Raw genomic sequence first — 72,089 nt, forward strand, 5'->3', positions numbered from 1 at the left:
CAATCCTACTCTTGCTACCCTCTTAGAACAATTTCATAAGTTTCTTAGCATGCAGCCACATGCCATGTCTGCCACTTCTTCGTTAGGTCAGCCCCCTACTAACACTTCAGGTATGACCTCCTCTACATGGATTTTAGATTATGGAGCCTCACACCACATGTCTCCACATTTGAAATCTTTTGTTTCTTTGTGTCCTGCATCATCTGTGTCTGTCATGACTACTAATGGTACTCCTATGCCATTAGCAGATGTTGGTTCTATTGTCAGTCCTCATTTATCATGTAGCGTCCCAGAATTTTACTTAGTTAGCTAGATAGTAGTAGTTGTAGTATTTTAGATTCCGTAGATTTTGGTTCAAACCGGGACTTAGTTGGAAACTCATAGCAATAGTTATGAATTTTATAAGTTTAACCTATAGTTTAAGAATATTAATTATAACATAAGGTTTGATTAATATTGTTGGTTCTAGGTGTATTATTTATTATAACCTAAGGTTTAGATAGAGTCAATAAGAATATGACACTTGTCATAAGCATGATTATTAGGGAATTAGAGTTTGTTATTTTATGGTTAGTTAAGAAATTTGTGGATTAGGTTGTTATTTAGATAATTAAATAGATTTTATCGTAATTTTAGGGTACTGTAACTTCCGATCTATTTTTGACCCAGTTATATTATGAATTTCGAAAAATAGTATTTCTAGAAAGTTGTAGATAATTAAATTAACTTTCTAACGGTATAAAGATGATCTAAATCGGAGTCTTACAACTCAAGTTATGATGATTTTACTATATGTGAGTTTAGAGTTACGAGATTTAGGAAGTTAGAAGTTAGGATTCTATTTTTTTTTAATTTTTAAAACAAGCTTTGACTCCTTAGACCTACATTTGAATGATTTGACCGAGTCCTAAGCCTTTGACTGAAGAATATTCAAATATTTGCAATTTAATTCATTATTTTTATTCAAAGCCAATAAGAATATGACACTTGTCATAAGCATGATTATTAGGGAATTAGAGTTTGTTATTTTATGGTTAGTTAAGAAATTTGTGGATTAGGTTGTTATTTAGATAATTAAATAGATTTTCCCGTAATTTTAGGGTAATGTAACTTCCGACCTATTTTTGACCCAGTTACATTATGAATTTCAAAAAATAGTATTTCTAGAAAGTTGTAGATAATTAAATTAAATTTCTAACGGTATAAAGATGGTCTAAATTGGAGTCTTACAGCTCCAGTTATGATGATTTTACTATAGATGAGTTTAGAGTTACGAGATTTAGGAAGTTAGAAGTTAGGATTCTATTTTTTTTTTAATTTTTAAAACAAGCTTTGACTACTTAGACCTACCTTTGAACGATTTCACCGAATCCTAAGCCTTTGACTGAAGAATATTCAAATATTTGCAATTTAATTCATTATTTTTATTCAAAGCCAAAAAGAAGATCTTTATTCCTAGAACTCTATAAATAGGACTTAGAGCCCAACCCTTCCATTCACTCTTTAGTTGTGATCAGACTCCAAGGTGCTAGTGAGACCTTAAGAGTAATAAATACTTGGGTTGGGAAAAAGCTTTGCCATTCTTAAGCTTTATCAAACACTTTGGAAGTGAGGATTAGAGTGTTTCGGTATTGGAGTTAGACCAATCCATAAGGTCAACTGAGGTACCCTTTGTTATCCGAAAAATTGGCATTGATGACGTGGCAACTGATCCCTGGACACGTGGCTGACACCTCGAAGAGCTCTGCTAGTGTATCGACTAGAAGACGAATTAGAAGCAGTAAGCAGCCCAGTCTTACCTGCGACCAGTCTGGTCGATGGTTCTGCAGACAATGTAATACTATTGTAAAGATCTTTGAAGATCCTGAATTTAACTCACACAATCTCCTGAATATCCGGTTATTTAGGAGAGAATATCGGCAACTAAATCATGTAATCCCCCTTGAGCCTATAAATAGAGAAAGATAGCTCAAGGAAGAGACTTTTGGCTTTCGAATTACTTGATACTAGTGTAATTCTATCTGAAATATTGTATTGTTCTTCAGAGGTTAGTGAAACTCATTGAACCCTTGTTCTTTGATCACTCATTTGATTCTTATATCAATAACAGTCTAAGTGGACGTAGATCATTACCAGATCCTTGGACCGAACCACTATAAAATATCGTGTTCTTATTACTTTTTGTCATTCGATTCTTCTCAACACATTCATTCACATCAAGCATATTTTGACTCCGTGTCAGTTGACCAAATTCTGGGTCAACATTCTGGTGCTTTCATTGAGAGCTTGATTTATCATTGTTGAGAAAACCAATGGCGAAAACTGCAAGGAAAGCTAGACAGGCGGCCGCTGCTGCGCCATCAAACCCACCTCCTCCTCCCCCTGCAAGCGTGGCGGAGGATGAGCCACATCTGGACTTCGAGGAGGAAGAGATGGATGATGCAACGCTGAAGAGTACCCTGGGGGCGTTGCAGGAAGAGCTGGCTAATCTGAAAGCCAGTCAAGTGATTGCTGCTGAAGTTGTGGCGCGACAGCAGCAGGAGATTGAACGGCAGCGCGCAGAAATTAAGCGAAAGGCAGGAGGAGATGGACCGCCGCCAGAGCGAAGCCATGGCAGCCCTCGAGACAGCCTTGCAACTGGCTAGGAATCAGGCCGCACTTGTCTCGCAGCCTGACCAACCTGCAAATGGGCCACCCCAGAGGGGTCCCAATCCTAGCCCACCAATCCAAGCCTCAAGTCCGCAAAGGCCCGAGCAGCCTCAGGTGCCTCATGACGATGTCCCACTGAACCCTGAGGCACAGCCACCATCCCAAGCTGGTCGTGGTAATCCCCCGCAGCAGAGGCAGAATAGGACCGAGCACCAGCCTCGCAGTCCTAGACGCCGTAGGGGTAATGAGCCAAACCTACCGAACAGAGGTCAGTACCCTCCTGATAACAGGAGGGACTCAGAGTTAGGCTCTGCGGTCCGGGGTCCCCCACGGCATGATAATGCACGGGGACACAACGACCAGTGCAGGCCGCCCTCTAACGCTCGGGACGTTTCAGCCAGGGATGGAAATCGAGGGAACAGTCGATCCCACCATAGCCAATCGAGGTTCAGAGATGGCCATGGATATAATGAGGCCGACTCAGGCAAGAGAAATGCTGGTAGGAGGAACGAAGAAAGAGGTAGAGGCGGGAGCCAGGTACCTCAAGATGACCAACCCAATAGACGGGATGCTGGGGGGCAGCCCAGGCAAAATAATGTCTTCAACCGGCTCGGGGGTAGCGAGCAGCGGAGAAGAGACGAGGATTTACGAGACGTACTCAACGATCGCCGCGAGCGACATGGCGAGAACGTCCCCCCAGCAACAGAGGCCACAACGATTCCTGCCGCTATACAGGCCCAGATAGATGCCCTCAACCAGGCAGTGCAACAGCTGGTCGAGGGAAGGACATCTTATATCGACCACGATAGGAGGAAAGGCACTCCTTTCATACAGAGGATAGCTAATGCAGAAACTCCAAGCAAGTTCAAAATGCCTACACTTCCAAACTTTGACGGGTACGGAGACCCAGTATCTCATGTCAATAAGTTTGAAATAAAAATGGACATTCAGAAAGTGTCCGAAGACGCTCGGTGCAGGATCTTCCCTGCAACACTTTCTGAGGTCGCGCAGGAGTGGTTTTTTAAGTTCCCTCCCGCAAGCATAGTTTCCTGGGAAATGTTCGTAAGGGAGTTCTACGGACAGTTCTATGCAGGTCGTGTGCATCCGACCGAAGCAAACCAGCTAGTTGAAATTCGCTAGCAGGATGGAGAATCAGTGAAGAACTACATCCAACGCTTTATGCGAGCAGCAGCTGGAGCAAAAATGGTGGGAGACGAAGGCAAAATGATGGCCATAACCGCAGGAGTTAGGCGTCGCTCCCCCCTCTGGAAAAGCCTTCGGAAGGAAGGAGTAAGAACTACCCAGGAATTCCTAGACCGGGCTGATCGATACATCAAGCTCGAAGATGCCATTGCCGACGATGGAAAGCCTTCTGGCAAGGATAAGAAAACAGCCGAGCCCGCCAAAGCCGCCAATGGGTTCAAACCTAACGGGAACGGCAAAGGCAATGGGAACGGCAACGGCAATGGCAAGAATGGTGGAAAACGGTTGTATAACGAGCCTTCCACCTCCGACAATAAGCGGGCGAAGGGTAACCGTTATGAACCTCGATTCACTAACTACACTGCCCTCGTCGAGTCTCGGGGAGAGGTTTATCAGGCCACAAGATCTAGTGTGCCTTATAAAAAACCTAGCCCCATTCGAAAGGATATTTCGAAGAGGGACACTACCAAGTTCTGTTGTTACCATAACGACTACGGACACGACACCAACGAATGCAACCAGCTGAAAGACGAAATCGAGTTCCTTATTAGACAAGGACACTTGAGAAGATACGTACGGGCCTTGGGGAATTCCCAACGAGAAGCTCCGGGTAGCAACGAGCAAGCTCCCACGCGCCAATGCTCGCCACCCTTACAGCCTGCCCCCGTGACTGACACCTTATTGACCATTTGTGGAGGCCCGCACCTCGCGGGAAATAGTGGAAAGGCCAGGGAACGATATGCTCGGACTCTGCGCCACGACCAGGACATCGAGATGATGACTGTGGAGGACCGTGCACCAAAAAAGGCTCGGTCAGATGAGGGTGAAATAACCTTCTCTGATGGCAATGCCCAACACGTCCGGTTCCCACATTCCGATCCGCTGGTCGTGGATATCCAGATGGCCAACATGATGGTGAAGAGAGTGCTGGTCGATACAGGAAGTTCAGTGAATATCCTGTATAAGTCTACACTGGAACGCATGAAACTGTCCGTTAAGGACTTGGAGCCCTGCAACCAAGCGATATACGACTTCTCTGGAGAAGGACTTGCCCCCGCCGGATTGATCAAACTACCAGTGACGACAAGTACAACGCCTGCAACAAGGACATTACTCGCCACTTTTGTAGTGGTCGATTGTCCTTCGGCGTACAATGCCGTCATTGGAAGACCTGTACTGGTTGATCTACGGGCCGTCATCTCTATGTGGCACTTAGCCATGAAGTTCCCAACGGACGCAAGAGTAGGACGTGTGCTGGGAAACCAGAGAGAAGCCAGGGAGTGTTACAACGCCTCAATCACAAAGGCAAAGAACGGAACGCTGAAGAGCACTACCTCGGATAGGTTGCAGATGGGAGTTGATACACAAGCCCAATCTGGTGATGAAGTCACCAAATAGGGTGTTGCCCAAAGTGAGGATAGAGACTTAGATCCTCGCTTTGGGGATTTTGAAGAAAACGTTGGACCCGTCGAGGACCTGGAAGAGGTCCAACTCGATGAAAAAGACCCGACCAGAGTCGTAAAGGTCGGGAAGAACCTAGAGCCCACCACGAAGCACGCACTGGTGGAATTTTTGCGGAAGAACCAGGAAGTTTTTGCATGGTCGCACAAAGACATGGCTGGGATAGATCCTGCAGTTATCAGCCATGTCCTGAATATAGACAAGACTTTTCCACCCGTGCAACAAAAGAGAAGGTTTCTCGATAAGGATAGATCGAGAGCCTTAAAAGAAGAGGTTGAAAGACTAAAGGAGAATGGGTTCATCAGGGTGGCATTTTATCTATCGTGGGTCTCCAATCTAGTGCTGGTTCCCAAGCGTAACGGCAAGTGGCGGACCTGCGTGGATTTTACAGACCTCAATAAAGCCTGCCCAAAGGACTGCTTCCCACTCCCAAGAATCGACCAGCTGGTCGATGCAATTGCAGGGCACGAGATCCTCTCGTTCATGGATGCATATTCGGGCTACAACTAGATTAGCATGCACCCCCCTAACGAGGATCACACCAGCTTTCAGACCGATACAGGCTTATACTGTTACAAAGTAATGCCCTTCGGACTGAAAAATGCAAGTGCGACTTACCAGCGGCTAGTCAACCACATGTTTAAGGAGCTAATCGGAGTAAACATGGAGGTATACGTGGACAACATGCTGGTAAAGTCTAAAAAGGCAAAAGGACATGTAAGAGATTTACAAGAGTGCTTTGATGTATTTAACAAATACCAAATGAAGTTAAATCCCCTTAAATGTTCCTTCGGAGTTGGATCAAGGAAGTTTTTGGGGTTCATTGTAAATTCAGGAGGAATCGAGGCCAACCCCGACACGATAAAAGCCCTGATCGACATGAAATCTCCAGAAAGGATCAAAGATGTACAAAGTTTAACCGGAAGAATCGCAGCCCTAAGTAGATTTATTTCGAAGTCAACAGACAAGTGCGTCCCTTTCTTCAATCTACTTAGGGGAAATAAGAAGTTTGAATGGACAGGAGACTGCGAACAGGCATTCCAGGCCTTGAAAACTCATATGGTACAGCCTCCCATCTTATCAAAGCCAATCGAAGGAGAAACTTTGTTTATTTACCTGGCAATTACTGAAGTTGCTGCTAGCGCGGTGCTGGTGCGAAAAGACGAAGGCGTGTAGAAAGCAGTCTACTATGTTAGCAAGAGACTGATCGGGGCAGAATTGAGATATCCACCAATTGAAAGGTTAGCATATTGCTTAATCCTGGCCTCTAGAAAGTTACGCCCCTACTTTTAAGCCCATCCTATCACAGTTTTAATTGACCAGCCCCTTCGACAAGTCCTCCAAAAACCAGAAGCGGCTGGACGATTATTAAAATGGGCAGTCGAACTAGGGCAGTTCGATATAACCTATTCACCGCGAGCAGCAGTCAAGGGACAAGTCTTGGCCGATCTTATTGCAGAGTTCACCGAACTCCCAGACAGCGAGCAGTGCAAACAGCCTAAAGCGCCTGAGCCTCAAGACAAAGCTCCTTCATGGAAGTTATTCATGGATGGGTCGTCCAACGAATCCCACGCTGGAGCGGGAGTGATATTGATAACGCCGGAAGGGCATCGATTTCACTGTGCCATCAGGTTCGACTTCACCGCGTCAAATAATGAAGCCGAATACGAAGCGCTCCTCGCTGGGTTGAGAATGGCAAAAGATCTGAGCATAAAGATGCTTGATATTTACAGTGACTCACAGCTGGTCGTAAACCAAGTTCTAGGAGAATATCAAGCGCGAGGTTTAAAAATGGTAGCCTACTTGAATAAAACAAAAGACTTGCTAGCCCAGTTCACGGAGTACACCCTTCAACAAATTCCACGGGATCAGAATTCAAACGCAGACGCCTTTGCAAAACTCGCGAGCGCAAAGGATGCTAACACTTTGAACATTGTGCCAGTAGAAATACTGAGTGAGCCAAGCATACAAGCATTCGAGACCAATATGGAGATTCGAATGGAGGATACATGGATGACACCTTACTTGGAGTATTTGACGAACGGTGTGCTACCAGCAGATAGAAACAAAGCTAGAACTCTACAAAGGTGAGCCGCTAGATACATATTGGTCGATGGTGTTATGTACCGAAGAGGATATTCAATGCCATTACTCAGATGCGTTAGACCAGAAAAAGCTAAGGAACTCATGAAAGAGGTGCATGAAGGCTTCTGCGGGGATCACGCTGGGGGGCAAAGTTGGCAAAGAAGATTCTGAGGCAAGGCTACTTCTGGCCAACTATGAACGAAGAATCGATGGGATTTGTAAGAAGATGCGATAAATGTCAAAGATTTTCCAAGATTCCACGAGCAGCTCCAAACGAATTGAAACAGATGCAAAGCCCGTGGCCTTTTGCAGTATGGGGGATAGATTTGATTGGATCCCTTCCTACAGGGAAAGGCGGAGTAAAGTATGCAGTCATGGTAGTTGATTACTTCACCAAATGGGCTGAAGCTGAACCACTCGCTACCATCACGACCAAGAAAGTTCTTGATTTTGTCATCAAGAACATTATTTGTCGGTATGGTTTGCCCCGAAAGATAGTTTCAGACAACGGAACCCAATTTGACAGCGACTTATTCACCGATATCTGCGAAAGGCATGGAATTATTAAAAGCTTTTCTTCAGTTGCGCATCCCCAAGAAAACGGACAAGTCGAAGCCGTGAATAAAACTCTTAAAGATACCCTGAAGAAGAGGCTTGAAGATGCTAAAGGAGCATGGCCAGAGCAACTGCCCGAAGTCCTCTGGTCGTATAAAACATCTCACCGAACAGTGACAGGTCATACCCCATTTTCCCTAGCTTACGGATATGAAGCTATGTTACCTGTCGAGTTAGATCCCCCCTCACATCGACGCCTAACATACGACCAGGACCAAAACAGCCAACTAATGATGGAGTCCCTAGACTCGATTGACGAGATACGAGAGAAGGCCCAACTCCGAGTTGCTGCATACCAGCAAAAAGTCGCTCGGTACTTTAACTCCACAGTTAAAGAAAGAAAATTCAACGTCGGTGACTTGGTGCTACGACGAGTTTTCTTAAATACCCGCGACCCCACTGCTGGAGTACTCGGACCTAATTGGGAAGGACCTTACCAGATTGAAGAAGTCCTTCATCCGGGCACCTACAAACTTGCACGCTTAAACGGAGATCTCGTTCCACGTTATTGGAATGGAGAACACCTGCGCAAGTATTATCAGTGAACAGTCCTTTTTAAAGGACTGGCTTGTATTAAATTTTACTTTTTACAAGTTTTGCAAAGAGGGTTAGCCACGTTGTATGGCTAATCGCTCGTATATGAAAGATTCTATTTCAGAATCACTCGTAAAGACATGTTTAGTCCATTTTTAATACGAGATTATAAGGGACTGTGCGCAGCCAGTCATTCTTGCCATCCTTTGTGAATTTATATTTACAAGTATTTGTTCATTACGTGTGTTGTTTTGCTATATTACAAGTATTACTTTTTCACTCGAGCAGAAATGTTCGAACAGGTCATGGTCAAGGCAAGTGACCAAGGACCTAAAGCTCCTCGATCACTTGGGGGGCATATAAGGCACATCGATAGCAAAGCGTACCATGAGGTATGTAAACACACGAACAAAATGAGTGAAAGCATGCTGAGGTACTTAGAGTATTTTTCAAATTTTATATTTTGTTAAATCAAGCCAAAGTACTATGCTAAGTTCGGTCATACGGACAAATGTTATAATAAATAAAAATGTTATAGCATCATGAAGCAATCTTTTACACCGCAAGCACCACTGCTTGGATGTAACTGTTCAAATAAAAGGAAAAGTTTGCTGCCCACGCAGCAAATTCAAAAAAGGTATTGTCTTTACATCACGACCTGTGGGTCGTGTAATCAAAAGAAAGAAAAAATAATAAAGGCTCAAGAGGAATTAGGAGCAGGAGGATCTTTATTAGCATTCTGATTGGTCGCGTCCTCAACGACTCCTTCTTCCTCTGCACCAGCAATGCTTGGAGAAGCAGGGATCCTTGCTCTGGCCTCCTCTTCAGCTAGTTGAGCAGTGCAGCGAGCCAGCTCAGCAGTCCTAACATCTTCTGAAAGATAGCTGAAGTCGGCGCCCTGATTGTGTTTCCAGAAGTTGTAAAAACACCAGAGCGTCGTCTTCTTATACCTTTCCAGATTCTTGGAGTTGTCAAGCTTCAGCTGCTCCATTTGGCTCTCAAGAGTAACAATGGCCTCGTCCTTGGACTTAAGCTCCTCACCCAGTCTCTTGACTTCACGATACTGGACTCAGCTGGCCTCCTGATACTCCTCCCTTTGCTTTATTATAGCAGCCTTCGAAGCTTCAGCCTCTGATAGCTTTGTCACCGCGGCATCCCTCTGCTGAACCATCGCCTCCAACTCCTTTGCATGCTTGGCCTCTGCAGCCGAAAGTTCCTCGGCTGCTTTTACCTGGTACCTCTTGATAGCCTTTGCCCGAGCCTGTTCGATGGTGGCTTGGGTGCGGGTACGAGCAGCAGTTGCAGACAGCAAAGCCTGAGGACAGAAGATAAAGTTAGAACCTGTTGCAAAGAATAAAAGACTATGGCCTAAGAGATAAGGAAGTACTTACGCTGGCTATTTTGTTCCGGGTCCTGTTCAGAATTTGGTCGACCGCTGATCTACCCAAAACGGGTATGTTTAAAAATTTATATATCGCAAGCGCACGAATCGTATTTATAGAATAATTTTCATGTAAGTACAAGGTCGAACCCAAAGGAGTTGTCTAAAATAAAAAAATAAAAAAAAAACTATTTTAAATCAAAAGTAATAAATTCTAACCTAGTTCCAAAGATTGATGAGTTTTAATATTATGAACATAAAATAAATGATTGAAAAATAAAGCTATTTAAGAGAATGAAAATAAACCAATAATGATTTGACAATAAGTGTTAAAAGAAAAGATTATTAAGATACTAGAATCCACAAAATGTAAGTTTAATAATATTTATTAGTATATTGATTCCCAAGTTTTAGTGATAGTTAAAATAATTTAAACTATCATTTTCCAAAAAGATTTATAATTTTAAACACAAATTTCTTATAAAAAGATAGGATTTTTCTTCACTTTTCAAAATTATAATTTCAAAGCATTTAGTGTAAATCAATCTAATGAAATAACAAATAAATCAATGAACATTATTTATAAGGCAAAACATAATATTTTTGTTCTAAGCATGGATGTGTACAATTTAATGACACATCTTACACAAAGAACATTATGTTTATGCACTAATGAAGAACAAAGTGTAAATATGTTCTAACAATCTAAAATACAAGATATTTAAGATGAAAGAAATATATGAAGAAGAAAAATCCATAGACTTTGTTGCATTACAAGGGAAATCAACATACAACATAAATATTACCTAGTTACAAGTTGCTTCATCATGATCTTAATAATCTTATGAAAAAGATTAGAAGCACATAACTAGAGTATAAATTACAAAATAAAAGACATACATACTTGCAAAATGCTCTTGAAAAACCCAAATGGAAGAGAGAATGGTAGAGAGAAAAAGATGGTAACCAAAAACATTAAGCACCCCAAAATGGTCTTCAAAACCCTTATTTATAACCAAAATGACATTATTAAAATAATCAATTTAAATTTAAGTAAATTGATTAAATTGATAATAAGATGGTAAATAGGGGTAATTTGTAGGAGTGATGATGATTTTGGGGTAAAAGTGTGTAGACAAAAGGGTAAAAAGTGACATTTTGAGCATAGGGGACAAACGGTACACTTAGGCAATTTAGGCTCAAAAAGTGGCAAAAATGCAGCACTAGGCTGCTGATGGCAAGCGGCCTTGTGGGCTGAGGACAAGCTGGGCCAGGCTGGTGGCAGGTGGCCCAAAAGCTGGTCCGTACGGCTTCGGGCAAGAGAATGGCTTCTAGGCTACTCTTGCTGCTTTGGAGGCTGATTGAAGGCAGGCGGCTGGGCTGTTTGTGCCAGGCGTGGAGCTGCTGTAGGAGGCAAGTGATGGGAGTGGGCCTTGGGCTAGTGATCTGAAGAGGCCCAAGTTGGCTTGTTGGCTTGCTGAAGGAATGAAGATGCTGGGTGATGAAGGCTTCGGTGGTGAGGCGTACGGCTGGGAGGAGATGGAAGTGTGGTGCCAAGTGGGGACAGGTGGCGCGCGCTGATTGGAGGCAGCAGTGGGCTTGGGCCCGTGGTGGCTGGGCTGGTGGGCTTCTATGCCATTTTTTCATTTCTTTCTTTGAAAATGTCATTTTTTTTTTCTTTATTTTCAATGCTTTTCAAGAGCATAAATACACCAAAATTCCTAACAAAAGAAACATAAATTAAATCAAATTCAAATATTTTCAATTATAACATAAATCATATTAGTTCATTGAAAATATTAATTAAGACTTAATTTAATTGAACATTTAGTTTCACTAAAACAACATTTTTTTATACCTCAAACTAAACAACATTAATTTAAATAATTAACTACAATATTTTACAACAAAATAACTATAAAAACACACAAAATTATATAAAATCAAAATAAGACTAATAAATTTAAAAATTACTTAAAAACTTAATAAGTTAATTAAAAACTCAAGAACTAAGCAACAATTAACATATAAAAGATGGTAAAATAACTCTATTTTGTAGAGTTATCAACCGCCATACTCTCTGCCTCAACCATTGCATTTTTGACGCGGTCGTTCTTCACGATGTGCGCGAGGCGGTCTTTGGCTGCTCGTAAAGCATGGCTCGAGAGTTTGGCCCCAAGAGTTTCTTCCCGCTTGTTTTGTTCCCCAGTGGGCGCAGCCGGAGGGTTTGACGGGGTAGGAGGAGTCTGCTTCTCAGCAGGAGCCGGAGGATGAGCAGAAGTTTGCCCAGTCGGCATGTCTTTGGGAGGGTCTTCTATTCGACTCTTTTTGGCAGGTCCCTAGCTCGTTTCGCCATTGTGTCTCCTTGACGACTTTCGCCGAAGCTGAGGAACTTCCTCTTCCTCCTCAGCATGGTATAGGTCGAAGACGTTGGGAGTGGCCATATCTGCATACAAGTAAAAACATGAAAAGGGTAAGATAAAGGCAGATGAAGACTCTTTATCCAACAGAAAAGAAGGTCACAAAGTTAATACCCGAGCTACAACTACTGGTCGATATACTACTGGCTCTATTAGTCACACACTCACTATCTGGCACGAAGAAGTCTGGCCCTAGATTTGGAGTATATGTAAAGTTTCCTTCCCCGTCAAACAAGTGACAGGGAATTGGCAAGCTATTTAAAAGCAAAATAACTTTACCGTTCTCATCAGAGGATTCCCCCAAGTCCACAACCAGCTCTTTGGCCTTTTGTTTCCCCTTGCCTTGGGGAGCAGAAGGCCTTTCTGCGGAAGGATTGCCTGTGGGTTCCCTGATTGTAACCCCCGTCGGCCTCCTTCATAGAGGAGATGCAGGAGGTTGCTACTCGGGAACCCCCTCGGCAGTGGCATCGGCTACCACGGGTCCTCTTGTTTCATGGCGAGGAGCCAGGAGGCCAGACAACCTCAGGTTTTCATCAGTAACCAGGGATTTGACGCTTTTTTCTGCGTCTGTCATCCTGGCCAATGCATTGGACCTCAACACCATGTCTGGTGTTGGGGTCGGACGTAACCATGGGCCTGAAAGACAAAGTATAGTTTGAGAAGAATGAAGGGAGACTCTTTGATTAAAATTATCGACCAGTAAAAGACAGCACTTACCTCCTCGAGCAAAAGCCAGGTTGTTGCTGGTTATGTCCGGAGTAAGGAAGTACTCCTTGTTGTACTGCCCCACGTTGGATATGTGCGTAGTGTCACTCAGGAACGTCTGGTTTGTCTCCTGGTGACAAAGATGGAAGAAACCCGTCCCATATTGTTGCGGGTTGGATTTAAGGTCAAAAAGATAATTGACCTTGTGGGGGATAGATTTTGGCCATTTTTTAAGTTTGTACAGGATATAGAGTGTGACCAGCATTCTATATCTGTTTGGAGTAATTTGGAAGGGGGCGACATTGAAATAATTAGCCACCCCCTGATAAAAAGGATGTAGAAGGAGGAAAGCCCCCGCCTCTATGTGATACCGAGACCAGGCGCTATATATTCCTCCGGGGAGGTTAGCCCTTTGGTCTGCGGCAGGAATTTTAATGATAACCCCTGTGAGAGGATACTTCCTGAAATAGTTAGCAACCATCCGAGGAGTCACTAGGCTGGTCGGGGAGAAATACCACTCGACATCAGGTAGAATCTGATGGCGAGGGCGGGCTCTAATTTGGATGTTAGGGTCAGGAACAGGATTGTCTCGACCGATGGTCGAGGGAACCCTAGCCTGCGAATCAGGCTGGGCAGAAAGGTTTGGACTATCGTTGGATTCAGGTCTTTTCTTGCCTACGAATTTGGAACGAGCCATTTGAGGAGGAGAAGGACGAGGTCTGGAAGAGGATCGTGAGAAAGGAATCTCGTGGATTCGGTCGGCCGGTTGTTCTTCGCCTTCGAGCAGCTGGGCGAGAAGATTGTCGTCGATGGGTCGTTCACCTCCCCACAAATCTGGCATCAAAGTCTGCAAACAGAAGAATGGGGAGGTGAGGATAGAAATTTTTTAAAGGCTTTTTATAATGGCGCTAGTCAAGTATAAAAGTCAAGCTTTTATACAACAACATTCTAACAAAAAGCTAAAATCTTTCCACACGAACAGTTTGAGAAACGGATCAAAGGGTGACAGTAAAAAGTTTTTTCAAAAAAAGCTTTCTCAACTCCCCTTAGGGCGGGAAAAACCTATTTTCAACTAGCCTAAAGATCGAATTTTTACTTCAATTTTACGTCCTAAAAGTATGATCCCGACTATTAAACTAACTCGTAACCTTTTTCGCCTACAAGACATTCTACTCACAAGCATCTCAAACCAGAAGCAGATGAACTCAAAAGTCAGTATACAGAAGCATGCAATATGAAAATTTGAAACATAAAGATTCGAAGACTTACCGGAAAGAAGATCGTTGAGAATGGTAAAGAGTCTTCGGAAATCAAGGAACTCTCGGGTTGAATCTTGAAATTTCAGAAGAACAGTCTCCGGAGAAGATTAAAGCTCTGGTTTTTAGGGTTTCTTGAGAAGACAATGTCGTGCGTAAAAATAAAAAGGGAACTTTGGAGACGTTATATAAGTTTGTCTGTGGCATAAAAAAGGTGTAATCATCAGTTTCCCTTTTTCGAAGTATGGGGAAGCGGAATAGCCGTCGAATTATTACTGGGGAACCGAAAAGTCATGATTAGACAGGAGTAGGTTGCTTTTTCCAAGAACACACGAAGGGTTCTGACACGCACGGTGAGGTTACCGAAGGGTCGTTCGCTCAAAAGTTTATTTATTGCTCGTAATAAATAAACTTGGGGGGCAAATGTTAACCGAAAAATTGGCATTGATGATGTGGCAACTGATCCCTGGACACGTGGCTGACACCTGGAAGAGCTCTGCTAGTGTATTGACCAGAAGACGAATTAGAAGCAGTAAGCAGCCCAGTCTTACCTGCGACCAGTCTGGTCGATGGTTCCGCAGACAATGTAATATTACTGTAAAGATCTTTGAAGATCCTGAATTTAACTCACATAATCTCCTGAATATCCGGTTATTTAGGAGAGAATATCGGAAACTAAATCATGTAACCCCCTTGAGCCTATAAATAGAGAAAGATAGCTCAAGGAAGGGACTTTTGGCTTTAGAATTACTTGATACTAGTGTAATTCTATCTGAAATATTGTATTGTTCTTCAGAGGTTAGTGAAACTTATTGAACCCTTGTTCTTTGATCACTCATTTGATTCTTATATCAATAACAGTCTAAGTGGACGTAGGTCATTACCAGATCCTGGGGCCGAACCACTATAAAATATCGTGTTCTTATTACTTTTTGTCATTCGATTCTTCTCAACACATTCATTCACATCAAGCATATTTTGACTCCGTGTCAGTTGACCAAATTCTGGGTCAACACCCTTATTCTTAAGTTCAATTCTGTTTGATTCCTTAGTTTCTTTAGTTTTCATTCAGGTTCTAACTTTTGTTATGGTTTTGTGGTTAGGTTTTTAAGTTATTTGAACTTAAGTTGTCTTTTCGGTAAGTTTCCTCTTGGTGGTTTAGTTTTATTCCTTTCAACTCTTTTCTTTAGAAATACTCACAATTTTTATTGCTGGTTTTAGGAGTGTTCCAAGTCCCGCATTTGTTCTCAATTATCCCGGTGTTGGTAAGGAAAATTAGATAGTTTAGTATTATGATCTAGTTTATGTAATGTATGATATAGTTTGTGTTTGTATGACCTAACATTTTAGATACAATAAAGGGGTAAGTGTGTCTGGACCTAAGGTGTCCAATGATGTATGACAGACTATGTCCAGTAGGCTCGGTTGCCAAAACTTTATGACGGACCTATGTCCGGTGTATGACGTACTTTTGTCCGGGGCTTAATTGCCACCCCTGTATAAGTATTTATCTTTTTATTATATCTGACTTGTTATTTTTAGTTATGATTATGATATATGACCTATAGTTATGATTTATGACCTATGGTTTATGATCTATGACCTATGACCTATGACTTATGACTTAGAGTATGACCTGTGATCTATGACTTAGATTTATGATTTAGAATTATGACTTAAGATATGATATGATCTAGATGTTTGTGTTTGTATGACTTTGGTGAATATATGTTATGTTTGATTATATGACTAACCTTTGTTTGTATTTTCCTTACTGGGCTTAGAAACTCACTCCTTATGATGTTTTTATTTCAGCAAATTAAGGATAGAAAGATCGATGGCGAGTGGGACCTAAGAGCTTCGTGATCTATTCGTTGGGGACCATATAGTCGAGTAAGATCAAGCGGGCCAAATTATTATTTTTTTTTTAAGTTTATTTTAAAGTTTGTTTTATTTAAATGTTGCTTATTTTTATGTTAAAGACAAGTATTTTGTTTTTACAAAACCATGGATCCATGTATTTTTTTTTAAAGTTTTTATTAAATAAAAGAGCAATATTTACGATTATGACCCAACGCTGTGTTCTCGGTAGCCTATGAGAAATTAGGTAGTTACATATCACTTCCTAACGTTTACCACATTCCTAAACTTTTCACTAAACCTTATATATGTTGGTCAATTGTGTAATTCTGGTTACTCAGTGTCCTTTCTTCTACTTCTTGTCATGTGCAGGATCCGCAGCCTCAGAAGTTGATTGGGACCGGCCGTAGGCGGGGGGTTTATATGTTTTGGATGAGCTGAGATGACCAGTATTTGTAGCTCCTAGTGTTGATCTGTCTTTTTTCGTTTGTCTCCTTCATTGTCTAGTTTTTATTTATGGCACTCTCGCCTTGTTCATGTTTCAGTTTCCCGTTTAAGATTCTTAGCTTCTACAGGAACCTTAGGAAATTTACAAGTTCATGATATTTCTGATTGTAGCGGTTGTAAACTTGCTAAATTTTATGATTTACCTTTCAGTAAAAGTACTTTATTCTCTATTACACATTTTGACTTAGTTCATTCTGATGTGTGGGGACCCTCTCCCATTGGTACAAAAGGAGGGTCTAGATATTATGTCTCTTTTGTTGATGATCACACTCGATTTTGTTGGGTTTTTCTAATGAAACGTCGTTCTCAACATGTTGCTGTTATTAAATGTTTTAGATGTGATCAAGGTGGTGAATATACTTCAAATAAATTCTGTGATTTGCTTGCTTTAGATGGAACTGTGTATCAAACTTCTTATACAGATACCCCTGAACAAAATGGTGTTGTTGAAAGAAAGCATAGACACATTATTGAAACTGCTCGTTTTCTTATGTTGCCCTCATCTGTGCCTAGTCAGTTTTGAGGAGAAGCAGTTCTTGATGGGGTTTTATGCCCTAATTAAAACTCAATTTCTTTGTAATCTCATTTATTATCAATAAAATAATAGAAATCATTTTTTGGTTTGGTCAATCACTTTGCTCACATGTTTTATTTTCATGATTATTTGTTTAATATAAACTTTTATTAAATCCCAAGCATATAACTAATAGTATTTATAGTGGTATTTAGAGTGACATAATCACAGTGGAATATAAATATGATTATATGTTCAAATATAAGTTAGTCCTAAGATTAGTCAGTGCACATGATTTACACTGACTTGCGATTCTACGATATGATTTACTTACACATCGTAGTGTGATGTTCTTTCCAGAACATTAGCAAAGTAGATAAGATCATATGTATTTGTTACATCGGACTGGACCGATATTGACAGTAGATAGGATAAGTAAACATATCGTTATTATCTATTCTAGTCATATCATATAGTTGACCATAGGTCAATTCAATCTCAATTCTGAGTGGTTAGTATTCTAACTGATTGTATTATTTTAGTTCTTTGACTTGTTCGTTACCAGCTTACCCTACGGACTAGCCCATACTTACATCTTGGGTACTCGGTAGTATAATTAAGTGAGAATGTTAATCATAGATATGAACATCTATAGCTTCTGATAAAGAAGTGACACGATGGTTTCCTTTTAGTTTGGTTCAAGGTGCTAAATGATAGAGATATCATTTCAGTAATTAATATTAGTTTACTGAAATATTAGTTGTAAGGAACTAAGTGTTCTAAGGATAAAATACAATTATGGGTAAAACGATATTTTAGTCTCATCTTATTATAGACCGTCTATAGAGGATTGAGTGACAATTATGTTTGTAGCAATGGATAATTAATAGCGTATCTATATTGCTTATAGAGCATTCTACGAATTCAAGATTGCAATTCCGAGTCTCTAATGGAGTCACAAGGAATTAATAAGTTAGTAAGTTTATGTTGACGCCGTTTTTCGTCAACAGTGAAAGAAGAGCACGTAAACAATAATCAGTAATGGCCAAAAAATACGATAATACAAACGAGATTTTTTACGTGGTTCAGCAGTTAAATCTGCCTAGTCCACGAGTCTTTGTTATTAAACTTAAGATGACCTCTGAAAATTCTTCAAGGATGAATTTTCCAGAGTTTTCTCTCAAGATCACAAAAATTCGGTCATTTACAATGGTGCATGACCTCTCTATTTATAGAGAAGATTTCAGAATACTATCCCACATATTTTAGGAAGTTATTCTGTATATGCAAATAAATTAAATGGCATTAAATGCCTGCAATCCGATATACAAGGAAACGTCCCCTGAAGATCAGGGGCGTATAACTGAACAAATAATATCCCTTGATTGTAGGGGATTTACAGTAATAAATGTAGACCGTGTCTTGTTATTGGTGATTCACTAGGATATTCAAAGTTATTATCCTATACCACCAAGACCCCATTCACCCAGGTTTCTTATTGAGTTTCGAGCTTGTGAGGATTTCGAGGCTATCATCTTCGAAGTCGTCTCTGCTTCGCAGGCTCGATGCTTAGATCTCGGACAGATTCCAAACTTTACGAGTTCGTTCATTATGAACCCAGCATTCGAGGTCACAATTCTCATGGCTTGAAATCTGGGTGTAACAGTTTATTTGTTAGATTTATGATAACTTATTGGAGTTTGATTTCATAGGCCCATGGCCCCCACTGTACCTTGGATAAAATCATCTAGATAGTCTCAATTAATTGATTTAATTATCAATTAGAATTATCAAAGTTGACCGGATCAATTTTGGATAGTTTCACAAATTTATACAATTTAGAGAAGAAAAGAGAAATTATGGCTGATTTATTAATTAAGATAAATTAGTATCTAAATTAATAAATAAGTTTAAAGAAATGTTCAAATTATAAATAATTAATTTGATAAAGATTTTGAATAATTATTTAATTAATTAAATCAATAGAAAATAATACATGCTTTGATTTTAAGTCCAACGGGCTTATAATCAAATGGGAAATTTCACAGGCCTAAAGCCCATAATAATTTCGACCTAGGGCTGTTAATTGGCTATTATTTTTTTGATTTTTTAATTAAATAAATAACCTAATTGAGTCTATAAAAGGAATGCTAAGAGAGAGTTGAAAACATAAGTTGAATCACAAGTTTATGAGAAGATCTATTAGGTTTTAGATTCTCCCTATTGCATAAGTCATTTTCTAAGCTTCAATTTTTCTCTTTTATTCTTCTTCTCTCTGTATTATCTCATGTGTTAAGAATTTCCCACCCCAGTCTAGGTGATTCCAATGATACTTTGGAAGGCTGTGAAGAAAATTGAAGAACGGTCCAGTTTCTTGGTAATACTCTGCGACAGAAATGATACAAGGGTTAGAAAAATTGAAGGAATGACTCATTCATTCCGCTACGTATAATGTAAGTGTTCTTATCATTATTTCTCTTTGAATTCAATTTTAGAAACATGTTCTAAGTTGTCTCATATTAACTTGTTTAATATTAGATCTATATGAAAATAAATAAAGACCACGTATAAGTTTTCCAACAGTTCTCACTGCAGCCAACCTTATCAATAAGACTCCATCTTCAATCACTTCAAGTTTGTCTCCTTTTGAAAAACTATATGGACATATCCCTCATTATTCTTCTTTGAGAGTCTTTGATTCTACTTGCTTTGTTCTTCGTCCTAGTGTAGAGCGTACAAAACTGTCATCACGCTCTGCACTTTGTCTGTTCCTTGGTTATGGTGATGGTAAAAAAGAATATCTTTGTTTTGATCCAACTTCTCAAAAATTATATGTATCTAGATATTTTGTTTTCCTTGAGCATATACCCTTCTTTCTATTCCTGACATTACCCACAACTTGACTAAATCAGATCTTATTCATATTGATCCTTTCTGTAAGCATACAAGTACCTATTCTCCTCAAGTTCCTCAAATTGTAGAGTTTGAATCTTCTTTTGCTCCTATAGTCCCTTTTCGACTTCATTACTCTCGCAGGTCTCGAGCTATTGATACTGGTATTTCGCAGGCTGACATTTCTGAAACAACTCCGCCTACAGCTATTCTAGATCCTTCTGATATTGTGGATCCTCCTCGCTATCCTCAGCACACTCATAAGTCTACTAAACTACCACATTTTGTTTATTTGTTCTATTCTACTTCTTTCACTTCTTTTTTAGTGTCTATTCATTGTCTCTCTGAGCCTTTATCCTATAAAGAAGCAGTTACTGACCCTCTTTGGCAGCATGCTATGAATGAGGAACTTTCAGCTTTTGTAATGACCCACTAATCTAGACTTTTTGGACCATTAACGAAACTATACATAAACTTACATTTTTACGAAAATACCATAATTTTATTGAGTAACTTGTAAAATAAGAGTTACTTACAAATAAATACTAAGAAGGATATGAGATCCCATTGTCTTTAAAAACAAAACATGATTTAAATGAAAAGAATTACATAAGAAATGCGGAAAATACATATAAAACCATAAAAGATAAAATGAGACTACATCCTCGAATCGAATAACGCTCGGCCCCTTGACTCCATTCACCATCGATACACATCCTCTAAGCGTCACGAATCTTACCGCCTCTAAAGCTATTTTCCTGCACATAAAACAAAAAGAAATGAGCCTAATGCCCAGCAAGGAAAATCTAACACATAGTCATACACATAAATTTCATAATAAACGTAAAGACATATCATAACACTTAATACATACACTTATTATAATGGCCATTATTACTTGGGGTCCCATAGACTAAACAAGCTTATGCCCATGAGATTAGTGGGGTCCTACTAGCTAAGTAGGCATATGCCCATAATCTTTTTGGGGTCTTGTTAGTCAAATAGGGCATAAGCCCAAGCCTACAAACATACACATTCATAACATATTCATAATGTATCATATTTCATAACATAACACATAAGATAACATAAGCAATAAACATATAGATTCTATCTTATTTTCCTTACCAAAGTCACCGGGATATGATGGACTAAGTTGGGACTTTTGGAACACTCCTAAACCATATGAGAAAGAGTGAGTCTTAAGAAGAAGAAATGAAAATGAATAGGAAGACTAAACCATTGAGAAATATGCTTACCACAACTTATGTGCTTAAGAACTTGGATTTCCTAACCAATAATAGGAATAAGGTTAGAAGGCTGAGTAGAAGACTATGAGAACTTTAAAGAAAATAAAATAATACCAATGAACTAGAGTGTGGAAATACCTTGAACACTTGTAAGACCAATCTAAACCTTGAACCGAAATGCTATAAGACCTTACTTCCCAAGTGTTTGGTAAGCTTATAGTGATCAAGCTTATAATCCCTAACCCAAGTGTTTACACTCTCACAATAACCTAGCAACTTGCAGCCTCTGAACTTAGCTTGATGAATGAATGAAAAATGTTTGGTGCTAGGTCCTATTTATAGAGTTCTAGGAATAAAAATCTTCTTTTTGGCTTTGAATAAAAATAATAAATTTAATTGAAAATATTTGAATATCCTTCAGCTAAAGGCTTAGGAATTGTTCAAATTTTTCAGAGAGATTTAAGGATTCAAAGCTTGATTTTTAAAATAATATCTCTTTATACCGTTAGAAAGCTCATTAAATTATCTACAACTTTTAAGAAATACTATTTTTTGAAATTCCTAATATAACTGGGTCAAAAACAGGTTGGAAGTTACAGTATCCTAAAGTTACGAAAAAATCTATTTAATTATCTAAATATCAACCTAATCCACAAATAAATAAAATTGTGATAAATGTCATGCTCCTATCAGATTTTGGTGAAGACTAAGTCTTATAATTCTCTTATTTTATCATTAAAATAATAATTTCTTAATAATCATACATATGATAAGTGTTACTATCTTATTGGATCTATCTAAACCTTATAATATAATAAATATCACCATCAATATCAGTCATATTCATCAAACCTTAGGTTAAAATTAATATTCTTAAACTATAGGTTAAACTTAGAAAATCTACAAGTACTACTATGAGTGTCCAAATAATTCCCGGTCTGAACCAAAAATCCACAGTTACAAAGATAATACTAAACATACTATAATACTACTAAACAATTAGCTAAGTAAAGTTCTTGGACTCTATAGCTTTGCACAAGATAGATACTTGGGATTTGGTATCTTTACCTCCTGGTAAACATACAATTGGTTCTTGTTGGGTCTATAAAATCAAGACTAAGTCTAATGGGTCTATTGAACGCTACAAAGCTAGATTGGTGGCTAAGGGTCTGATTGGTAGTGAATCCAAATTCAATTTTATGATTTCTAAAACTAAAAAGTGGTAGGGCCTACATGAATACTTGATTAGTTGCTTGTTTTCACATTCTCAATCCAAATACTGATTCTAACTTTAAGCTACAAAATAGAAAACACTATTTTCACGTTTTCTCCCAATCCAAATCATTATATCCTAAATACTACAAATCTATCACTTTTTTATATTTTCAAATTTTCTACCAATCACATATTCAACTTTTTAAAATTCAAAACAGTTTACGGATTCTGAAACAATCACATTTTCAAAAACATGTTTTAAGACTATAAATCCGGATTTTTATTTTAGAAACCCACTTTTTGAAAATGCAGTTTTCCAATCGCGAACTAATCAGACCCTAAGGGATTTTCTCAACAGTATGGTATGGATTTTGAGGAAACTTTTTCTCTTGTTGCAAAAATGACTATTGTTCGTGCTCTTATAGCAGTTGCATCTGCTCGTCAGTGGAATATATCTTAGTTGGATGTTAAGAATGCTTTCTTGAATGGTGATTTACATGAAGAGGTCTACATGGTTCCTCCTCCTGGGGTCCCTCACAATAATTGTAACGCCCTGGTTACCCCAGAGCAGTTACGGTGAACCGGAAATTTGACCCGCTACCCGAGTCCTTTGGTTAAAAACGTGTTCTAAGTGTCATTAACAGGTTAAGGTGGAAAATCAATAAAAAGGAAATGATATATTTTATTAAATACATAAAACTGTTCATGGGCCCACAAGAACATTTACAAGTTATTTACAACTCAAAATGGTCATTACAGTTTCAAAATTACAAACCCGCCGACCTAAGCGGCAAAAATAGGGTAAACCCCCTAGTTCCTCTGAGAACTCCTTGGCTATGGTGGTCAAGCGGCCGCGCATGTACACATCACCACCTAAGCTCTCCACTCAAGGTTGGGTGAGCTTTTCTTTCCCTTTACCTGCACCCCATAGCACCCATGAGCCAAGGCCCATCAAGAAAACACAATAAAGCATGATATAATATCATCAATGATCATAATAATCATTCAGGACCATCATTCCAAACAAATAGGTGACAGTTGCAAAAGTCACTAAATTGAGTCCAGCTCCCTTTAGCCTTGTGACGATAGGGTCACCGGGGCTTTATAGATAAGTGAACTTTTATTAGTTCGAACAGGATAGGTGCATGGTGACTAGTCACCAACATAACCCTCTTCATGACCTTAGAGTCATAACCCTGGAACAGCGTTCCCTAGCCATGTGACAAGCAGTCACCGGGGCCTTAGGCCCTGGCTCTAGTAACTAGTCTTAGACTAGACAAGCGCTTATAAGTTCATTGACCTTAGGGTCGGTCCAGCGTTAATGCCTTAGAGCCATTCAACGCTGATATCGATTAGATTTAATTTTCATTTGTCCCGACGTTCATGACACTATGCCATTTCTGACTCTTGGGTCAGTGTCCCTGACTAGTCAATACATATACAAGTAAACCACATTCGCTAGCATTTAATAGGAAATCCATGTCCACATTTATCAATCAACATGCCTCAATAACAGTCACGCATGTCATACATACATAAGGTGAAATTTTCTTACCTCCTGTTCGAGCGAGAGATAATAATAAGAACGACCCCTGAGAATGATCAACCTTTTGGTTCCTTAGCGGTTACCTGGTCATAACCATTTATGGGATTCCATCAATAAAATGAATAACAAAGGGTTCCCAAACCAAAACCTAGCATCCGAGACATCGAATAATACTAAATCAGGTAGTAGGATCGATCCCGAGGCCTAAGGCTAGAATCCCCAAGCCAAAAACCCATTTCTAGCCAAAATGCCACTAAGGACCACGACCCTCCCTAGCCATGCCGTGGCCCGCCCCTCAAACAGAGGCGGCCTCCTTCAGCATCCCTCAAGAGCCGCGACCCTCCTTGGCCATGCCGCGGGCCAACCCCCTGTTCAGCCAATACCATGGTTTTTCTTCCCTTGTGATTTCCCTTGGAACCAACATTTCAAACCAAGCTTAAACACCACTCAAACATCCAATGCAACCCCTAAACTTGATCTATATCACACCCTTATCAAAACCCAAGTTAAACCCCAATCAAAACTTCCATTAATTCCAACTATCCACAACGAAATCACAAACTGAAAACTATAACCAAAACAGAGCATACCAGAAAACTAGTGGCTAGAAACTTACCTCAAACTCAGGTTGTGATGCTCTCCAATGGTGGAACACTCTCCCAAACTCCCAAGATCTACTTCCCAAGCTAGAATCCTCAACAAGGGCTCAAAAATCACAAAGAAGATGAAGGAGAAGGAAGGTACGGTAAGCTTCAAGACTTGCTCTGTTTTCCCTCTGTTTCACAGCCTAAAGGGGTTTATATCTATCCTAGGGGTATAATGGTTGGGTTTCTAAAGGCTCCCAAGGGAAAATTTGTCCTTTCCAACCTATCTCGTTAATCATAATTAACGCTCTCCAATTCCCGCTATTCTCGATAATCACGAACACAAATAATTTATATCCCGTTACCCTTTAATTCCCGGGAACGCTCTAATCATTAAAATCACCCCGAGACTCATCCCTAGCCCCGAACTTAAACTTGTTATGACTAGACCGCTAACTAATAATCCAAGATCATCTCATGCCGAATAGCTCAAACAAACCCACATTATAATGTGGTCTCAACAATATACCACCGACATGTATACAATTATGCCCTCAACGGGCCAAATTACCATCACACCCCTGTAATTAAAAATGTGGACCCACATGCATGCATTTAACATCATATTATTATATAATTCACATATACATACATTTTATCAATTAATGGCATAATTAAGCAAGTATGGCCCTCTCGGCCTACTATTCCCGCCATTAAAACACATCGGAGAATTCGGGGCATTACAATAATGGAGAAGTTTGTAAGCTTAAGAAAGCTCTGTATGGTCTCAAACAGGCTCCTCGAGCATGGTTTGAGAAGTTCTCCAATGTTATTGCTTCTCTTGGGTTTCTCCCTAGTAATCATGACTCATCTCTATTTGTTAAGTGTATTGATGCAGGTCGTATTCTCCTCTCCTTATATGTTGATGATATGATCATTACAGGTGATGATTTAGATGGAGTTGGAGTGTTAAAGTCTCAATTAGCTTCCCAGTTTGAGATGAAGGATTTGGGTACTCTCTGGTATTTTCTAAGTATTGAAGTTGCCTTCTCCCCAAAAAGCTATCTTCTTTCTCAGTCAAAATACGCTTCTGACATCATTAAGCGTGCTCGTCTTACAGATACAAAAGTATTTGCCACTCCTTCTGAGCTAAATGTTCAGTATTCTCCTTCTTATGGCACTCTCCCTTGCATGATCCTACTTTGTATTGCACTATTGTTGGCAGTTTGGTTTATCTCACTATCACTCGCCCCGACATTGCATATGAAGTTCACATTGTTAGTCAATTTGTTGCCTCTCCTACTACTGTTCGCTGGGCAGCTGTTTTCCCTCCACTTCTTCCTTGGAGTTTCGTGCATACTCTGATGCTGATCATGGTCGTGATCCCACAGATCAGAAGTTTGTTACTGGTTTTTGTATCTTTTTGGGTGATTCTATTATTTCTTGGAAAAGCAAGAAACAAACTGTTGTCTCCCAATCTTCCACTGAAGCAGAGTAACGCGCTATGTCATCTACTACTAAAGAAGTTGTTTGGTTAAGATGGTTGCTTAAAGATATGGGTATTTGTCATTCTCAACCCACTCCTATGTATTGTGACAATCAGAGTGCCATCTGATAACTCTACAAAATAGAGTTATTTTACCACTTTTTATGTTCTAATTGTTGCTTAATTCTTGAGTTTTTAAGTAATTTATTAAGTTTTTAAGTAATTTTGAATTTATTAGGCTTAATTTAATTTTATAGATTTTTGTGTGTTTTTATAGTTATTTTGTTGTCAAATATTGTAGCTAATTATTTAAATTATTGTTGTTTAGTTTGGGGTAAAAAAATGTGTGTTTTATTGAAACTAAATGTTAAATTAAATTGAGTTTTAATTAATATTTTCAATGAATTAATATGATTTATTTTATAATTGAAAATATTTTATCATCACTTAATTTATATTTATTTTATAGGAATTATGTGGATTTTTTAGTTATTGAAAGCAAGAAAAATGGTAGATTTGAAAAGAAATAAAAGAAAAGAAGTAAAACAAAAGAAGTCTTCAGTAGGCCCAAGGCCCAATGCCATGAAGCCCAGGCGCCAGAACCTCTTCCAGCAGCATATCCCAGCCACGGTTCCTCTTCAATTCAACATCACCCATGCACTCACACTTCAGCCAGCTGTCAACCAAGCAAGCACCCAGCTGCATCAATGAAGCTCCTGCCCTTTATGCTCCAAATAGTCGAATTCCCCCAGCAACAAATCCTCCCATCCGCCTGGCTGCCCATTGCCTCCAACCGAATAACTCCAGCATACATCAGCCTGCTCCCACCGAAGCCCAACACAGCCGTGGCCCAATTCAGCTCCATGGCCCAAACCGAACCCACTCTGCCACAGCCACAAAAAGACAAAAAAAAATCATGTTTTTATTCCCAATGTTTTTCACTCAAATATCAATTCACTCTTCCTTATTTTACTTACCTAAATAAACATTCCTAATTCATTTTTTTTTACCCTAACTTTTCACTAATCTTTTACCCTACCAAACATTTCATCTTTCCAATACTCTTACACTTACTCTATTTATCCTACCACTTCCCAACATAATTAAATTAATCAATTTATTTATTTTAATTTGATTAATTTAATCTCCATATTTTGCCTATAAATAGAGTCTTGTAAGACCATTTGGGGAGCTCTTCTTCATCTTTTCAACCTCTTCCACACTTCATATTTTTCTCTCTTCTTTTCACTATTCTCTCTACCATTTTCATCTTTTGAAGAGCATGTCAAGTATGTTATTTTGTAATTTTTATTTCAATCTAGTTATGAGCTTCTAATCTTTTTCAAAGATTATTAAGATGATGATAAAGCAAAATGTAACTAGATAGTATTTTTTGTTGTATGTTGATTTCCCATTAGTACAACATTGTTTATGGATTTTTCTATCAAATATATGAATTTCTCATCTAGTGTTGATTGTTAAAGCATATTACACTTAGTTCTTCATTATGCAAAAATATGATATTCTTTGATTAAATGTTTTTCATTAAATTGTTCACATCTAATTCTTAGAGCATAAGTATCATATTTTGCCTAAACATAATTGTTGACTGTCTTTTTAGCCAACGACGTGAGAGCGTCAAATACGACAAGCCTTCAAGAGAATGTAAACGACAACAGACAGTTTTTTGAACAGAAAGATAAACAACACAAGAGATTTTATAGTGGTTTAGCCCCGATTGTCGGTAATAGCCTAATCCATTTAGAGTTGTGATTTATAGATCTATACTCAAGATCAGATGGACTGAGCCAACTGAGTTTCTTCAGTACAGATTGTGAAAATACAAGAGTTCTCTTAAATATCAGCACTTTCTCTCTCTAGAATACACAGACCCAATTTTCTCTCTCTAGAATACACAGACTCAATTTTCTCTCTCTAGAAAGAAGAAGCAGCAGAAGCCCCTCTCTCATCCCATAAGCCCTCTATTTATAGGCCTAGGATCCTCAACTGATATCCCCTTTCGATAGGGATATTTTATTATTCATCTTATATTTATATTACAATAAATGTTTAAAATACAACTGATTCCTCAATTTGAGTGAGGAGTGAGAGATTCCCGGATGCCTAGACCAATTCTTGCTAGAGTCGTTCTGGGGACTTTGACGTAGTCTCACATGCATGTTGATTACTCCTTCAAGCTTTCCTTGGACCAAAGGTGGTATATGCATGGCTCTCCTCGGACCAAGGTGGTCCGAGCCAACTCCCTTGGCACCTCACCTCGGGTAGGTCCGAGGCAATTATCTTGTTTCTCACCTCGAACAACTTTGAGGCATCCTTCTCCATACATGTCCGATCGGACATGATGGCCCTCTCCTCGGACCAAGGTGATCCGAGGCACCTTCTTGGCATCTCACCTTGTACAAGCCCGAGGCACTCCCCTTGTCAAAATCTAAGTCTCAATTCTTGGTTTGCATGGGAGTCCTTCTCCTTAGCTACTTACCTTGGACATGTTCGAGCCAACACTTAGGAAACCTTGGGAGGCTTACCTCGGACACACCCTTGGGGTCTCCTAGGACCACATCCTCCTCGGGGTCTCCTAGGACCACATCCTCCTTGGGGTCTCCTAAGACCACTTTCTTGAGTTCTCCTCGATACATCCCCCTTAGCTCTCCTAGGATGCACTCCCCTTAGCTTTTCTAGAATGCATCCTCTTTAGCCTCCTAGGATCAAGGTGCACTTGGCTTGGCTATGACATCTTTCAAGCAGTCCAAATTCTTTGTCAGTCTACCGTGTCACTTTCTCACAACTCTGAGGAGTCAATGTATTTATTGACTATTAACGTGTCTTTTACGGACCATGCACTGCCATTTGTCACATTTATTGCCACGTCCTTGATCTCCAATTTTTGGGTATAACAATAATCTCTTTGATTTTTTGTAGTTTCATTAGGTTGTAACACAACTAATGCTTAGAAATTATATCTTGTATAAGTGAAGAAAAATCCTACATTTTTTAAAGTAACTTGTGCTTGAATAGAAAATGCATTTTGAAAAAAAATATAGTGTGATTTATTTCAACTATATCTAAACTTGGGAATCAATATACTTATAAATACTATTGAACTTGCATTTTGTGGATTCTAATATCTTAATAATCTTATTTTACTTATCTCATTTGAAAACCATTTTTCTATTTAATCTTAAATCTTTTTATTACTTGTCTTTTATTTTTCTAAAACAAAATCTCATCAAATATTTGGAACTAGGTTAGAATATTCTTGCTTTGTTTGAAATAGTTTCTTTTGATGTTAGTCAACTCCCATGGGTTCGACCTCGTACTTACATGAACATTATATTCCGAAACGATTCGTGCACTTGCGAGTTTAAATATTAAAACACCCTCTTTTGGGATCAACACCATCCAGCTTGCTCACAATTCAGTTTTTCATGAATGCACCAAGCAAATCGAGATTGATTGTCATTTTACTCGTTACCATCTAAAGCTTGGCACTATCACTTTGACTTTTGTTCCTTCTTCTTTATCGATAGCTGACTTCTTTACTAAGTCGCATTCTATTTCTCATTTTCACTTTCTAGTAGGCAAACTCTTGATGCTTATTATTGCTGCATCGTGAGTTTGAGGAGGGGTGTTAGAGTTATTATCTTAAGGCTATTTTAGTCTTTAATGTGATTTTATTATCTTTTCCCTTTACAATGCTTGACCGATTATTTTTATTGTAAGAGAACATTTACTCTTCTTTTGCAATATACATCTTCATCTCTATGCTTTTTTGCTTTCTCTTTGAGTTCTATAGATTGTGTAATCTTTGCATAATTATCAATTATAAGTAATAAAGTTTGCAACTTGGTTGTTGTTATAGGTTTTTAAAGCAGCACCATACAACCACCCTCATTTGCAAATATAATATTACTCTATGTAACATGATTTCAATAGAAAATATAATAATATATTTTTTTGTTTCTATATGCTGCAGTGCAGATTGCTAATGAAGTTGTGGGCATTAGCCAGAATTTCAGCCTCTGTTGAATTGCCTTCTTTTCCATATGCAATGTTGACCAATATTGTCATAGAAGGCTGACCAGGCTCATTTCCACCAGTGTGCCAAAGAGTGAAGGTGGATAATACATAACACTTTGTAGCTTGGTTCTTGACTATTTGAAATTATGTGTATAACAGAAGTTGTATCAGCATTTTTTACTGTGTTTAGGCTGTGAGAGTAGTTCGGTTAATCATCAAGAGCCTAGTGGCTTCATCTAGAGGTAGCATTTTTGGGTGTTTGAGAATGGTTCTAGCGATGGAAATTCTCTGCAGAGAGCTGGGTTCCATGACTTATTTTATCATTACAAAGTCTTTAAAAGTATGTGTATGTAGTCAACTCTATCATGTGAAAAAAGCTATTCACCCCGAGCCACGTGGATTGAAATACATCCCGAGCCATGTGGAATTATTAAATTTAATTATTTGAAGGAGTTGATGAAGCTAAACTTTTAATTTTAAAATATATTTATTACGTGGGTCCCACAATCCTTAGAAGTGTTTTTTTTTTTTGAGGAAATCCTTAGAAATATTGAAATTAAAAATAAAAAAATACACAAAATCAAATCAGTTACCACAAAGTATTAACTACTCCTATAAAAAAAAAAACTTCCATATTTATTATTGGTAAATCGTTGGTTTCTCTTCTTTTTTTTCTTTCTATTTAATAAATTATTTGGGTGCGAAAAATGGTGCTAAAAACATACTAGATGTCTTCTAGCTTCTCTTTTTCAAAAAAAAAAAATATATATATTAATCAAATCCATAAAAGTTTGAATAAAATATGTAACTATGTTGATTTATCTTCTTCACTTTCAATCCCAAAATAAATATAAAATCTGAAAATTTTAAACTCAAATATGAACTTGAAAACTAAATAGATATAATAATACTTGAATACTCAATATTTAGTTCATGTGTTCTTTCATAAAATATTTGGATAATTATTATGATAACCATATTTAACTTTCATCTTTGTAAACTTTACCATCACCAAATATCATAAAATCAAACTTTTCTGTTTCAAAAAATAGAAACCCATGAAAATTTTAGATACCACCAGATTAGAAAAAGAAAAAAAATCAAAGTTGTCCTCAACCTCAACTTCTGAAGAGCGGTTACCCGTTGTTTCCTACCCTCCTCCGACGTTTTTTTCCTTGCTAGCCTTGCTTAGTCGCCATCTTCACCCAGTCGTCACCTTCGCCAGCAACTCACCCAATCGTCGCCTTCCCCCAACCAATGCCCGGTCGTTCTAAGCTCGCCCAACTATTATCGTTTCCGCCGCTGGCAGCTACACCATTTGTTATTGTTCTTTGTAAAAGAGGGAAGATGATCTTATTGCTTATGTCTTTTAGCTTAATGTTAGTATTACAACAATTTTTTTTAGTTAAGTTTTTTTTTTCTAATGAACTCCCAGTAAATATATAGTGATCCTTTAAATATTAAAGTCCGAGACATAAAATTTTGTTCACTATTCAATTTAACCCTCAAAACTCTAGGTTACTATTTTTTTTAGGGCTACCCTGTATTACAAAGTATCAATTTGGTACATGTGCTTACAAATAATACTTATTTGGTACTTTGTATTTTGAAATCATACATATTTAGTAGCATGCATTTTAAAATCATACATATTTAGTACCTGTATTTTAAAATTATATATATATGGTACTCTAAACTCAAGTTTAATTAATAAAATTTTACCAATTTAATCAAATTAGTCTCAATCATGCGAGCTACATGTTATATATAACTGCTGATAATTTAGTTATATTAAAAAAAATTATCAATAAGGATACTAAATATCTATATTTTCAAAATACGTGACACCATAGGAGCATTATTGAAAACTAAAAATATTAGAACGATATTTTGCAAAAATAAATAATACTAAAGGAGTAAATTTATTTTTTTATAAAATTAACAATGTTAGTACAAAGAATGACACCCGAACCTAACAACAAATGACTGGTGGATCGTGCAAAATTTCAAGCGTGATGGATAGCATAGCTCCTAAAATTATTGTGTGCTGAGAATATAATATAATAATAATAATAAAAGAGTGCCAATGAGAGTGACTGATGAGGTGGACACTATGCCAAATCGGATGAGACTCATCTTCACTCCACACCCCACCTCACGTCTGGTTTATCCAACAAAAGAACAGAAAAAGAAAGAAGTTTCTTTCTTTCTTCTGAATTTACAACACAAATTACGCAATGAATCCATTGTTATCATGAATCTAATCTTGATCAAGTATCCCAATAGCAGAAGATCATAACAAAGGCAATCTTATCTGCAATTTACAACTATATGGAGGAGCAACAGCCACCACCACCACCACCAGGTGATTCTTCATCAAAGATAAAGACAGAAGCTTTGGATTTTCCACTATATGCTATTGGTTTCGAGATTCAACAATTGTCCCCAGCCAAAGTCTCCGGTCGCCTTCCTATCACCCTCAAGTGTTGTCAGGTCTTCTTCTTCTTTGTATTACTAGCTTTACATGGATTCTGTAGTCTTTCATAATATGTTAATATATGTCAGATTGGGCTATGAAAACAGCCATTCAAGGTGCTACATGGAGGGGTGTCAGCTTTGATAACTGAATCACTGGCTAGCATAGGAGCCCACATAGCTTCTGGTTACCAAAGGGTAGCTGGAATTCAACTCAGCATCAACCACTTGAAAAGTGCCAAGTTGGGAGACCTTGTTCTGGCTGAAGCCACCCCCATCTCTGTTGGTAAAACTGTTCAGGTTTGTTCTTGACACACACACTCACTCTTATCCCTTTTCTACTATCTCTCTGTGTGGTGTGACCCCTTTTGCTCAAAAACACTATTCATATCATAATTTCCTTTAACTTGGGTTTTAAGCAGGTGTGGGAGGTGAGACTATGGAAGACTGATCCTTCAAACTCAGAGGAGAAGAAATATTTGGTATCATCATCTAGGGTCACCCTTTTATCTAATCTGCCAGTGCCAGAGAATGCAAAAGATGCAGAAAAAGCTCTCAAGAAGTATGCAAAGTTATGATTAATAGTACCACAGTCAGAATTTAGCTGTAAGAATCAAAATGATAAAAATCAGAATTGTTTTTGCTACTTGTTGAGCACTCTGATAATTCATAATACTTAAAGACAGAACTTTGAAATGTGTAATTTATAAGCTGCTTGTTCAAATAAATAAAGGAGCAAATTTCATTCTTAAGACATATAGATCACATTTCTGCAAGTACACATTGAGATACAATCAATCATATACATTGGCTGAGTAATAAAAATGTGATGATTTATGGTGGGTGAATCTACATCAGGAATTTACATTTTCTTTCCAGAAGTGGGATAGCTGCTGCTGGCACTACTTTTTTTTTTCTCAGTAGGAGAATCGCCTTTGCAGAACCTAGAAATGAATATGAATATTTGATAGGTCTTTTGCAGCAAAGATCAATAAAATGAATGATACAGTGAAGACTGAATATAAATGAATTACTTTTCCTATTTTTTGAATAAATTCATGGCTCAGATTCCTTTCCTCTACCACAGGAATAAGCAATAAAAATTGAAAAGGACTCAAATAAGGGAGGTGGAGAAGAAACAGCCCACATGCACTCCTTCCCCAATTCTCATCCCACGAATCAACGTATCAGTTTTCATGCAAACAATACCTGTGGATCTTAACCTTCTCTCTAATGTTGAATTTTGAGATTAAAAAAAATGGCAATGGAGCCATCATTACATTACAGAACAGGGTTTTTGAAAAAACAAAGGCAAAGTTCCAAATGTATTGAATTTCAGTTACATATTTATTGTTTGAGATATTGTACAGTGTTTTTTTTTTTTTATGAAAAGAGAATATATTGAAACTCAACAAAACAATTACAACTCAAGCTCTAACAGAGCACCCACAACTAGAAATATTACAACTGGTCAAACTTCTCAACAAAAGCTAGAAATATTGTACAGTGTTTTTAGTTTGAATAAGGGCTACACAAAGCCCTGATGATATCATTATATCTAGTATCCTTGCATTGCAAGCAAATGACATCAACCTTATGGCCTAAACCCAACTGGAGGCTAATTAGGATGTGTACTGTGCATACCCCTTTACCAATACCTTTACTTAAATTTACAATCTCATAACTCTAGCTTAGTATTAATCTAAACAGTTTACTGCCATTATGCTGCTTTTGCAAATCCTATCTGGGAATTTCCAAAGTCAAACACAGTATGATATGCTCCCAAGAACAGATTTCCAAGAACCCTGCAAGTGTACACACTAAACCCGTAATTTCATCTATAAACATTCAACGAGTAAATATTTCCATGAACTAACAATAATGTGGATCAGCATTCTTAAAATATATCAGTTTTGATTCATTCTTAAAAAATAGACATTTGCATGGTTGATGCAGTTGTATAAAGTCATATGGGTTAAATTGAATTCTACATGACTTACCAGAGGGGACCTTGTGGAGGAGGAACGTCCAAAGGAACAAACCCACTAATGCAGAAAGTAGACCAGCCTTCTACAACTCTTAGTACATACTGATATCAAAAGATGTGAAACATTTTCAATGGAAATCAATATTGATTTTATCGTTATTGCTAGCTTAAAGCCTATAAAAATATTGGTGGCATTGGCAGGTGAGTAAAGAAAAAACTCACACCTGTTTCGAGGAAAGGGAGAAGGTTTTGTTTCCGATGGTGAATGTCACATCTGGCAGGACTCCAATCTTATCACAATCGATAAATGGCTTTCCTAAGGGATTAGGGAGCCTTTCACATAACTTTACCACCAAGAATTTAAGAGAGAAGATTAATTAGTAATAGTCTTTAGATGATTAGTCTTGATATCACAAATTGGAAAAACAGTTTCAACCTTAAAGTAGGAGCTTACCTCATCTGCAAATTTAAATACTTTATCCTTTGCCTTTTGTTGTTTAAGTTGTACTTGAAACCAGAAGACAATCATCTCACAGAAAGTACATAATGGAGTCTCATTAACCGGTGAGCCTGTTTGAGTTCCATTATGAACTACTGTCTCAATGTTTTTTCTGCATAAAAAGTCAAGTTCTTGTTATGAATATTCAAATAAAGATATATAATTAAACTTGTCTACACCACACTGAGAGAAAAAGAAAAAGGAAATTTCATAACCTCACATATTTTGATCCATTATATGGACACAGTCCAATATCTACACAGGCTATCTCAGGCCGCAACTGCCAGAAGCATTGAAAATAATATAAATGCATTTCTTCATTACTGCAAATAATCTTAGCGTTCAAGAAAAGATAAGCAGGAAACATACATACCCCTGATACTAAGTAGTCCCATATCAAATTCCCATAGTTTGAAACAACATTTTTACATTCCAAGCTCACAATTCCCTCTGCTCCAATAGCAAGGTTAATTTGAGCAACAATTGCCTGAAAACAAGAGCTATTAAATGATGTAAAGGAGCCACTGCAAAGAGTCCAAGAAAGAAAATTTTAAATTAAAGTTTGAGGCATGAATTGATACAGTTGGACCGGCAAGGAAGGCAGTGCCTGTGTCCACAATTGCACCACATCCAGCTGCACACTGGCCTGAAATTTCATACATACATACATGATGATACATAATGTTTTTTTTTTTTTTTAAATGAAGTCATCGTTTATAAGTATATGTTAGTAAAAGATCTGAAACTTAAATTCCTACACAAATGATCCATCACAACACAACACAACAAATTGGAAAAAAAATGAAAGTTTAGAGAACCACCTGTGGACAGGCCAGCAACAAGCACATCTTCCATCTGAATCTGGAAATATTAACATAACTAATTACACTGTTTAGTAACTGGGAAGTAATAAAGGGAGAGAGCAAGACTTTCATTTTAAAAAGTACCTGCCAGTAACCCTTTCGAGTAATTGGAAAGTAAGTATGTTCACCGGTAAAACGCCTCCAGTCAATACCTCCAAAGACAATCTCACCTCCCACCTTTGACATTGGATCTCGATTTATCCAGAAAGAGAAAACTTTCTGGACCATTTGGCCTTGAATTACCATGTTATACCTATACCAAAAACAAGTGTTCATGTTCACTAAACATATGACAATTCATAACCAAAACTATGCTAAAACTATACATACCACACTGGTGTGGCTTGGTCAACAGCGATATTCTGAAATCCAAGTCCAAGAACCCCATCATACTTTGCAATTAACAATGCTAAAAGTCCTTCTCTTGTGATCTCAACAAATTCCTGAGGAGATACCAAAACATACATAACATCAATTATATGAAAGACAGAATTATATAAGCAAAATGCTAAGATTTATCATAAACAAAATAAATAAAAAAAACCCACTTGATCTTTAACGACAACATCCCCAACTTTTACATTATCCTGGCTGAAGAAGCCGGAAATGAATCCAGAAGCAAAAGGAATTTTACAAGGTATTCCTAAATAACAAAAGAAAACCGACAACAAATTTATCAACAGTGATTTTGGCAGTTATTTCATGTCAACAAAGAATATGTAAAGCATGAAAAGATTACCAATTTTGGTATAGGTAGAGGAGAGTCTTGCTTTGAACTTGGAATGAAGATAGCAAGTAATCTGCATGGAGACGTTTACAAAGTGCTCAAGACACATGACTAGAGAAGCATAATTCAGTCATAACTAGACGAAAGAGAAAAAGAGAACTCACAGAAAAAATGCATCTTGAAGATGGGACCCAAAGATTTGAGCTACCAGTGTCAAAGACAACAGTCAAAGGTTGTGGAGGTGAACCAATACCAATCTCTGCATAATATTGGATATCTAGATAATTTTTCAGATATACAACAGCTTCCATGTTATTTTGAGTGGAAGGATATTGATGATGAGTGATTCTTGCAGCTTTTATTCCTTTAAGGCTTAAAGGCCACTTCTTGAGACTTATTTTCGGTAACCCTTCATCGGAAGTGGCGAAAGCCGAGGAGGATAACATAGAGAGCGCAAGAAGAAAACTTTTGATCCCCATATTCACAGTCATAGAGATTATCTATCTGGGTTGAAGTCAAAAATCTTAATTTTGAACCATAAGAAGAAGCGGGCAAGTGATTAGGAAAGAACTGACATAACATTCATACATATATACATACATACATACCACATACTCAAAGACAGAAAATTTACGTAGAAAGAATGAATAATAAACGTTATGGATTAGACAGATAAGGAAAGAAGCAGGTAACTTCGTGGAGGATGAATACAGTCGTACTCTACGAAAGCAAGCATGTAACACAAAAGTACCTATTCTGCTGCTACTATATATTATCATGAGATTTGAGGATTTTGATTTGGGTTGAGAGTGTAAAAATCAAATGGAGATGGGATGGAAGGATTCCCTTGAAAGAGAAGCTTTTTGGAAGCTATGATTATCATTCTAACTTCCAACACTAACAAGGTCGGGTCAATCTTATCTCTTTCTTTCTATGTGCCCTTTCTGGCAATTTAGTTTTATCTTTGACTCATACTTTCTCAACTGTTTTCTTGACAATTCCTGGAGATACTATTGCTTTTTCTTTATTTATTGCTAAAACTTTGTAAGTTGTACAACATTCCTTGCGTGGGAACTGAAATGTTATGCGGTTAAAACTGTTGGAGTTGGATTTTCCCTGGCACAGAAAGGCCTGCGTGAATTATCTGGTGTCACTGTTGAAGACTTCAATAGTAGTGATTTTTTTTAATTGCAATAACGAACAAAGACTGCCTGTTTAAACTACATGATATTGACTAGTAGCAAAAATGTTCTAGTAATTGTAAAGGACCTTCTGGTAGTATATGTCCATGAATATGTAGTGGTAAAATGCCATCACAATTTTGTATTTTTGCACTCCATTTCAACAAATGACATTCTGTATATATGCATGGTTTTTTTCGGATATTCCAAATGGCACCTCATTTTCATCATTCAGAGTATAAATACCTTCTCCTATAGTGGTAATTGTTTAGATTCGTGTTTCTATATGGTACAATATTGTAGGCTTCTTGCCGGGGGAAAGTAATAGTGTGCACCTACACCACATCCTTATCTCAACTCATCATATTATATTCACTCTTTTCATTTTTTTAGGTTACCCTTAAGATATTTAACTATCAAAACAACAAGACAAAATCTAACGATTTAGGACACAATTTTACACAAATGAATGAGAAAGAAGAACAAACTTATCAAACAATGTTCTATGTATCATGAGCACTCGATGTTTCAGAACATTAGCCAATTCATAATTGAAATACTTCACTTATTTTAATTCAGTTGAGTAAATGACTCTGTATGAAAGACATCCAAAAAGGAAAAAAAAAATATAAGATGATGGATTGTCTACGCGCTTCCAGTTACAGACCAAGGCATGGTTGAAAATAAAACTTATAACTTGAAACTTCCTTAAATTTTAAGGAACTTGTCAACATGCATGACCTAAAATGATCAACTCATAGTATCAACTTCCTAAACTTATTTCATTAGCCCAGTTCCAATGAAAGGTTAGCCACATTCAAAATTTTCCGAGGATGAATCCACTCAACAAAAGAAGATTACATGCCCTCTAGCCACCTTCCACTTTGCTCTTTAAGCATATCATATGGTTCTTCTCACAACAAATTTGTCAAACTGTATGTTTCACTACAAAAGCAATGATGATGATCACACGCTAATCAAGCTGACCAACCTGACTACTTCTTCAGGGTGTTTTAACACTCGCGACCAGATTAATCTGCCACCATGAATGGATCTACTTCCCCAAGATCGGCAACCAGAGGTTCCAATTCTGTTGTGTCCTCATCGTCCGCGGGGAAGTAAGTAGGGAATGGAAGCTGCGAAATGTCAGGTTTCTTATAAACAGCATCTTTTATAAATACAAAGTTCCCTTTAGCACCCGGGACCTGTGGAACATACCAAATTTAGACAACAAGACTTAGGACAATAAAAGCAGTTTCAGTGTGTAACTCCACAAACATCTCCAATGAATTGCTTAAAATACAAATTTTGTTTTACTTTGTGATTATCAGATATACATAGGGAAGATTTCCTTCCTGTACATCCGCAAAAAAACATACCTGGCCTCTTAACCACATCAAATTCCTAGCAGGATCAATTTTGTAAACCCAAACATTTTTAACAGTTCTTTGTTGCCCACCCATTCGCCCAGGCATCTTTTTGCCTTTAAAAACCTGTTCATAATAACCAAGAGAACAAACAAAAAGTAGGTTAACTTTGTAGTTTGTGTTGATATTTTATATTACTGAAATGAATGAAATGAGGCTTTAGAACATGAAGTTGTATAGACCTTTCCAGGAGCATCCCTCTGACCGGTGGAACCAGGACTTCGATGTGATAATGATGCACCATGAGAAGCTGGGCCTCCTTTAAATCCATACTTTTTCATCACACCCTTTTAAGACAGAAAAGACCACCCGGTAAGATGTGTTGATCCACCACACCATAAGTACAGCAAAGCATAAACTTGGGCAACAGATCAAACCCAGTATTAGTATTAGTATTAGTAATATTACAAAATGGTTATGGTAAGTCAACCTGGAAACCTTTCCCTCTTGTGATTCCTGTGACATCTACAAATTGGCCTGGAACAAAATGACGAACGCCCAATGAAGTACCCACTGGGAGAAGTGCATCTTCTGTGACAGGGAATTCCCTTAATTTCCTTAGCATCGGAACACCTTGAGCTCTGAAATGACCCACTTCAGGTTTGGTCAAATGTTTTTCTTTCTTCTGTCCACAACCAATCTAACTACCGAAACAAGCATCATTAGAATAAGAAAAATGACATTTTTTTTAAAAATTAAATTTTCCACAACTTAATAATAATTAAGAAGAAGAAGAATACCTGTAAGGAAACGATGCCTTCTTTTTCTGGAGTCTTAACCTGAGAGACGATATTGTCATCGACCCAGAGCACTGAAATGGGAACCCTAGCACCCCATTTGTCCCATAGCGCCGTCATACCACATTTGATGGCGATGAGGCCAGGCCGCCTAGAATTGGGGGTCATGACGCCGGGCTTGGCTTCGATAATACGAGTGGCTTCATGGGCATCCACCAAAGAATCAGAGCTACAGAATCTCCTACTACTAGTACAAGCACTGGTAGCCGGACTGAGTGAGAGATATCGGAAACGGGAAACAAGACCTCCTCTGGACAAGGCCGACATAGTGCACCGCCCACCACCACCACCACTACTACTGGCACAGAAGAAGAAGACGAACGAAAGACCCAAACGAAAAAAAATGGAGTGTAGTTTGGTAGTAGGGTTTTGAATGGGGTTTGTGCTGTTTCCCGAAACGACTTGCCGTTTTATGTACAATTGGTTCATGAACATGATGAAAAAATTGTATTTTTAAAAAGACTATTTATGATCTTTCCTTATCGAATTATGACCTGTAAATTATCGTGCCCCTAATTTTTCACGAATTATTCAGGGTTGTAAATGGGACTAAGTCCAATTTTGTCCAATGTGACTAATACTGACGTGATTCTTTACTTGTTGATGTGTCTTGACAACGTCAGCATTACATGTGTAATTTAAAAACATTAAAATACTTTTTTTTTATTAAAAATTAATAAATTTAAAATAAATCATTATACTAAAAATATTTTAAATCAAATCAAATCTTACAATTTTTTACAAACTATAATTTATTTTAAATTTATTAAATTTCAATAATTTTTTTAAAATATTTTTAAATTAATTTGTTTAAAATACATACATAGCGTTGACATGACCAAGACACATCAGCAAGCAAAGAGACACGCATCATGTCGTTAGCCACATTGGACGAAAGTCCCATTTTACAACACTGTGAATAGTTCAGAGGAATTTTTAATGGCCCGAAAAAATAATGAGGCACGATACTGTATAGGTCATAATTCGAGGGGCAAAAATCCTAAATATCCTTTTGAAAATGATGAAATTGAACATAGGTCAACTATTGTAAATGTGCCTGTTATATTGCATTTCGTTCATTTTTCTAAACACTTAGCTCATGGAGCACTGATGTTTCGCTAATACGGCGGAATTCAACAGTCTTAACAGGCAAATGCATATATAGATAGTAGTATAATGACAAATTTTGAGAATATGTATATTCATTTTTAAAACTAATTTTTGTATGTTGAATGTCAATAAACTCGATTTCAACTAACTTCAGTTAGTTAAATAGACTTTCGTATTGTAACTATATATATGACATATGATTATATAGCATACTGCTTGAAAAAAATGTAACAAAATGGGTATGTTTGCAATGGTTTTCATAGTTTTGAGGTATTTTTTGCCACAAAAAATAATTCAGGGGCAAAACGGGCTATAGTTCAGGGGAAAAATTACTATTTGACCATATAATATAAACATTAAGGAAACATGTTTAGTTTTTTGTATATTTTTTTTACTTGCTATTTCTTTAATATTGTTATTTGACACATTAGTAATAAAAATTTAATGAACTTAATATTGTAAATTAATATTTCAAGGACTTTGATTAGAGGTGAAAAGTACACATTTATTGTTCTTAAATGTCAAAATAAATTAAGTTTTGATTATTATTTTCATTGAATTAATATGATTTATTTTATAAATGAAAATATTTAATTATGAGTTAATTTATTGTTATTTTGTAGGAATTAAATATGCATTTTGTCACAAAGAAAAGAAATAAGAAATAAATAAATAAAGTTGAAGAAAGGAAGAAAAATTGGCCCACAATTTCGGCCCAAATGGCCCAGGCCCGCCTGGTATTCTTCTCTCCCAACGCCAGGCGGCGCGCTAGCATTGCGCCACGCGTCCGCTTCAGCAAGCCAACAACTTGCGTGACCCACCCGTGTGCCCACCTACTGACCCGGTTTGAGCCCATTTTCCTTCAACACAGCAGCCTAGCAGCCAAAGCCTCAACCTGTGCCCAACTCCCGACCTGCCTGCTGACCTGGTTTGGCCCCTCTTTTCCCTCCAGCCAGCCGCCCACGTGGCATATCCCTATTCGCTGGGAATGGGTCAAACCCATTAGCTGCACCAGCCCACTCTCCTAAGCACTTTGGGCCATGAACTTCCCATTTTGAGCTTTAAAGCTCTTCTTTTGTGGTATTTTAGAAAAAGAGAAATTTGACCATACACCAAAATAACTAGGCTAATATTTATACTAAGATTTGATTTTTCAAAATCATATTTTATTATTAATATTTCATATTTATTTTGTAAACCTCAAATTGTTGTTTAATTTCTTTTTAGTCATTTTCTCCCTCTATAAATAGAGACTCTTTCTTCACATTTTCTATGTAATTTTTAGGTAGCAAAACTCTACCAAATTTTAATCACATTTCTCATATTTTCTCTCTAGAATTTCATGAGAATGTCTAGCATAATAGGCTAACATTCTTAGGAAGGTTAGGATGATCTTATATGCACTTTGATTTTATTTGGTATTTTTGATTCACCATGTGCTTAGAGTTTATATATTTTAGTGATTTATTTTCTTTCATCTCTACTTCTTCATCTTATTATCTATATTTATGTTTACTAATAGTATATAGATTTTGTCATGCACTTTCTATGTATTATCAAATTAGTGAAAATAATATAGATAATATCTTTATCATTTTCTCCATCTCACTTATATATATGTAATTTTGCTAAAATCTATATTGAATTAGTCATGCTCTTTCTATGTATTTTATAAATAGTAAAAGTAATATTTGTGTTAGGTTTTATATCCAATATTTTATTATATTATTGTCAATGGTATAATGTCATTTTTAGATTTCTCATAAGATTTATCTCATCTTTCCATGGTAAAGAATAATAATCACTTGAATACATTTTTGTAAAATATATTTGTACATCAATGTTAAATCTTCCAAATGAATAGTTGGGATGTGAACTATCCATTTGTGTAATTTTTGTGAATCAAAGATCCAAATAAATACGTATGCATATTAGTGACTCTTGATCCTTCCTACTTGTTTCCTATTGTTACATCACATTTTATTCTATCTTTATTTCTAATTTTTAAATTTAAAAAACAACAAAAATATCACTTGTTCTATTTTCTTCACATTATTTATCTATAATATTTATTTATTGATTAACTTGTTTCTTTACCTCCTTGTGGAATTCACTGCCCATCTATACTACGACTATCACTAAGTGGAAGTCACGTTTGGGCGTTAAACAAATTTTGGCGCCGTTGCCGGGGAGGTAATAGTGAAAAAAAAAATCAATAAATTTTGTAAAAGAGGTAAGTAATTCTATCATTTTCTTTTTGTGTATATTTCTTTAGAATTTTTTTTTAGATTTATCTTATTTACTCTTAAAAAAAATAAAAAAAATCACTATCATTATTTTTTTATTGTTCATTTTTAGTTAGTTTTTCAGTTTTTTTGTCATTGTTGTGCCAAAAAAAAAAACATTTGTTTCTTTTTCTCTTAGTTTTTTTTTTTTCATTATTTTTCTTAGTTTATTTTGTTAGTTTTCTTTTTCTCTTTTTATTTATTATTGTTGCAAGAAAAAAATTAAAAAAAAAAGCTTGTTGTGTGTTTATTTAGTTTTTTTTCTTGTACCTTATTTTATTATTTTTTTTTCTTGTAACTTATTTTATTTTATTTTGTTGTTATTTTTTTTCTTTTTATTTCTCTTTTTTTTTATTATTGTTGAAAAAAAATACTTGTGTGTGTATTTAGTTTCTTTTTTTTAATTATTTTTTGTATCTTTTTCTATTCTATTTTTATCTTTTTTTTAATTGTAGTAAAAATAATAATAATAAAAAAATAAACTTGAAAAAAAAAAGATATAAATTGGTTGCTTATATTTTCTTAGTTTAGTTTTCATTTATTTTTTTATTTTAATTATTTGTGTTTAGGATTAGTTACATTTTTTTTTTCTATCTTACTTTGGTACTATTTTTTTTATGTGTTTGTAGGATTACTTTTTTTTTTTTTTTTGTTTACTTAGTTTTTCCTCATCTTTGAAAAAATGTTACTTTCTTAGAATTTTTTTTTGAGCCCTTTTATTCATTTGTTTTATTTTTTTCTATAATATTTTTTTAGGCTTTGTGAGCATCTTATTTCTTGTGTTTAGATAAATTTTTTTTATTTTTCTAGGTTTGTCTCTTTATTTATTTATTTATTTACTTTGTTATTAGTTTTTTTTTATGTTTAGGTTTTAAATCTTTTTAAAAAAATTCATAAAATACAAAAAAAAATAATTAAAAAAAAAAACCAAGCTTGTTTTGTCAATATAAGCAAATTTTTGCTTAAAGGCCAATTTGAGTAAAGTTTCACCCATACTTACTTAGTATCATCGGGGAGTTCTAGTAAGTATTGGTTGTAAAATGACCGTTTTTATGAATTGTGACCCCTCCACAATTATCTAGCAACCTCGGGGAGTTCTAGATAAAGTGTGGGTCTTAAGTGAGACCGTTCTAAAAACCTCAAATCGACCTGGTAACAAGTAAAACAAACAAAAAAAAAACCATAAAAAAAAAATTAAAAAAAAAATGAATGATGAAGAGAAAAAACGTTTCGAGCTGTATTTTCCGACGTATTATCCTTCAGTTAGAAACAACCATAATTCTAGTGCTACTGAGGGTACTAGTCGTTTTAGGAGTGCATGCAAACTTAGTGTAAGAGAATATCGAGAACTTGAGGCTTTAGAAACTAAGTTTGAAAGAGAAAGTTACGAGGTTCCCGAGCTAGATTATGATGAACGTTATTGTAACTTTGAACGAGTCGACCATAGGAATCATAATTCTAGTTGGACCATGTACGCCCTAAATATTCGTGCAGTGTGGCGAGCTAAAGAAGGGCCTAATTCGATCTGCCACGTGTCAATCGTCCACCCGGAGCTGATTGTTATGGGCCTCCATCTATCTAGCCCGAGTTGATTAGAGAGATAACTGCTATTCGGAGGCATCGTCAGCAGTATGAGTGTCACAAGCTGGTGCCACATTAAGCTCGTGGTGCGGTAGAGCTCTGACACCCGAATCCTTGTAAAGTCAACCATGCAATATAAACGTGCATATATCAGACATCACATGTCTATTTTATTCCTAATTTCTTGGATGCGCAGTATAAATGTGCGTATTCAGACATCCCATGCCTGATTTGGGCCATGCGACCCAAATCCCTCCTTGCCTATTGATTAGACCACACTTCATTGCCAGGTTTAGGAATTAATCAATAGAGTCACATAAATGATTTGATGGGTGAGGAGATCACGGGATGACCCCAATACCTACCCAGGTATCATCTTCCTATAAATACCAAGACCCTGGGTAGTGCAAGGGGTTGGGAGATTTTTGTAACAAGGCACATTGTAAGAAAAGAGTAAAGAGATAATATCAATTAGTGGACTAGGGAGATTTTAACTTTCGAACCACCTAAAAAGAAAGGGAGTGACCATCTTTCTACTGCTATTAGTTTCTGTTATCCCAGAAATCAGAGGTGAATGACATGGCAGGCATTAAATACACGTGGCTGACATCTGGCAGAATCCATGCTCGACTATCGACCAGGAAGACACCTACTGTCACACGATAAACTTCTTCCTACAACCAGCCTGGTCGTACGAACGCTATACACGGAGGAAATCTTAGGCAATTATGATTGAATCCGAAATTATCTCCCATGATTTCCTGAGTATCCGACTATTTAGGAAATAATATCCGTAACAAATTAATGTAAATCTTCCTTGAGCTTATAAATAGAAGAAAAGAGCTCAGGGGAGATGACTTCTTTTTTTTGGGGGGGGGGGGGGGGGGGGGACTAGAAGATCTTTTGAGATTATAGAGAAATCACACTAGAATATTTGTATCTTCTTATTCAAAGGTCAGTGAAACTCATTGAACCCTAGTTCTTTGATCACCCCTTTGAATCTCATTTCAATAACAATTCAAGTGGACGTAGGTTATTACCAGATCCTGGGGCCGAACCACTATAAACTCTTGTGTTCTTATTGTTTTCGTCATCACATTTATTTCAACGTATTTGTCCACGTCAAGCGTATTTTGACTCTGTGTCAGTTGGCCAAAATCAGGGTCAACTGTTTCCCAAAGTCTAAATTACGATTCTTTTCATATTACGATTTACCAATTTGCACTAATCCATCCTACTTATTCGTATAATTACCTGTTGGCGAAAAATCGTGTCAATAGACCAACCCCGTAGATTTTAGTTGGAAGCCTGAGTACAACTACCATGCACCACCTCCCATGAATTTTGAGCAATGTTTTCCTAACTTCCCGCATGAGCCTCTATATAATGTCTGCACTAATACGAATTCTTTAGATGACACTAATACGAATTCTTTAGATCCCTTACTCTCAGTTCTATACCCGATGAGGATGATGCTATTACCATTTGGAGTGAAACTCTTTCCAATACTGAAATTCTTCCAACCACTCCAAAGAAAAATGGAAGCTATCATACTGATGTGATATACTTAATCGTTGAGGAAATCATACACATATTTGCCATGAAACATTCACCAAATTTCCTCCACGATTTTGAACCCAAACATTTTATTTATCTTGAAAATGTTACTAACGCTTCTATTTTTGAGACACAGGATAAAAGAAAATTCATTTTTGATACAGGATAGTACGCAAATATGCAGTTAGTAGACTTACCTGAGAGCGATGCTTTTGTCTACCAAAAACCGATCAGGTTTTATCTTTCTTTTTAGTGTGCTTTATTTTAATTTGTGTCTTTATTTTATGTTGCGAACTTTACTTTTTGGGGTTTTGTTGTTGGTTATCATATTCCATTTTTCTCACACAATGAGCTTAACGTTAGACATTGAGGACAATGTCTCATTTAAAGTTGGGGGTAGTATGCATATTCATGCGTTGAAATATATTTTAATTACCATTTTGAAATTTTGAGTTAAATTTTTGCAAAATTCATGACAACAAAATTAATTTATGTTACCAACGCATATATTTTAATTATTATGCGTTGACATAATAACACTTAGATGCACGTTTTTAACCAAAGGACTTGGGTAGCGGGTCAAATTTTTGGTTCACCGTAACTGTTCTGGGGTAACAGGCTAAGGTGAAAAACCAATAAAAATGAAAGGATATATTTTATTAAATACATAAAACTGTTCATGGGCCCACAAAATCTTTTACAAGTTATTTACAACTCAAAAAGGTCATTATTGTTTCAAAATTATAAACCCGTCGACCTAAGCGGCAAAAATAGGGTAAACTCCCTAGTTCCTCTGAGAACTCTTTGGCCGTGGTGGTCAAGCGGTCGCATATGTACACATCACCACCTAAGCTCTTCACTCAAGGTTGGGTGAGCTTTTCCTTCCCTTTACCTGCACCACATAGCACCCATGAGCCAAGGCCCAACAAGAAAACACATTATTGCATATAAACATTGTCAACTGATTATAATTATAATCACGCAGAACATATAACTCTTAAACAGATGAGTGAATATCACTTGAGGTTCTAGAAAACCATACTGAGTGACTGACAAGCAAGTCACTAACTTAACCAGAGGAGTGGCTGCTGGGTAAGCCACTAGCCTTAAACAGATGAGAGACTGATGGGTAAGTCTCTAACTTAACAGATGAGTGACTGATGGGTAAGTCACACAAGCGCTTATAGTATTCATCGAACTTGAGGTCGGTCCGGCATTAATGCTCTTTGAGTCATTCAATGCAGATATCGATTAGATCTAATATTTATTGGCTTGCGTTGAACACGCCGTTCCTGACTTATGAGTCAGCACTATGTGACCAATGCCCAGTACCACTGCCGAACTTGACTAATGAGTCACAACTTCACAGTTGATACTGACACCTTTGCCAAATTTGACTAATTAGTCAGTACCATGCACAAGTGAGCAAGATTGCTAAGCATTCAATAATCAATTCATGTCCACATTTACACAATCAACATGCCTCAAGAATAACCATGCATGTCACATATGGGGTGCAGTTTTCTTACCTCAGATTCGAGCTAGAATGATTAAAAGAACGATCCTTGAGAACGATCAACCTTTAGTCCTTTAGCGATCACCTAATCATAACCAAATACGGGACATCATCAATAAAAATGATCAACATAGGTTTCCAAACCAATATCTAGCCTCCGGGACGTCAATCCAAACTAATCCAAGTAGTAGGAACAATCCCGAGGCCTAAAACTATGTTCCTGGGGTCAAAACACACAAACAAGCTCAACCCTGCTCAAGGGCTGCGGCCCTGGCACCTTGGGCCATGGCCCCCAGCCATCTCTGAGGCAAGCGCCGCGGCGCCCTATACATAGGGCTGCGGCGCCCAGCAGGCACAGACTCGGCCACCTGCTTCTTCAAGCTAGGGCCGCGGCGCCCAAGAACAGGGCTGCGGCCCCCAACCCAGAGCCATCCCCAAACACGTTCTCCTTCATCCCAAAGCCTCCAAAAACATGCCTAAACATTCACAAATCTTCAAATCAAAGTTTCCAAGCTTCCCAAACCATCAAAACCCAAGGCTCAATCGAACCAAAAACTCAACGATTCACAAAATCCAATTCAAAGCTTAGAAACTCTAAAAACTCAAAACTTTAAACTTAGATTACCTTCGATTGGGTTGTTTTCCGTCAAATCCTTCGGTCAAGAAGCTTCTAATCTTTCCTAGGATCGCTATGCCTCGATCCTCGCTTGATTCCTACTCCTAGAACTCGAGATTTTGAACGACAAAATGAACTAACGAAGGAGAGAACGAGAGGTTTTCTAACGTACGTTCTATCTGATAAGCTACTTCAAGCTTAAGTAACCTCAAATAAAACATAGTGCTCGGGGTCCCAAAAACACCCCCGGGGACATTATAGTCAAAACTTCCAGAATTTCATCCTGATCTCAATAACTCCCAATTTATCATCAAATAAACATTTCTATTACCCAATAATTGACCCCGTTATGACAAAACTGTTAATCCATTATATAGGATTGTCTCATGCTGAATAGCTCGAATATATCTCCATAATAGTGGATTCTCATTCACAAATCACAATATGCACCCAAATTCACAAATATACCCTTAACGTGCCAAATTATCAAAATATCATAATACTCAAATGTTGACCCACATGCATGCATATAACATCATATTATAATATAATTCACATATACATGCATATTATCAATTAATGGCATCATTAAGCAAGTATGGCCCTCCTGGCCTACTAATCCCGCCATTAAACCACATCGGAGAATTCAGGGCATTGCAATTTTGTTAAATGATTTTGCATAATTTAGTTCACTAATTCATCTTGGTAATAATTTTTATCCGCTTGAATTGCTAGGGACTAGCAATAAGTAGGGGTGTGCACGGTGTGGTTTGGGCGGTTTAAACACTTTTTAATACACCACGCCATAAGTGCGGTATAGTAGCTAGAACACACTGTGCGGTGTGATTTCGTTGCACCAAACCGACCAAACCAAACCATTTTTTGCGGTGTGGTTTGGGTGGTTTTCCACGGTGTAAGTGTGTTAAAAAATATGTGTGAGATAGAGATGATGATAGGGAGGAGGCGCAAATGAGATGAGAGAGGAAGAAGTTGTTGTCGTGTATGATGTGTTAGAGAATAAGGTTATACCCTAATTTAAGTGGGCTCCTAATTTCAGATTATGTTACTAAAAAATGGTAAATATGTAAAGTTTATTTTTTTTTAACATATTTGTAAGTATACGGTGCGGTGTGGTGCAAACCAAAATTTCACACTGCCAAACCGCACACCGCATCGCACAGTTTAGCTAAGATACAAACCATGCCGAACCATTCCACTTTTGACACCGCGGTTTGTGATGTAGTGTGGTGCGGTGCGGTCGGTCGCCGCGGTTTGGCGGTTTTGATGCTCACCCCTAGCAATAAGCTAGTTGGGGGTTGTGATTAGAGGTGAAAAATGCACATTTATTGATCTTAAATGTCAAAATAAATTAAGTTTTGATTATTATTTTCATTGAATTAATATGATTTATTTTATAAATAAAATATTTAATTATGATTTAATTTATTGTTATTTTGTAGGAATTAAATATGCATTTTGTCACAAAGAAAAGAAAGAAGTAAGAAATAAATAAAGTTGAAGAAAGGAGGAAATTGGCATTTTTGAAGAAAATTGGTCCACAATTTTGGCCCAAATAGCCCAAGCCTGCCTGGTATTCTTCTCTCCCAGCACCAGGTGGCGCGCCAACATTGCGCCACACGCCCGCTTCAGCAAGCCAGCAACCTGCGTGACCCACCCGTGTGCCCACCTACTGACCTGATTTGAGCCCATTTTCCTTCAACACAGCATCCTAGCAGCCAAAGCCTCAACCTGCGCCCAGCTCCCGACCCGCCTGCCGACCCAGTTCGGCCCTTCTTTTCCCTTCAACCAGCCGCCCACGTGGCATGCCCCTATTCGTTGGGAATGGGTCAAACCCACCAGCTGCACCAACCCACTCTCCTAAGCACTTTGGGGCATGAACTTCCCATTTTGAGCTTTAAAGCTCTTCTTTTGTGGTATTTTAGAAAAAGAGAAATATGACCATACACCAAAATAACTAGGCTAATATTTATACTAAGATTTGATTTTTCAAAATCATATTTTATTATTAATATTTCAGATTTATTTTGTAAACCCCAAATTGTTGTTTAATTTCTTTTTAGTCCTTTTCTTCCTCTATAAATATGGACTATTTCTTCACATTTTCTATGTAATTTTTAGGTAGCAAAACTCTACCAAATTTTAGTCTCATTTATCATATTTTCTCTCTAGAATTTCATGAGAATGTCTAGCATAATAGGCTAACCTTCTTAGGAAGGTTAGGATGATCCTATATGCACTATGACTTTGTTTGATATTTTTGATTCACCATGTGCTTAAAGTTTATATATTTTAGTGATTTATTTTCTTTCATCTCTACTTCTTCATCTTATTATCTAGATTTATGTTTACTAATAGTATATAGATTTTGTCATGCATTTTCTATGTATTATCAAATTAGTGAAAATAATATAGATAATATCTTTATCATTTTCTCCATCTCACTCATATATATGTACTTTTGCTAAAATCTATATAGAATTAGTCATGCTCTTTCTATGTATTTTATAAATAATAAAAGTAATATTTGTGTTAGGTTTTATGTCCAATCTTTTATTGCATTATTACCAATGGTATAATGTCATTTTTAGATTTCTCATAAAATTTATCTCATCCTTCCATGGTAAAGAATAATAATCACTTGAATACATTTTTGTAAAATATATTTTTGCATCAATGTTAAATCTTCCAAATGAATAGTTGAGATGTGAACTATCCATTTGTGTAATTTTTGTGAATCAAAGATCCAAATAAATAAGTACGCATATTAGTGACTCTTGATCCTTCCTACTTGTTACCTATTGTTACATGATGGACCTAAAACGGGTATGTTTAAAAATTTATAAATCGCAAGCGCACGAATCGTTCATATAGAATAGTGATCGTGTAAGCAAGGATGTCGAACCCAAATGAGTTGTCTAAAATCAAAAAGAGAAAACTATTTTAAATCAAAAGTAATAAATTCTAACCTAGCTCCAAAGATTGATGAGTTTTAATATTATGAACATAAAATAAAAGATTGAAAAATAAAGCTATTTAAGAGAATAAAAATAAAGCAATAATGATTTGAAAATAAGTGTTAAAAGAAAAGATTATTAAGATACTAGAATCCATAAAGTGTAAGTTTAATAATATTTATTAGTATATTGATTCCCAAGTTTTAGTGATAGTTAAAATAATTCAAACTATCATTTTCTAAAAAGATTTATAATTTTAAGCACAAATTACTTATAAAAAGATATGATTTTTCTTCACTTTTCAAAATTATAATTTCAAAGCATTTAGTGTAAATCAATCTAATGAAATAACAAATAAATCAATGAATATTATTTATAAGGCAAAACATAATATTTTTGTTCTAAGCATGGATGTGTACAATTTAATGACACATCTTATACAAAGAATATTATGTTTATGCACTAACGAAGAGCAAAGTGTAAATATGTTCTAACAATCTAAAATACAAGATATTTAAGACGAAAGAAATATATGAAGAAGAAAAACCCATAAACTTTGTTGCATTACAAGAGAAATCAACATACACATAAATATTATCTAGTTACAAGTTGCTTCATCATGATCTTAATAATCTTATGAAAAAGATTAGAAGCACATAACTAGAGTAGAAATTACAAAATAAATGACATACATACTTGCAAAATGCTCTTGAAAAACCCAAAGTGGAAGAGATAATGGTAGAGAGAAAATAAGAGAGAAAAGATGGTAACCAAAAATTAAGCACCCTAAAATGGTCTTGAAACTCCATATTTATAGCCAAAGTGAGGTTATTAAAATAATCAATTTAAATTAATTAAATTGATTAGATTAATTAAATAAAATAAATATGGTATGTAGAGGTAAATTATAGGGTGTAATGATGATATAGTGGTGAAAATGTGTAGACAAAAGGGTAAAAAGTTGGCATTTTTGTCATAGGGGACAAATGAGCAAATTGATGGGCTCAAGGGGATTTTGGTACGGCTGGGTGCTGGGTGTTGGCGCAGGAGGCAGAAGGCTGGGACTTGGGCCGGTTGGGCTGGGCAGGAGGACAGGCCCACGGTGGGCTCGGCTGTTGGGCCTTGAAGTTGCTTCGGCTGGGTGCTGGTTGTTGGCGCAGGAGGCAGATGGCTGGGGACTTGGGCCGGTTGGGCTGGGCAGGAGGATAGGCCCACGATGGGCTCGGCTGTTGGGCCTTGAAGCTGCTTCGGCTGGGTGCTTTGCTGAAGTGATGAGGATTGCAGCTGGGAGATGGCTTGGGACTTGGTGGCATCAGGTGTGATGCTGAATGGATGACAGCTGGCGTTGCCCAGGAGAATTTTGAAGCTTGCCGAAGGAGAGATGGAGAAGTTGATGGCTGAGTGTGCTGGAAGGCTTTGGGCCGTACGGCAGGCAGCCTCCTTGGGCCTAAGAAAAATGCCCTTTTTCTTGATACTTTATTTCAAAACTACCACCTTTCTCTTGATTTCCTTGCTTTTTAAGAGCCACAAATGAAATAATTTTCCTACAAAATAAATTATAAACTAAATTAAAATTAAATATTTTCATTAATAAAATATATCATATAACTCCTATGAAAACATTAATTAAAATTTAATTTACATAACTTTTAATTTCAATAAAATCATATTTTTAGCATTCAAACTAACAATACTAATTTTAAATAATTAAACTACAACATATTATAATAAAATATCTATAAAAACATATAAAAATCTAGAAAACTACCATAAGACTAATAAATTAAAAATTACATAAAAACTTAATAAGTTAATTAAAAAGTCAAGAACTAAGCAACAATTAACATGTAAAATATGGTAAAATAACTCTATTTTGTAGAGTTATCATTACATCACACTTTATTCTATATTTATTTCTGATCTTTAAATTTAAAAAACAACAAAAATATCACTTGTTCTATTTTCTTCACATTATTTATCTCTAACATTTATTTATTAATTAACTTGTGTAACGACCCAAATTTGCTAATAATGCTTGAGGCATTGATTAGCATGCCTGGAGAGCAATAAGTAAATTATTGTTATAATATGTGAATTTATGTGAATATGTGATAGAGATGCATGTTTAGTCGAATTAAATATGCATGTGAGCCCCGTTTAGATATTAGGGGCATGTTTGTGATATATCTGTGTAGCACGATCTGAGACAGTCCTAGGGAGCTGTTAGTCAAAAAGTCACAACGGGGTTGAGAATCCAACTCAGGGCGAGTCGAGGGGTATTTCAGGTGTTAGCCATTTTTGGGTTATCGGGTTATGGAAATAGATATTTGGAGATATATTTGAGGTTAGAATGCCTAGGAGAGAATATTGGGAAAATTTACCATTTTGCCCTCGGGGACGTTTTGGCACCCCGAGCCTTGAGGTAACAACATAGATTTAAGTTAAATAAAACAAAAATAGGAATCCCCCAGACTTTTTCTAAACCGACCCACTTCCTCTCCCTTACTCTGGTTTTCTTCTACTCTTGGAGACTTAGAGGCATCTTGGAGGTTCTTCATGTGAAAACCAATTGGAAGCTAGGAATCAAGCTAGAGTGTTGGAGGCTTGGAGCTTAAGGAGCAGAGTGGTGGATTCAATTCTGTACAAGGTAAGCCTCCTAATATGTATAGTTATGTTGATTTGTAGCTGAATTATGGTGATATTGGGTGTTAGAAATTAGACATGCATGGTTTGGATTCTAGGATTGGTTTTGATTGCTTGATGGGTGTAGGAATTGGGTTTGTTGGTATGTTTAGGTTGCATAAGTATGAATTTTGGGTTTAAGTGTTGGGTTGAGGTGATTTTGGAAGTGTTGGCTCGAAGGAAATGCAGGGAAAAAAAAATGGTTTTTCTGGGTTTGGAGGTGAGGGCCGCGACCCGTGTGCATGCGAGGCCTGGGGAGGCCATGGAGCTCGAGGCGCGCCGCGACGCTTGGCCAAGCATGCTGCGACCCGTGTGTGTTTCCAGGGAGGTGTTAGCCTCTGTTTTGAGGCTAGTCGCGACCCTTGAGGGGTTGGGCCGCGGCCCTAGCCCAAGGTGCAGGGTGACTTGTGGGTTTTGACTTGGGAACTTAATTGCTAAGGCTCGGGATGGATTTTATCACCCGAATTGATAGAATTCAAGGTCCGGAGATTAGGATTATGGCTCGAAGCTACTTAGTGGATTAGAACTTGATGGATGAAATTGTTAATGCGTTGTGACTAGGTTTTCAGTGAGGCTCGGACTAGGGAACTGTGCTCGGGACATTGGTGCTTAGAAAGCTCGGGACATAGGTAAGAAAACTATTGTTCCCATGGAGCTTGTGTTGCAGGGCTCGACCCTATATGGTTGCATTGCGGGGCATGGCCCTTTGACTGAATTTATGTGTGTTCTAATATCTATTTAGTATATTATGTGTATATGTTAATGATGGAACGATGATGGCCGGAAACAACGAAGGCCGGGAACGACGAAGGCCGAGAACGACAAGGGGCCGGGTGCAGCGTTTAGCACGCAGAGTGCGAGTTGCTAGGGTGAGACCCCAAGGGATACCTGGGATATCCTTACAGTTTAGACTGCGAACCCAGGGCCTGGTAATGTGCCTGGGACGGCTTTGGCTGTACTTGTATGACCTGGTGTTGGCTTGATTTTATATTAAGTGTTTGATATGCATTTATTATTTGTTTATGAGGGTTTTCTTGCTGGGCTTCGGCTCACAGGTGCTCTATGGTGCAGGTAAAGGCAAAGGGAGAGTCTACCAACCTTGAGTATGGCGAGCGGGACGAGCGGCGCGTACATGTCCGGTTTGTCTGGCTGCCACGGCCAGGGGTGTTTTTGGGAGATGTTTGTACAAAACCTGAATTTTGTTGTTTAGTCGACTCTAACTAAATTTTGAGTTGTAAATATTTCTAAACAAAGATTTTGGGATCCCGACTGTTATATATTTTATAATTTTCAATGAAAGGTTTATTCTCAAGTTTATGACTTTGATTATGATTTAATTACACTTTTGTCTTAAACCTTGATTAGCGAGTAAATGCACATTTTACCTCCTTGTGGAATCGACCGCCTATCTATACTACGACTACCGCTAAGTGGAAATCACGTTTGGGCATTAAACAAACTTAATGTGGTAATTGTAAATATTTAATTTAGTATTATTACTACATAGTATCTAGTTTTTTTTGTATATTTTTTTACTTGTTAATTTCTTTAATATTAAAATTTAGGTTCAAAAATAAAATAACATGTCCAATCCAATTACAATTAGATTGAATTTTTAGGTTAAATCAGATTGGATTGGATGATGATTTCCAACATCCAATCTTTAATTGGATTGGATGAGTTAGGAGTAAAAATGTTAGATCAGATTGGATGAGCAACCCTACTAGTAACAATGTGTTTAATTCACTTTGCAAGTTACACAAATACCATTCAATAAATTTTAAGTTAAAATTTTTCTCCAATTTTAACTTTTGAAAAAGGATAAATTTTGGTTATATTCTATAGTAATATCAAAATTTTCTTATTGGTTTTTTTTCAAAAGAAAAACCTTGTATGACACTTTTTTTTTTATAAAAATATTATTATTTAACTTTTAGTTATAAAAATTAAAAACATAATAAATGAATTAAATTATATTAATTGCAATAAAATATAATCACGTGTATGGTTAATTTTGATATGTTTTATAAAACAAAGGTTATCATTATAATTTTTTAAAACAGAAAATCAAATGTGGTATTTTTCTAAAATATAGAAGACTAAAGTAGTATTTTTCATAGTTAGGAAGATTCTTTATTTAAAAACATGAAAGTTAAAATGGCTAAATATAACTAGAAATGATAAAAATTATGAGTATTTTTTGTTGTTGTTGATATTTTTGGAAATTGATAATCAGTAGGTCACATAAGTATAATAATTTTAAAATCATTAACCAATCAACCCTTGCCAAACTTGCAAGCCTTCATTTGCATAGCTGAAACAGTGCAGAATTGACTAGTAGCAAAATGTTCTTGTAATTGTAAACGGCCATACCTCGCCACAACTAGTAAATGTTCCATGAATATATAAAAATGGCAAAATGTCATTACATATCTATATTTTCTCATTCCATTTCCACAAACGACATTCTGTATATATCAATGGCTTTCTTCAAATAGTACTCAAATGGCACCTCATTTTCATTATTCAAAAGACACTGAACTTGTAACCGAAAGGAAGTACAAGCAAGGCTTAAGAGGAAAGAACACAGAAGAAGACTCTTAATTAAGAGGAAGCAGTTGTATGCAAAGCTACCAAAGAAGCATAAATGCCACCCTTCATAGCCATCAAAGTTTCATGCTTTCCTTTCTCTGCAATGACTCCATTTTTCACCACAGCAATTAAATCTGCACCCTTGATGCTTGACAGCCTATGAGCCACCACAATTGTGGTCCTGCTCACTGTAACCCGGTCCAGCGCATCTTGAACCACTCGTTCGGATTCAGCATCAAGAGCACTGGTGGCTTCATCTAGAAGTAGTATTTTGGGTGCCTTCATTATAGCTCTTGCAATTGCCACTCTCTGCTTCTGCCCACCAGACAATTGGATCCCACGCTCTCCTACTGTGGTGTCATACCCCTGCACACATTTTCCAAGCTTAGTATCACTAAATAACTGTTCTCAATAGAAATATGATAATAGTTTTTTTTTTTGTGTGTGTGTTTGTACTTGTTGAAGACTACTAATGAAGTTGTGGGCATTGGCCAATTTTGCTGCTGCCATGATTTCAGTCTCTGTTGAAAAGTCTTCTTTCCCATATGCAATGTTGGCTCGGATTGTGTCATTGAATAAAACAGGTTCTTGGCTCACCAAACTCATCTGTTGCCTGAACCATTTGAGTTGCAGTTTTTGGATTTCGACACCATCTAGTGTAATTTGACCTGAATTTGGATCATAAAATCTTTGCAATAATGAGATCACTGTTGATTTCCCACTCCCACTTTCTCCAACCAGAGCAATTGTCTGATTAACACATGTACATTTCAACAACATGGTTAAGTTCTCAAGAAAAAACAACTTTCATTTGCCTAAAAAGTAAGATATGGTACTAAGTATACCTTGCCAGAGTGAATAGCCAAGCAAAGGTCTCTGAATATTTGCACATCAGGTCTAGTTGGGTACTTGAAACTGACATGAAGAAACTCAATCTCTCCTTTGACTCTCTCTAATACAGTTCCCGATTCATCACTAGAGTCTATTTTCGACTTCCTGTCTAGAATGGCGAATATAGAAGCAGCAGCATTCTTTGTTTTACTTATATCAGGAGCCATGGAAGCAGTCTGAGAGATCCCTATGGCAGCCATAGTTAGTGCAAAAAACACCTGCAAAAAACAAGGACAATCCAACTCTTAATTTGAGAAGCCAAATGGAGTATTTCAAACTTTAAGCAGAAGGTGAAGTTACCCGAAAAACATCAGAGAAGGTTGTTTTGCCAGCTGCAACAAGTTGGGCTCCAGCATAGAAACTTGAGGCATACACATTGAAAAGAAAAAATGATGAGAGACCAAAACCAATTCCACTAACTATTCCTTGTCTGATTCCAGCTTTTATAGGTCCTTCACACTTCTTCTTGTACAATTCCATCACCTTCTCCTCGGCACAAAAGGAAGCAACCGTTCTAATACTCCCTACTGCGTCATTCGCCACTTTACTCGCCTCCTCATACATTTTCTGAGACCAAATTACAATTTCAGAATTCATAGTAAAACATTTTACTGTCATTTGGATGAATTAAGTGTGTGAAATATGAACTCTGTGGGAAAAAAAACCTTTGCATCAGCGCTGAAGCCTGCCAAGAACTTGGTTTGAACATATCCATTTACTCCTATTAGAGGTAGCAAAGCAAGGACTATGAGAGCCATTATCCAGTTTGCCTCAAAAGCAATGACCAAACCAGCAACTGTAGTTGCAGTGTTCTGTACTAGCAAACCAAGTGCATCTCCAACTATAGTTCTAAGGGAGGCTGCATCTGCAGAAAGCCTTGCTCCAATTGCACCACTTGAGTGCTCGGCTTCATCGAACCAACTTACCTCCATGTAAACTACTTTCTCAAAACACTTTGACCGAATTCGTTTGATCAACTTACACCCTGCCACTGCAAAGAAATAACCCCTCGATGGATGAGCTACCAAAGATGTCACACCAATACCAACAAAAAGTAATGCCCAAAATGCTGAATCTTTCCGGAGTTCATCAGCTGGCTCAAAAAAAGATTTGATTACGCTGGAGAGCAATACCCCAAACACAGGTAATACTACACCATTTGCAGCTGAAGCTATTGTACCGAGAAGTAGCACTGGGATCTCGGGCTTGTTAAGAAGAGCCAGGCGGCGAAGTGAGACTTTGAGAGGCTCTTGTGGTGGTGTTAAAGCAACATTGTTGTGTTCTGAAGGGGTTGTTTCAAGGGCATTGAGTGTAGTTGGTACACCAAATGAGACCGAAAATGAGTGACGACTGCTGTTTCCAGTTCCAGATGACCCTCGGCTTATTGAACGCAGTAAAGAAATCCTTTGACTTGAGTGCCTCCCTGAGTTGCCAACTAGTTCTGGTTTGTCCTGATCAATTGCAGCGCCTCGCTCTGATGCTTTTTTCATATCTTGCAACAGTATAAGTTGGCTATATGCTCCTTCTGGATCTTTTATTAGCTCAGAATGTGGACCTGTACATTTGAAATATAATTGTGATCAGCAGGGAAAACAAGAAGGAAAATAGAGCATGAACAAACCAGAGGAAAATAGAGAAAGCAGAGAAAACAAAGGACGATAGAGAAATGCAGAGCAAACAGAGACAATGGAGAAACAGAATACACATGGGAAAAAGAAGAAGAGCAATGAGTCAATGAGTTCAAAAGCAAGGGTGACAATGGATAATAGACTATTTTTATTGTTTGGAAGGTTGTAAATTGTTGTTCAATATTTCTCACATTTCTATCAACTATTGAACTATTTAGGAGTGGTCTGGGGAAATGAATGGTGGTAATGAGCTACATCATTGATCAGTCTTTAAAATAAAATTTTGATAAACTGTTTAAGGTTGGATAACTTATAATGTATTGAAATTACAAGAAAAGAACAGAATATAAAAAATTGTACCTTTTTCAACAATTTTTCCTCTGTGGATAACAGCAATTGTATCAGCATTTCTAACTGTACTTAGGCGATGAGCTACGATGAGGGTAGTTCGGCTGATCATAATTCTGTCTAGTGCCTCCTGCACAACTCTCTCAGATTCTGCATCAAGAGCACTTGTGGCTTCATCTAAAAGTAGAATTTTTGGATCTTTAAGAATTGCTCTAGCTATAGCAACTCTCTGCTTTTGGCCCCCAGATAGTTGAGTTCCATGCTCGCCAACCATCGTGTCCAGCCCCTAAGGTTCACATATTTTAGAATTAAGAATGCTGAAGCTGAAATTTCAATGTCTTAGTCTTTAAGAGTATTTTATGTGCTCACTAAAATAAAGATCTTAAGCATAAGTATAAAATACTAACTTGAGGAAGTTTATCAATGAATTTAGCTGCATTGGCAAGCTCAGCAGCAGCTCTTATTTCTTCAATAGTTGCACCATCCTTCCCATAGGAAATATTGTCTCTAATGCTCGACGTAAACAACACCGGTTCCTGGCTGACAAGGCCTATTTTCTGTCTGATCCACTTCAACTGGAAGTCTTTGAGATTAATACCATCAATGAGAACTTCACCACTCTGAGGATCATAAAATCTCTCAATCAAACTGATCACAGTAGATTTACCACTGCCACTTTGTCCAACCAAAGCAGCAGTTGTTCCACTTGGTATTGAGAGAGAAAAGCCACTAAATATTTGTTCATCTGGTCTAGCAGGATAACTGAAGTAAACATCTCTTAGATCTATGTCACCATGAATGTCATCTAATATCTTCCCATTACTGTCATAAGCATCAATCTGTGGCTTCCTGTTTATCGCCTCAAACGTCTTATAGGCTGCAGCTCGTCCGGTAGCAAAGGCAGACAAGCATGGTGATGCCTGCCCAAGAGACCTGAAAAGTTAACCATCATGTGTCACTCTTTTCTGCTCCTGTTTATGCATACAAAAATACCAATATTAGAATGCAACTTACAGTGAACCAGTCAGAACAGCAAAGATGATATTAATGACATCTCCACCAGAATATCCTCTCTCAACTATCATCTTTCCACCTAACCAAACAGCCAAACCATAACTGCTGAACACAATAAATAGAACCACTCCCATTCCCATTCCAGTTGCCAATCCTTCATGCACCCCAGAGTTATATGCCTTTGTTATGGACTTGTTGTACCTCTCTATTGCTAGCTTCTCTCCAGTGAAAGACGAAACCTGAGAATGTAGTTGTCATCGCAGTCATTTTTACATACAAATAAATGAAAGAAGGGAATGCTAAGAAGATTTTGCAACGCTAATCACACATACAGTTCTTATCGAACCGATTGTTTGCTCTACAACAGTTGCAGCTAGCGAATAAGCAGTTTGTCCGCGGCTTGCTAGTTTAGCTATAGTGATGCTCATGACTGCACCAGAGATCACAAGAGCAGGTATTGAGGACAGCATGACAAGGGTGAGAAACCATCCTTTGATGAATCCTATAACAAAGCCTCCAAAGAATGTTGCTACTAACTGAATGAACTTCCCTACCTGCAATAGAAAAAAGAAAAAAAAAATCACTACCATCTTAACTTCAACTTAATATAAATGATTGGAACAAAAGTGGGGTGAGTCAAGGCTTTACCTTCTCTCCCATTGCATCTTGAATGAGCACAGTTTCACCTGACATCCTCTCAATAACTTCTCCAGTGGTAGTTTCCATATCAAAAAAGCCAACTTCTTGTCTCAACATTGTTTTCAAGTATAAACTTCTTATCCTTGCAGCCTGTCTTTCTCCAGTAACCATCCAGCAAACCACCTCTGCCATATATATCAACAGTGGTTTTGTTTTGTTTTTTCTCATTAACAAATCTGAGTCATTCTAAAAAAAATTCTAAGCAAAGAGTAGTGTTTATGTACTCACGTAAAAATGCAGCCACACCAGATCCCAGAGCTAAGTATACAAACTTGAGAGACACCTAATGAAATATGATTAATCAAGTCATTATAATCAATATTAAACAAAGAAGATATAGTTATATGCTAATATACAGTTATAGATACCTTAGAAACTTTGGAAAGAACTTGTTGGTTGTTGACAGATTCTCCAAATGAATCAACCAGTGTTCCAAAGATAATGGTCATAAGTGGTATAGAAATTCCATTGCCAATAGCGCTTATTGTGCCAACAAGCATTAGAAAATAGTCAGTTGAATCAACAAAAGAGAAGAGCTTGCGAAATGACACTGTCTTTGTGCTATCATCTTTGATTGATCTGCTTTTATCTTCTTCCTTGTCTGAATTGGACTCCATTACTGCTGATTCGAGGTTCGATGAAGTGGCAGCCTTATCATCTGTGTTCATGTTTCCATCCAAACTTTTCTCCTCAGCCTCAGCCATAATGTTGTTTGTTATAGTTGACAACACCTTAGAGAAGAAGTTGGTTCAAAGCTACACGAGACACATTTCTTGTTCGAATTAGAAACAAATTTAAAAAAGAAGTAATCATTGAGCATGCTTAGAGTGTTTTTTTAAAATAAGAATTTGATATTGTTTCAAACCAATAATGGAGATTTACGAGCATGAAAAGAATAATAACATAATAAATGTGTAACAAACATACATGGTAGAAAAGGATTGTAAACTAATTAAACCATATCAACTCAAATGAACATATTTTAAGTGTTGAGAGAATTCTCACTAAAGAAGGCTATAAAGAGGTAGTAGAGTAGTGAGACCAAAAGCTAAAATCGAGTTGCATTTTGTCTTATCATGGCAAGGTATATAAAACATTACAAAAAGTTGTACTATACTAAAATAATAATATGAATTTAAGGGAAATCAAAAAAGTTTCATATCTAATATTATATGTTTATTCCGTACTGAAAAAAAAATAAAATAATAAGATAAACCCTTTACAACCTCATCACCACACCACCACAGGCAGGCTTTCAGAAAAACAGGAAATAAAATGAGCTAGTAACAGTAGTAATAGTAGTAGTAGTACTAGCAATAGGCCAGCTAACATGAAACTCTCAATAAAATAAAACAAAAATGAAGAAGGTTTTTCTCTTTGTCTTTGTCTTTCACTTTCACTTTTAGTGTTCTCGAAAATTGTGTATTTGTTATAGAATAGACGAGAGAAAGAGGAAGAGGAAGCTCAGTGTTGCGTCACTTAAGGATTATAATTGGTTTGGATGAACTCGACTCAACCAACCAAAAGCATTTTTAAGTATTTATTTAGTCTCTTCTTTATGTCAGTTATCACAATCACAAGGTCCTCTAATCCTTTACATATAAATATTATATGCATTAGCAGGAGGAGAATCTGCTTCTTTTGTAAGCAAGGAATTGCATGCGTTTATACAACTAAACAAGCATCATAATTATAAATAAATATGGCTTATTATAGCGTCCACGAGGAAGAAAAGTAGTAATGTAGGGAAACATGTGACCTAGGAAGTGTACTATTAATGTATATCATAAGAAAGTAGGAGTAGGATATGAATCAATCAATGTCGCAAGCAATGATGCCACCATTTTTATAAATCAAATTGAGATTAGTTGGATTATTGCCTCTAATCACTCTAGTCTAATTAATCTGTCTTTTCTAATACTATTGTGATTGTGATTGTGACATGAATGCATGTCTTTCTCTCCATAGCGATCTCAGGACAAGTCTTGTTAGTTAGAATTTTATACTTGAGTGAACGTTGAGGCTAATACCAAAACATAAAAAATAACTACATTACATGGGGACCAATTTATTTTTTAATAAAACTCAGACATCATCCAAGATTTATATACATATATAATCTCATTAATTCAACTTCAATTACTCTCGTTGGTCTCTTGCCTCTCCAATAATGTTACAAATTTTGGCGGATCAACTTGGCCAAGGGTTAACATTGATATATGAATAATTAGCATTTTTGTTCCCGAACTTATGTCACTTCCAGAATTTCGGTGCCCCATAAAATATATGAGTTGTTACAATTTCTCCCCAAATTATATAATTTACAAAAGCAATCCTTCTGTTAGCTTCCCTTCTGTTTTGCCATTTAAATGCTGATGGGGTATAAAATAATTAGTATTTTTGTCCCCCGAACTTTGAGTACTACTAAATTGTGCTCTTTTTTATTAAAAAAATAATTTAAAATTTTTTAAAGTCTATTTTTTATTAGTTCTTAAAAAAAATAATTTAAATCTTAAAAGATTAAAGAAAAATTATTAAAATTCAATAAAAAAAATTATTTAAAATTCCTTTTAAAAAGAAGTTAAACTAAAAAATTCAAGTTCATTTAAGCAAACCAAGATTTAAGCTTATTCATATTCATAAACTTATATTCATTAATTCATCTAAATTAAAAATTTGGTCAATATAATCCATAAATTCATCAATTAATATAATCCAATTCACTTAAAATTAAAGATGCAATTTTCTCATCTAAAATCAACAATATAATTCATTAATTTGTCAATTCACATACCATTAATGCAGTCGTCCACGTAGACTTGGAACACATGTGAAACTCAAAAGAGAAAATGGTTTGTATATTTGATTTTAATATTCAAATTACATTTGAAGTTTAAAACGGTTTATTTTAAGATTTAATTTTAATATTTAGATTTGTTTTATTAGTATATTTTAAATTTATGATATTATATATATAAAAAAATTTTAAATAATTTTTAAAATTTGAATCATTTAAAATTGAATTTTTAATATATATATATTTTTTTATATTTTTAGGTGTGAATTAGTTTGGTAAGAATTAATAAAAAAAATTAGATTTTTTATAATTATTTTTAAAAGAGGCACGATTTGGTAGTGGTGAAAGTTTGGAGGGCAAAAATACTAATTTTTTTTATGTTACATCATCATTTAAACGACAAAATAAAACGAAAGCTAATAAAATGACTTTGTTTCTATAAATGTAATATGTCAGGGAGAAATTTTAGCAGCTCGTATATTTTAGAGAGAACGATGTGGTAGTGTCATAAATTCAGGGATAAAAATACTAATTTTTTTTTTATATATTTGTTTACTTTCATTTCCTCCTCGTGCAAATTACAACACATACTTGTAATACATCTAATTTATATCTAAAAGAGCCAAATACATATACGCAGTAACATAGGCAGAATCAATCATAGAGGTAGACACTAGTGAAGCCAAAGTAAACAACTCCTTTTTTTTGTTAACACCTACAGTATAATATATAGTTTCTAGAAGCTAGGTTTAGGAATATGAGTATAGGACCACATGTTCTTGATGATAAATTTTTTTTTTTTTTTAAAATAAAGTATTCTAAGCTATTTGGTAAAGAGGAAATACCCCATAGCTTTGCCTCAATAGTGTTCTTTAGCACAAGTACTTGTCTCTCTCGTGCTAATTACAAAGATTCCTCTTCCACTCAACTAAGTTAAACATAATAATTGCCTGTCTTTTCTATGACTATGAATATGGGTAAAAGGGTATCTTCATTTTCTATTGGCAAAGACAGATTTGAGAGGTTTCAATAACCATAATAATTTAGACTTTAAAAAAAATTCATTAAAGGAGTATAGACTTTACAAATCTAATTTAGACTTTAACCACTCAAAGTTAAAACTAATATTATATATAAAATCATTTTAAAACAGATACTACACCTAGTAGAATATTATTTTATCACTACTATTAAATAATTCTTAAACTTGAAAATTAACTAAGTTTTCTACTTCAGTTAGACTTTAATATTATATTATACACATTAGGTAAGAGACACGGGATGCAACCATTTGGCATATATACTATATATTATCTATTCACCAGGTGTCATCATCACAATAATGACTTGAGTGTTGACAAATGAGGTAATCACTATTTGTTTTGATATGCATTTGCTAACTCTTAGATATCAACATTTACTAACACAAAGAGAGCAAAATCTTTTACTTCTACTAAAGTAATTGCATTAGTGTCAATGTAAGGCAACATCTTCTCACTAGGTCAAAAAAAAAGTGAAGTCTTTAGCTTCAAAATTATTATATTACAATAAATGTTTAGGAGTCTTATATAAAGTGAAGAAAATGATCCAAAGAACAATATCTTTTCAAACTCGATGACATAATATATATATATATATAGACAATTCTTCTACAATGGCTTCACTTTAAGCCCTATCGGTGAGGCTCTCAGTGTTTCTCGACCCGTGAACAGTTTTCGGCGCGATTTTTTTTATGACTGTGTATATTGTAGCTATTTAGAGCATCCTGCAAATTTTCAAAAAATTCTGAATAGTTTACATTACCGAAAACTAGGTTCAAACATGTTGATTTCCATGCGCATAAAAAAAATTAGTCACTTGTACAACAACATGTTTGAACTTAGTTTTCGGTACTGTAAACTATTCGAAATTTTCTAAAAATTTACAAGATGCTCTAAATAACTACAATATACACGGTCATAAAAAAAATCGCGCCGAAAACTGTTCACGGGTTGAGAACACTGAGAGCCTTACCAGTAGGGCTTAAAGTGAAGCCCCTATAGGAGAATTCCCCATATAGGACAATTCTTCTATATGGGCTTCACTTTAAGCCATACCGGTGGGGCTCTCAGTGTTTCTCGACCCATGAACAGTTTTCGGCACAATTTTTTTTATAGGAGAATTCCCCTATATATATATATAAGACAAAGATATAATGTAGCTAACTATATGGTGTAGTCAATAACCTTAATTGTTGAAATGAGATCTAACTATATGGTCTTATTTTGTGAATTAGCGGTTTTGTCATAACGGGGTCATTTACTGGGATATTGAGTAATGAGGATGTTTATTTGATGATAAATTGTGAGTTATTGAGATCATGAGGAAATTCTGGAAGTTTTGACTATAATGTTCCCGGGGGTGTTTTCGATACCCCGAGCACTAGGTTTTATTTAAGGTTATTTAAGCTTGAAGTAGCTTGTCAGATAGAACCGTACGTTAGAAAATACTTTTTCTCTTCCCGTCAGTTCCTTTTATCGTTCGAGGCAATTTCGAAGGAATCTCAAGTTCTAGGAGTTGGAATCAAGCGAAGATCGAGGCATAGCGATCCTAGGAAAGATTAGAAGCTTCTTGACCGAAGGATTTAGCGAGAAACAACCCAATCAAAGGTAATCTAAGTCTTAAGTTTTGAGTTTTTAAGCTTAGAATTGGGTTTTGTGAATAGTTGAGTTTTTGGTTCGTTTGAGCCTCGGGATTTGATGATTTTGGATCATTGGGAAGTTTGGGAACTTTGATTTTTGGATTTGGAAGTGTTTAGGTATGTTTTTGGAAGGTTTGGGATGAAGAAAATCGAGCTCTTGGCTGGTTCTGGGTGGGGGGCCGCGGCCCAAGCTCGAAGAAGCAGCTGGAGGCAATTGGGCGTGCTGGGCGCCGCGGCCCTGGGTAGTGGGCGTTGCGGCCCTTGCTCCTGATGTGGCTGGGGGCCACAGCTCAAGGTGCTAGGGTCGCGGCTCAGGCAGCGTTTTGAGGCTGTTTGGGTGTTTTGACCTCGGGAACTTGGTTTTAGGCCTCGGGATTGTTCATACTACCTGGATTAGTGGGTATTGATGTCCCGGAGGCTAGATCTTGGTTCGGGAACCTTTGTTATTCATTTTATTGATGGTGTCCCATTTTTGGTTATGACTAGGTGACCGTTAAGGAACTTAAAGGTTGACCGTTCTCAAGGGTCGTTCTTTTATTCATTCTCGCTCGAATCAGAGGTAAGAAAATTGCACCCTGTGTATATGTGACATGCATGGTTATTCTTGATGCATGTTGGATGTTTAAATGTGATGCATGTGTTGCACGAGGAACATGTGGTTAGGGCATGCTATGAGTATTGAATATGAGATTATTCAGAGCTTGAGCCTCTGTGTTTATGCATGATCCTAATTATGCTAGCAGTTGTTAAGCATGTTGAATGCCCTATATTCGGATATTTGACAAATGATATATGTTTGGTAGCATTGCTTGCTTGTGTATGGCGCCAACTGTTCAGGATCGGCACTGGTCGCATATTACTGACTTGAGAGTCAGAAACGGCATAAGCGTCGAGAACGTAGAGCTGATAAAATATTAGATCTAATCGATATCAGCATTGAATGACTCATATGGGGTATTAATGCTGGACCGACCCGAAGTTCGAAGAAAATTATAAGCGCTTGTCTAGTCTAAGACTAGTTACTCAGAGCCAGGGCCAAAGGTCTAGGTGACTGTTTTGTCACATGGCTGAGGGAGCGGAATCCCATGTTAGTGACATGGTAATTAGTCACTTGTTAAAAGGTATAGACCCCCTGTTAGTGACTTGGTAATTAGTCACTTGTTAAAAGGTATAGACCCCCTGATTAGTCACTCATTTAAAGGTACAGAACCCCTATTAATGACTTGTTGATCAATCACTCGTTCATTGTTTGAACTTATTTGTCTGCTCGGATATAGCTGTATTTGCTAGGCATGTGCATTATGATTTGATGATATGTTATTACTGTTCATGAGCATATTGAGTTTTCTTGCTGGGCTTCGGCTCACGGGTGCTATGTGGTGCAGGTAAAGGCAAAAGAAAGCTGGATCATCCTTGAGTTAGAGAGCTTAGGTGACGATGTGTACATATGCGGCTACTCGACTACCACGGCCGAGAGTTGAAAGAGGAACTAGGGTTAAACCTTGTTTTGCCGCTTAGATCGGCTGGTTGTAAATATTTTCTTGTAATAGACCTTTAAATTATATTTTTGGGATCCCAATGTATACAGTAAACATTTTAGTGAAACGTTATATCTTAACCAAAAATTTTAATCCCTAAACCACTAATCATACTTAGTTACACGATTTTGGCCAAATGACTCGATTAGCGAGTTTAGCACTGTTTACAAGGCACACCGTAACGGTCCTTGGAGTTTAGGGCGTTATAGACCGTCTTGGATCGCACATCACAAATATATCATCACTCACTCGTGGTAATAATCACAATATACTCATATATCACATTTATGCCTTCAACGAGCTAAAATTACAAATATGCCCCTGATAACCAGATGGGGCCCACATGCATATTTAATTCACCTAAACATGCATTTCTAATCACATAATCATCAAATTCACATATTAGCATAATTAAATCAATTATTGCCCTATTGGCACACTAATCAACCCTAAGCCATATTAGCAAATTTGGGACACTCCAACAAGGTTCTCTCTCTCTAAAATTTCGAACCATTTACAATGAGACTCCCAACCCTATTTATAGAGGCTAGGGTCATTAATGTCAATTATATGTAATTAATACATATTGTCCCCATTATTGGGGTATTAATACCACTTGAATGCATTGGGCTACATTATTTAGAGACCACGGCCCATACGATATAGGTGGGGCCCACTGCAGAAAAATACCTACTTTATGGGAACATGCCCCTGGCACTGTCAGGGCGTGCGCACATATCTCCATGTCAGACGGCGTAGTGGGAGTGCCAATTGTCGAGTCGTACAATTGACAACACTGGATGGATCGCCAAAAAGGTTGTCAGACGATCCTCTGACACTTGGCTAGCCTTCTAGGTCCTGAGGACAAGGTCCTTGACCTGGAAGACAACTACTTGTAAAGATCTTGAAGACTACGAACTAGTCCTCGGGGCATGGCCTTAGAGAGACGTTTGTGCCCTACCTTTATCCGAGGGACGTGGCTTTTAGTCGAGATATCCACCCTCCGAGGACTGTCCCTCGGGGCGTGGCCTCACTTGAAGAGGCAGAGGCATGCGTCTTTGCCACATGCCCTATCCGCATTGGCTTCAAATTGCCACATGTCCTTTGGTGAAAACACGAACAACAGAAAGATTGAGAATGATGGCATGATATAGGACTTAAGTATAGATCTCTAAAGTTTTATGTTTGTGTTTATGTGTTATTGGCTTAGGGCTCGGTAAGACAACTTGAAAGGGTTTGTGTTATTGATTTTATCAACCTCATGCAAGAGCACATATCGTAACAAGTAGTATATTAAAATCGATCCCACGACTACTAATATTTTAGTTGTTAATTACTAAACACTATTTTTCTTTCAATCCAAGTTAAATAATAATAATAAAAGAAACTAGAATATTAAAATAAAACTTAAAGAAAAATAACACAATTAGAAATCAAGAATTTCAAGAATTAAGAATTCTAGGTCTTTAATTTCCCCCTATGTTCTTCCATAAGCATCTTTCATCATCTTTATTCTAATGTTCTAATTGCTAGTCTAGGGTTCCTAAGTATTCACAAGGTTTTTCCAAATCACAAGTGATTCTAACCAATAGATTAATTTCAATATTCCTATAAAGAATTTAAATCTATCAATAACATTAAGTTTAGCCCTAATTGACTACCTAGGGTGATTAGGTATATTCCTATCCTAAACACAAATCAACAATAAATGTTAAGAGTGTTCATTTGTCAGTTTAGTCGGGTTATAACATATTTTAATCAACCCAATGTAAAAATCGGGTTGCAAAAATCCAACTCTAACCCGTCTAATTAAGAAAAAAAAAGTTGAACCCGTCCAATGTTATAGTCGGTTTGGTTGGGTAAACCCGCCCAAACAAATCTTGAGTTTTTTTTTTAAATGTTCAAATAATTAGATTCAACAAACTAAAAGTATATTATACATCTTCCAAACTTAGACATATTATTCTAAATTGAAACTTTAAAACATTATTCTAAATTTATTGTTAAAAATTTTAAAATAATATTTAATGTTACATATAATATATGTAATAATATACGTAATATATGTATGTGTAAATGAAAAAAACTCTTAATCAGTTTATTCGGGTTATTTGGGCGGGTTGGTATAATTCCTAAACCACCCAATATAATAATTGGGCTGTTTGAATTTTTGTCGGGTCATTCAAGTTGAATTTTTTTTCGGTTTGGTTTGGATGGTCTATTCTGGTTGGACGGTTTGCAAATTTTTTTGCACAACCCTAATAAATGTCAATCCTTGGTTATATTGATTAGGTCTAATTTAGGTTTTCTCTTCCAAGTTCCACCTAAATTACTAATTCAATTTCAAAGTTGACCACTCTTTGAAAAGCATTAAGCACAAACCAATATAAACAATTATTATGAACATCAAAATAAAAAATTAAAAAGAAAACTTATTTATAAAGATAGGGTTCCATTAAAGTCGTAGGAAAATAAATTTAGTTCATCATCTCATAACAAAATACCAAACAAGAATAACAATTCATGGTTTAACATTCAAAAAAATAAAATTAAATAAAGAAGAAGAAGAAGAAAAGATAAAATTAGTATGTAGACTTGTCTTCAAACACCACACTCTTCTTTATCGAGGATAATTTCTAGAGAAGTATATATAATTTTTTTTTTTCGAACACCATACTCTTCTTTAAAATTCACAATTCACCCTTCTTTCATTCTTCAACAGTACAATCCTAATAAAAATGCAATGTATGCCCATAATGCAAACAATGATAAGAAGAATTACTTGTAGGTGATAAGGCTGGAGTGTAAAATATGGATAAACCAAAGAAAATATGTGCTCAATCAATCAGAAAATGGCCTACATCATTTCCCTTAATTTTATGAAACCTATGATTTTGCCATAATTGACTATCAAATAAGTTCTAGAGTGGTAATTTCTTCATATTATCTCATCATGCATAAACCTTCTCTAGATACTAACAACCGATTGATCTCAATTATGCATAATTTATAATTAGAAACATGTTCAAGCAGTAATCGTAACAATAGTTAAGCACACAATTTTTATGTTAAATCCATCATTTTCCTAAAATTATATTAATCATAATCAAATTCTCATCATCAACCTATTAATCTTGATTTAATCAGGCTCAACTAACAACTTAAAAGCAAGAAAAAAAAACACAATTCACAGAACAATTTTCTCTTCCCCTACACTTAAACATGACATTGTCCCAATGAAATGAAAAGTAATAAGGAAAAAGAAAACTCCATGTATGAAGACTCCTCAATTGTTTCGGCATATGTGCTTGATCTTCATCGTTAGCAGACTGAATTATTTCGTTGTTGGTCAATATACTGTACTTTGACAAAACACATCAATAAGTGGCCTCCGCCCATAATATGCATCATATAAGACAACTT

General features: G+C 36.7%; 4 protein-coding genes across 5 annotated transcripts; 1 reads left to right on the forward strand and 3 right to left on the reverse strand.

The window, feature by feature from the left end:
- Window positions 1-32,303: 32,303 nt before the first annotated feature.
- On the forward strand, window positions 32,304-33,428 carry LOC133819618 (1,4-dihydroxy-2-naphthoyl-CoA thioesterase 1). Its single transcript, XM_062252909.1, has 3 exons — window positions 32,304-32,694; window positions 32,785-32,976; window positions 33,099-33,428. The coding sequence occupies exons 1-3, from the start codon at window positions 32,533-32,535 to the stop codon at window positions 33,252-33,254; spliced, it is 510 nt and encodes a 169-aa protein (XP_062108893.1). The 5' UTR covers window positions 32,304-32,532; the 3' UTR covers window positions 33,255-33,428.
- Window positions 33,429-34,111: 683 nt separating this feature from the next.
- On the reverse strand, window positions 34,112-37,717 carry LOC133819616 (aspartic proteinase A2-like). Of its 2 annotated transcripts, none has more exons than XM_062252907.1 (14): window positions 37,504-37,717; window positions 36,917-37,256; window positions 36,765-36,825; window positions 36,574-36,668; window positions 36,356-36,468; window positions 36,110-36,278; window positions 35,984-36,023; window positions 35,744-35,808; window positions 35,536-35,649; window positions 35,378-35,442; window positions 35,118-35,274; window positions 34,888-35,007; window positions 34,677-34,765; window positions 34,112-34,481 (listed from the first exon to the last, which is right to left on the reverse strand). In XM_062252907.1, exons 2-14 carry the CDS (start codon window positions 37,241-37,243, stop codon window positions 34,397-34,399), a joined length of 1,500 nt encoding a protein of 499 aa, XP_062108891.1. In that variant the 5' UTR covers window positions 37,244-37,256; window positions 37,504-37,717; the 3' UTR covers window positions 34,112-34,396. The 2 variants fall into 2 exon arrangements, with proteins under 2 accessions (XP_062108891.1, XP_062108890.1); XM_062252906.1 differs by having other exon boundaries at window positions 36,917-37,275.
- A 740-nt stretch (window positions 37,718-38,457) lies between these two features.
- On the reverse strand, window positions 38,458-40,531 carry LOC133819617 (large ribosomal subunit protein uL3m). The gene is made up of 5 exons (XM_062252908.1): window positions 40,101-40,531; window positions 39,791-40,000; window positions 39,543-39,647; window positions 39,313-39,426; window positions 38,458-39,138 (listed from the first exon to the last, which is right to left on the reverse strand). Exons 1-5 carry the CDS (start codon window positions 40,422-40,424, stop codon window positions 38,965-38,967), a joined length of 927 nt encoding a protein of 308 aa, XP_062108892.1. The 5' UTR covers window positions 40,425-40,531; the 3' UTR covers window positions 38,458-38,964.
- A 16,324-nt stretch (window positions 40,532-56,855) lies between these two features.
- Window positions 56,856-62,400, reverse strand: LOC133819619 (ABC transporter B family member 11-like). Its single transcript, XM_062252910.1, has 12 exons — window positions 62,020-62,400; window positions 61,880-61,934; window positions 61,601-61,776; window positions 61,285-61,506; window positions 60,953-61,191; window positions 60,346-60,871; window positions 59,951-60,224; window positions 58,628-59,517; window positions 58,263-58,529; window positions 57,917-58,180; window positions 57,528-57,821; window positions 56,856-57,437 (listed from the first exon to the last, which is right to left on the reverse strand). Exons 1-12 carry the CDS (start codon window positions 62,353-62,355, stop codon window positions 57,084-57,086), a joined length of 3,897 nt encoding a protein of 1,298 aa, XP_062108894.1. The 5' UTR covers window positions 62,356-62,400; the 3' UTR covers window positions 56,856-57,083.
- Between the last annotated feature and the right edge of the window lie 9,689 nt (window positions 62,401-72,089).

This window comes from Humulus lupulus, chromosome 2 (assembly GCF_963169125.1).
Source record: "Humulus lupulus chromosome 2, drHumLupu1.1, whole genome shotgun sequence".
In the NCBI taxonomy this organism is placed as follows: Eukaryota; Viridiplantae; Streptophyta; class Magnoliopsida; order Rosales; family Cannabaceae; genus Humulus; species Humulus lupulus.

What these genes read in the sequence shown, in the direction of transcription:
- LOC133819616 (XM_062252907.1), bottom strand. Translation starts at nt 37,243, where the DNA reads ATGACTGTGAATATGGGGATCAAAAGTTTTCTTCTTGCGCTCTCTATG. An exon ending in CTTCAAGATGCATTTTTTCT is followed by an intron (nt 36,826 to 36,916) that starts GTGAGTTCTCTT and finishes GTCTCCATGCAG; the next exon opens with ATTACTTGCTATCTTCATTC. An exon ending in GGGACTACTTAGTATCAGGG is followed by an intron (nt 35,443 to 35,535) that starts GTATGTATGTTT and finishes TGCTTCTGGCAG; the next exon opens with TTGCGGCCTGAGATAGCCTG.
- LOC133819619 (XM_062252910.1), bottom strand. Translation starts at nt 62,355, where the DNA reads ATGGCTGAGGCTGAGGAGAAAAGTTTGGATGGAAACATGAACACAGAT. An exon ending in AAGATGCAATGGGAGAGAAG is followed by an intron (nt 61,507 to 61,600) that starts GTAAAGCCTTGA and finishes TTTCTATTGCAG; the next exon opens with GTAGGGAAGTTCATTCAGTT. An exon ending in GCTGTTCTGACTGGTTCACT is followed by an intron (nt 60,872 to 60,952) that starts GTAAGTTGCATT and finishes TTAACTTTTCAG; the next exon opens with GTCTCTTGGGCAGGCATCAC.
- LOC133819617 (XM_062252908.1), bottom strand. Translation starts at nt 40,424, where the DNA reads ATGTCGGCCTTGTCCAGAGGAGGTCTTGTTTCCCGTTTCCGATATCTC. An exon ending in AAGGCATCGTTTCCTTACAG is followed by an intron (nt 40,001 to 40,100) that starts GTATTCTTCTTC and finishes TTCGGTAGTTAG; the next exon opens with ATTGGTTGTGGACAGAAGAA. An exon ending in AGAGGGATGCTCCTGGAAAG is followed by an intron (nt 39,427 to 39,542) that starts GTCTATACAACT and finishes TATTATGAACAG; the next exon opens with GTTTTTAAAGGCAAAAAGAT.
- LOC133819618 (XM_062252909.1), top strand. Translation starts at nt 32,533, where the DNA reads ATGGAGGAGCAACAGCCACCACCACCACCACCAGGTGATTCTTCATCA. An exon ending in TCACCCTCAAGTGTTGTCAG is followed by an intron (nt 32,695 to 32,784) that starts GTCTTCTTCTTC and finishes CTATGAAAACAG; the next exon opens with CCATTCAAGGTGCTACATGG. An exon ending in CTGTTGGTAAAACTGTTCAG is followed by an intron (nt 32,977 to 33,098) that starts GTTTGTTCTTGA and finishes GGTTTTAAGCAG; the next exon opens with GTGTGGGAGGTGAGACTATG.